At 46.7% G+C, this 72,089-nt stretch overlaps 1 protein-coding gene and 7 non-coding genes across 9 annotated transcripts; 7 read left to right on the plus strand and 1 right to left on the minus strand.

Moving 5' to 3' along the window:
- Nucleotides 1–9,144: 9,144 nt before the first annotated feature.
- On the plus strand, nucleotides 9,145–9,226 carry TRNAS-CGA. The gene has a single exon. It is a non-coding gene; the product is annotated as a tRNA-Ser (tRNA).
- A 6,504-nt stretch (nucleotides 9,227–15,730) lies between these two features.
- Nucleotides 15,731–15,815, minus strand: TRNAR-UCU. The gene is given in 2 exon segments: nucleotides 15,731–15,766; nucleotides 15,779–15,815. It is a non-coding gene; the product is annotated as a tRNA-Arg (tRNA).
- Nucleotides 15,816–28,368: 12,553 nt separating this feature from the next.
- Nucleotides 28,369–28,450, plus strand: TRNAL-UAG. The gene has a single exon. It is a non-coding gene; the product is annotated as a tRNA-Leu (tRNA).
- A 341-nt stretch (nucleotides 28,451–28,791) lies between these two features.
- Nucleotides 28,792–49,495, plus strand: TMEM107 (transmembrane protein 107). Of its 2 annotated transcripts, none has more exons than XM_040415189.1 (6): nucleotides 28,792–28,845; nucleotides 29,872–29,963; nucleotides 30,350–30,417; nucleotides 44,691–44,791; nucleotides 46,006–46,102; nucleotides 49,047–49,495. In XM_040415189.1, the coding sequence occupies exons 2-6, from the start codon at nucleotides 29,877–29,879 to the stop codon at nucleotides 49,114–49,116; spliced, it is 423 nt and encodes a 140-aa protein (XP_040271123.1). In that variant the 5' UTR covers nucleotides 28,792–28,845; nucleotides 29,872–29,876; the 3' UTR covers nucleotides 49,117–49,495. The 2 variants fall into 2 exon arrangements, with proteins under 2 accessions (XP_040271123.1, XP_040271124.1); XM_040415190.1 differs by lacking the exon at nucleotides 46,006–46,102 and adding an exon at nucleotides 46,150–46,246.
- A 3,641-nt stretch (nucleotides 49,496–53,136) lies between these two features.
- TRNAT-AGU lies at nucleotides 53,137–53,210 on the plus strand. Its single transcript has one exon. It is a non-coding gene; the product is annotated as a tRNA-Thr (tRNA).
- A 2,104-nt stretch (nucleotides 53,211–55,314) lies between these two features.
- Nucleotides 55,315–55,449, plus strand: LOC120987443. The gene has a single exon (XR_005776044.1). It is a non-coding gene; the product is annotated as a U8 small nucleolar RNA (small nucleolar RNA).
- A 396-nt stretch (nucleotides 55,450–55,845) lies between these two features.
- TRNAI-AAU lies at nucleotides 55,846–55,919 on the plus strand. Its single transcript has one exon. It is a non-coding gene; the product is annotated as a tRNA-Ile (tRNA).
- Nucleotides 55,920–68,073: 12,154 nt separating this feature from the next.
- On the plus strand, nucleotides 68,074–68,209 carry LOC120987446. The gene has a single exon (XR_005776047.1). It is a non-coding gene; the product is annotated as a U8 small nucleolar RNA (small nucleolar RNA).
- Nucleotides 68,210–72,089: the final 3,880 nt, after the last annotated feature.

Genomic DNA, 72,089 nt, shown 5'->3' on the forward strand with positions numbered 1-72,089 from the left:
TGAAGGGAAAGATTCCCGCATAGAACCCCCAGAATAGTGGAAAGGTTGTGTGGTACAATAAGCTGGCCGTACACATTGTACAGGTGGCAATGTACAATGCGTACGTGCTATTTAAATCTGCAGGCCACACAGGAACTTTCCTCCAGTTCCAAGAGGTGGTTATCAAGGCCCTAATTTTTCAAAGCCAGGCCAGGGAGGGTCCCAGTACTTCTGGAAGTCATGGTGCCCGTGTCCTACCAGGGCAACACTTTCCAGGTCGAGTCCCCCATACAGCAAGGAAGCGAAGGACCCAAAAAAGATGCATGGTGTGTTCCAAAAGGGGGATAAGGAAAGATAACATTTACCACTGCAAAACCTGCCCTGAAAAACCTGGCCTGTGCATGCAGGAGTGTTTCAGAATCTACCACACATCCATGGAGTATTAATTTCATCCATAATGAACCCTGTAATTTTACCACCTTATATCTCTGATTTAGTCCGCATAGCTTACATATCCACTTTTCACCAACCACTACATATTCATTTCTATGAAACACCTGTTAGGTCAAAAGTACCCTTTCCACCACTTAAAATGTTCGTACGGGGGTGCTCTTTCCGAAATGGGGTCACTTCTTGGGGTTTTTCATTTCTGTGGACCTCAGGAATTTATTTAATGCGACATGGCACCTAAAATCCATGTCTGCCAATTGAGATCAGCAAAATCCTTATTTAGCTGTTTGACTTTAGAGCCCTGCCATGCGCCCGTGCATCATTTTTGAAGCACATATGGTGTGTTGGCATATTCAGTGGGAAATGGGGAACAAAATGTGGGGTGCATTTTGTCCTGCTACCCCTTATGAAAGTGAAAAATGTGGGTGTAAAGCAACTTTTTCTGGAAAAAATTGTTCTTTTTTTATTTTCACAGCCAAGCGTTTCCTAATTCTGTGAAACGCCTGATGGGTCTAAGTGCTCACTACACACCTTGAAATATTCCTTGAGGGGTCACTTTTTGGGGGTTTTCACTCTAGGGCCACCTCAGGGTGTATTCATATACGACATAGCTCCTAATTACCATTCCAGCTAAATCCTCTTTCCTAACCGCCATATGGTGCTCCTTCCACTCTGAAGCCTGCCGTGTGCCCATACATCATTTTTTGAGCACATATTGGGTGTTGGCGTATTTGGGGGGAAATGGGGAACAATGTGGGGTGCATTTTGTCCTGTTACCCCTTTTGAAAGGGAAAAATGTGGGTGTAAAGCAACCTTTTATGGAAAAAAAATCCATTTTTTATTTTCACAGCCAAGTGTTTTCTAATTCTGTTAAACGCCCCATGGGTCTAAGTGCTCAATGCACACCTTAAAATATTCCTTGAGGGGTGTAGTTTCCGGAATGGGGTCACTTTTTGGGGGTTTCCACTCTAGGGCCACCTCAGGGTGTGTTCAATTGCAAGATCGCGCCTGTCAATTATTCCGGAGAAATCTGCCTTCCAGAAGCCATTTGGTGCTCCTTTCCTTCTGACCCCTGTGGTACGCCCATATAGCAGTATACAAGCACATATGGGGTATTGCTGTAATCAGGAGAAAATGGGCAATACATTAGGGGGTGCATTTTCTCCAGTTCCCATTTGTGAAAGGGAAAAATGTGGGCCTAAAGTAAATTTTTCTGGAAAAAATTTTAATTTTTCATTTTCACAGCCAATTCCATGAATCACCTTGGAGGACAAAGTTCTCACTACACATCTTGAAATGTTCCTTGAGGGGTGTAGTTTTCAGAATGAGGTCACTTTTGGGGCATTTCCACTCTAGGGGTACCTCAGGGTGTTTTCACATGCAACATAGCTCCCAAAAGCTTATCCTGCAAAATCTGTCCTCCAAAAGCCCTATTGCGCTACTTCCCTTTTGAACCCGGCCATGCGCCCATACATCATATTTTGAGCACATATGGGGTGTTGGTGTATTCAGGGGGGAAATGGGGAACAAAATGTGGGGTGTATTTTATGCTGTTTTCCCTTGTGAAAGTGTAAAATGTGGGTGTAAAGCAACTTTTTCTGCAAAAAAATTTAAATTTTTCATTTTCAAAGCCAAGCGTTTCCTAATTCTGTTAAAAACGCCTGATGGGTCAAAGTGCTCACTACACACCTTGAAATATTCCTTGAGGGGTGTAGTTTACAGAATGGGGTCGCTTTTTGGGGGTTTCCACTCTAGGGCCACCTCTGACCAGTGACATCACGACTAGTATCAACTGGCCTGGGCGGGGCTAAGCTCTGTTCACTTTAATGGAGCTTAGCCCCGCCCAGGCCAGTTGATACTAGTCGTGACGTCACTGGGCCAGCGGTAAACAATGAGAAGGCCGCGGCGCTGCTGAAGAGGCCGCTGCCTTCTCAAACAGCTGATCGGCGGGGGTCCCAGGTGTCGGACCCCCGCCGGTCAGATGCTAATGATCTATCCAGAGGATAGATCATCAGTTAAAACAAACTGTAGAACCCCTTTAAGGTGAAAAATGGCAGGGTCCTGAAGGGGTTAAAGGAAATCTGTCACCAGGATAATCGCTATTGCAGTAAAGCCATGGCCTAATAGCGCTTAGTACCTTATTTCAAGATGTGCCTTCGTTCCAGATGTTTTTATCCTCTTAACCACCTCAGCCCCCAGTGCTTAAACACCCTGAAAGACCAGGCCACTTTTTACACTTCTGCCCTACACTACTTTCACCGTTTATTGCTCGGTCATGCAACTTACCACCCAAATGAATTTTACCTCCTTTTCTTCTCACTAATAGAGCTTTCATTTGGTGGTATTTCATTGCTGCTGACATTTTTACTTTTTTTGTTATTAATCGAAATTTAACGATTTTTTTTGCAAAAAAATGACATTTTTCACTTTCAGTTGTAAAATTTTGCAAAAAAAAACTACATCCATATATAAATTTTGCTCTAAATTTATTGTTCTACATGTCTTTGATAAAAAAAAAAATGGTTTGGGTAAAAGTTATAGCGTTTACAAACTATGGTACAAAAATGTGAATTTCCGCTTTTTGAAGCAGCTCTGACTTTCTGAGCACCTGTCATGTTTCCTGAGGTTCTACAATGCCAGACAGTACAAACACCCCACAAATGACCCCATTTCGGAAAGTACACACCCTAAGGTATTCGCTGATGGGCATAGTGAGTTCATAGAACTTTTTATTTTTTGTCACAAGTTAGCGGGAAATGATGATTTTTTTTTTTTTTTTTTTCTTACAAAGTCTCATATTCCACTAACTTGTGACAAAAAATAAAAACTTCTATGAACTCACTATGCCCATCACGAAATACCTTGGGGTCTCTTCTTTCCAAAATGGGGACACTTGTGGGGTAGTTATACTGCCCTGGCATTCTAGGGGCCCAAATGTGTGGTAAGGAGTTTGAAATCAAATTCTGTAAAAAATGACCTGTGAAATCCTAAAGGTGCTCTTTGGAATATGGGCCCCTTTGCCCACCTAGGCTGCAAAAAAGTGTCACACATCTGGTATCTCTGTATTCAGGAGAAGTTGAGGAATGTGTTTTGGGGTGTCTTTTTACATATACCCATGCTGGGTGAGATAAATATCTTGGTCAAATGCCAACTTTGTATAAAAAAAATGGGAAAAGTTGTCTTTTGCCAAGATATTTCTCTCACCCAGCATGGGTATATGTAAAATGACACCCCAAAACACATTCCCCAACTTCTCCTGAGTACGGAGATACCAGATGTGTGACACTTTTTTGCAGCCTAGGTGGGCAAAGGGGCCCAAATTCCAAAGAGCACCTTTCGGATTTCACAGGTCATTTTTTACAGAATTTGATTTCAAACTCCTTACCACACATTTGGGCCCCTAGAATGCCAGGGCAGTATAACTACCCCACAAGTGACCCCATTTTGGAAAGAAGACACCCCAAGGTATTCCGTGAGGGGCATGGCAAGTTCCTAGAATTTTTTATTTTTTGTCACAAGTTAGTGGAAAATGATGATTTTTTTTTAATTTTTTTTTTCATACAAAGTCTCATATTCCACTAACTTGTGACAAAAAATAAAAACTTCCATGAACTCACTATGCCCATCAGCGAATACCTTGGGGTCTCTTCTTTCCAAAATGGGGTCACTTGTGGTATAGTTATACTGCCCTGGCATTCTAGGGGCCCAAATGTGTGGTAAGGAGTTTGAAATCAAATTCTGTAAAAAATGACCTGTGAAATCCGAAAGGTGCTCTTTGGAATATGGGCCCCTTTGCCCACCTAGGCTGCAAAAAAGTGTCACACATCTGGTATCTCTGTATTCAGGAGAAGTTGAGGAATGTGTTTTGGGGTGTCTTTTTACATATACCCATGCTGGGTGAGATAAATATCTTGGTCAAATGCCAACTTTGTATAAAAAAATGGGAAAAGTTGTCTTTTGCCAAGATATTTCTCTCACCCAGCATGGGTATATGTAAAATGACACCCTAAAACACATTCCCCAACTTCTCCTGAGTATGGAGATACCAGATGTGTGACACTTTTTTGCAGCCTAGGTGGGCAAAGGGGCCCATATTCCAAAGAGCACCTTTCGGATTTCACAGGTCATTTTTTACAGAATTTGATTTCAAACTCCTTACCACACATTTGGGCGCCTAGAATGCCAGGGCAGTATAACTACCCCACAAGTGACCCCATTTTGGAAAGAAGAGACCCCAAGGTATTCGCTGATGGGCATAGTAAGTTCATGGAAGTTTTTATTTTTTGTCACAAGTTAGTGGAATATGAGACTTTGTATGAAAAAAAAAAAAAAAAAAAAAAACAGCATTTTCCACTAACTTGTGACAAAAAATGAAAAATTCTAGGAACTCGCCATGCCCCTCACGGAATACCTTGGGGTGTCTTCTTTCCAAAATGGGGTCACTTGTGGGGTAGTTATACTGCCCTGGCATTTTCCAGGGGCCCTAATGTGTGGTAAGTAGGTAAATGACCTGTGAAATCCGAAAGGTGCTCTTTGGAATATGGGCCCCTTTGCCCACCTAGGCTGCAAAAAAGTGTCACACATGTGGTATCGCCGTATTCAGGAGAAGTTGGGGAATGTGTTTTGGGGTGTCATTTTACATATACCCTTGCTGGGTGAGAGAAATATCTTGACAAAAGACAACTTTTCCCATTTTTTTATACAAAGTTGGCATTTGACCTAGATATTTATCTCACCCAGCATGGGTATATGTAAAATGACACCCCAAAACACATTCCCCAACTTCTCCTGAGTACGGCGATACCAGATGTGTGACACTTTTTTGCAGCGTAGATGCGCAAAGGTGCCCAAATTCCTTTTAGGAGGGCATTTTTAGACATTTGGATACCAGACTTCTTCTCACGCTTTGGGGCCCCTAGAATGCCAGGGCAGTATAAATACCCCACATGTGACCCCATTTTGGAAAGAAGACACCCCAAGGTATTCAATGAGGGGCATGGCGAGTTCATCTAAATTTTTTTTTTTTGGCACAAGTTAGCGGAAATTGATATTTTTAATTTTTTTCTCACAAAGTCTCCCGTTCCGCTAACTTGGGACAAAAATTTCAATCTTTCATGGACTCAATATGCCCCTCACGGAATACCTGGGGGTGTCTTCTTTCCGAAATGGGGTCACATGTGGGGTATTTATACTGCCCTGGCATTCTAGGGGCCCTAAAGCGTGAGAAGAAGTCTGGAATATAAATGTCTAAAAAATTTTACGCATTTGGATTCCGTGAGGGGTATGGTGAGTTCATGTGAGATTTTATTTTTTGACACAAGTTAGTGGAATATGAGACTTTGTAAGAAAAAAAAAAAAAAATTCCGCTAACTTGGGCCAAAACAATGTCTGAATGGAGCCTTACAGGGGGGTGATCAATGACAGGGGGGGTGATCAATGACAGGGGGGTGATCAATGACAGGGGGGGTGATCAATGACAGGGGGGTGATCAGGGAGTCTATATGGGGTGATCACCACAGTCATTGATCATGCCCCTGTAAGGCTTCATTCAGACGTCCGGATGCGTTTTGCGGATCCGATCCATCTATCAGTGCATCCGTAAAAATCATGCGGACATCTGAATGGAGCTTTACAGGGGGGTGATCAGGGAGTCTATATGGGGTGATCACCACAGTCATTGATCACGCCCCTGTAAGGCTTCATTCAGACGTCCGGATGCGTTTTGCGGATCCGATCCATCTATCAGTGGATCCGTAAAAATCATGCGGACGTCTGAATGGAGCTTTACAGGGGGGTAATCAATGACAGGGGGGTGATCAGGGAGTCTATATGCGGTGATCACCACAGTCATTGATCACGCCCCTGTAAGGCTTCATTCAGACGTCCGGATGCGTTTTGCGGATCCGATCCATCTATCAGTGGATCCGTAAAAATCATGTGGACGTCTGAATGGAGCTTTACAGGGGGTTGATCAATGACAGGGGGGTGATCAATGACAGGGGGGTGATCAGGGAGTCTATATGGGGTGATCACCCCCCCTGGAAGGCTCCAGGGAGACGCCTGTATGCGTTTTGCGGATCCGATCCATCTATCAGTGGAGCCGTAAAAATCATGCGGACGTCTGAATGCAGCCTGACAGGGGGGGGTGATCAATGACAGGGGCGGTGATCAATGACAGGGGGTTGATCAGGGAGTCTATATGGGGTGATCACCCCCCCTGGAAGGCTCCAGGGAGACGCCTGTATGCGTTTTGCGGATCCGATCCATCTATCAGTGAATCCGTAAAAATCATGCGGACGTCTGAATGGAGCTTTACAGGGGGGTGATCAATGACAGGGGGGTAATCAATGACAGGGGGGTGATCAGGGAGTCTATATGGGGTGATCACCACAGTCATTGATCACGCCCCTGTAAGGCTCCATTCAGACGTCCGTGTGCGTTTTGCGGATCCGATCCATCTATCAGTGGATCCGTAAAAATCATGCGGACATCTGAATGGAGCTTTACAGGGGTGTGATCAATGACAGGGGGGTAATCAATGACAGGGGGGTGATCAGGGAGTCTATATGGGGTGATCAGGGAGTCTATATGGGGTGATCAGGGGCTAATAAGGGGTTAATAAGTGACGGGGGGGGGGGTGTAGTGTAGTGTAGTGGTGCTTGGTGCTACTTTACTGAGCTACCTGTGTCCTCTGGTGGTCGATCCAAACAAAGGGGACCACCAGAGGACCAGGTAGCAGGTATATTAGACGCTGTTATCAAAACAGCGTCTAATATACCTGTTAGGGGTTAAAAAAAACACATCTCCAGCCTGCCAGCGAACGATCGCCGCTGGCAGGCTGGAGATCCACTCTCTTACCTTCCGTTCCTGTGAGCGCGCGCGCCTGTGTGCGCGCGTTCACAGGAAATCTCGCGTCTCGCGAGAGGACGCGCCGGCGCGTCCAGGAGGAATGAATCAACCACCTCCAGGACGCGTCTGTGCGTACAGCGGTCCGGAGGTGGTTAAAATCCAGTTTATTTGGTATACAAATGAGCCAGTAAGGTGCCCAGAGGGGCGTCACTTTTGCAGGAAGGAGCCCAGACACGCCCCCTGCTACAATGTGTCCACCCTCAAAAGAATTAAAACCTCGCCCCCAGGTCCCGTTAAGCCATGCCCCTGAGCCGACATGGATTGAAAAAAATGAAGGTAAAAATCAACTTCTGTCAGCTGCAGGGGTGGGAGGGAGGGTGACTTTCTCCCTCCAGCTTACACTCAGACAGTACAGTGCTGCTGTCTTAGAGTGAGCTGTTCAAAAGGACACGCCCCCGATCCATTAAAGGCCACTGTTAAGGGGGCGGGCCCCTGTGGAGGTCACTGTCAAGGGGGTTGTATGCTGTGAAAGTCACTGTTTAAGGGGAAGACTGCTGTAAAGGTCAAAGTTAAGGGGGTGGGCTGCTGTAAAGGTCAAAGTTAAGGGGGTGGGCTGCTGTAAAGGTCAAAGTTAAGGGGGTGGGCTGCTGTAAAGTTCAAAGTTAAGGGGGTGGGCTGCTGTGGAGGTCCAATTTTAAGGAACGGGGCACTGTGGGGGGGGTCAGTGTTAAGGGGTGGGGGGCTGTGGAGGTCACTATTTTGGGGGTGGGGTGCTGTAGATGTCACTGTTATAGTGGATACTGTCGATATCTTTTACCGACACACACAAACATTAAATAAAATAGATTAAATATACCCGAGCGAAGCCGGCTCCTTCAGCTCGTCAGTCTATATTTGTAATTCTGCAGCAGGTACTTAGTTCTTAATTTTCCTTCACTTATCCTTTCAGTTCTTCTTTTTAAGATAACCCTTATATACGAGCTGTGTAACGAGCACCCCTGTGAGGAGGTAAGGATTCAAAGACAGAACTAGAGTGCAGATGCTGCATGTCCCAAATAAATACATTACAGACGGTGCCTTTCACTCATTTTCGTCTCATACAGAATGTGCCACAAAATGTAAATTAGTGCAGCTAATATTTATACCACTAGGTGGTGCAATAAGAGAATTTGTCTGTATAAAGGTGCTGTAGGATCTTGTTTACTCATAGACCCTCTTAATAGCACAGCATGTGGCCGAAAGTGGTATTGCAAGTAAAAAAATAAAATTATTTTTGGGCCGTCTGGGTATAATGGGGCAAAGTTCATATGTTGACGTAAATGATGGAAGTCTGAACGTATAGCATGCGACTCTCCTGACGCTCACGTACTATACGGATTTCCAGGTTAGTATATTTGACATTATCTTTTTTTTACGTAATTTTCTTTTTTCGCGGTAAAATTATTACTATTATAGACTCATTAAATTGCATCTCCTGTGAGGTATAGGAACTTAAAGGGGTTCTCCAGTAATAATGACAATGAAAATAAAATACTTTACTACTTTTAGATGGCATCCTTATTATTATTATTATTATTATTATGCACTTATTGGATTAAAATGTATTTTCTCAGTGAGATTTTAGTTCTGCCAGACATTTTGTGGCTGTATACCCAGCACTGGTGTTTGCTTTTGTTTCAATAAATTATTTGAAATGAGGAAATCACCTCACTTTCATGATATAAAAACATCACTGGAACGGGAACTTTTTACGTTTTCTATAATTTTCAACCCCAAATATCCCTAACTTTTCATGAGTGGTATCGGGTGATTTTCCACCTACCAAAAAGAATACAAAAAGCAGCCGTGAACCTGGCCTGGAGGTAAGCTGTGATGGCCGAGTGGTTAAGGCGTTGGACTCGAAATCCAATGGGATATTCCCGCACAGGTTCAAATCCTGTTCACAGCGATGTTTAGTTCTGGTTACCCTGTAAAGCGGTATTCCGGTTCTTATTTTTAAATATATTTTTTTTATATAATAGCAAATCACACAATTTTCTAATATACATGTATTTAGCCCTGAGGATTTTTTTTTTTTTCGTTTTTGCCTTTTTTTCATTTTTCTTCCTTATCTTCCTTGAGCCATAACTTTTTTTATTTTTCAATTCACATAGCCATATAAGGGTTTGTTTTTTGTAGGACAAGTTGTACTTTCTAATACCAGCATTTAACGTGGCATGCAATAAAGTGGAAAGCGAGAAAAAAAAATCTGAATGGGGTGGAATTGGAAAAAAAAAACGCAATTCCACTGTTTTACGCTTTTTTTTCTTGACCTGTACCCTTCATTCTCTGGGTTAGGCCTCATGCACACGACAGTTGTTTTTCTCGGCCTCCGTTCCGTTTTTTTTTGTGGATAGGATGGCGACCCATTCATTTCAATCGGCAAAAAAATGCTGTTTGTGTTCCGCGTCCGTTGTCTGTGTTTCCCTTCAGCAAAAGAAATAGTGCATGTCCTACTTTTCTTACAAGGGATCTGTGAAAAAAAACGGATCCTCCCAAAAAAACGGATGCCGCATCTGTTTTTTTTTTGCGGATGCACAGTTTGTGGACGCAAAAAACAACTGTCGTGTGCATGAGGCCTTAGTACGATTACAGTGACACCACATATGTGTAGGTTTTTTAATGTCTAAATAGTGTAAAAAAAAATAAAAAATTTGCAAAAAAATATTTCTTTTACATCACCATATTCTGACACCCATAACTTTCACAGTTATATCTACAGAGTTGTATGGGGGCTTATTTTTTGCGGGACAATCTGTAGTTTTCATTGATACCATTTGATACCATTTTAGACTGTGTGACTTTTTGATCACATTTTAGAACATTTTTTGGGGAAAGAGAAGCGATGAAAAAATGGCAAATCGGCCATTTTAACCCTTTTTCCGTTACGCCATTCGCCATATTGGAAAAATATTTTTAAATTTTAATAGTATGGGCGTTTTCAGACGCGGTGATGATCATGATGTTTATATTTTTTGTTATTTATGTATTTATTTTTTTATTCTCTGGAAAGGGGGGTGATTTAATTTTTTTTATTGTTATATATTTTTTAACATTTTTTTTTAAACTTTTTTTTATAGTTTTGTAGCTTGTGTTTGAGGCTAAAAAACTCAGTATTTTTTTTTTTTTATCTGTACTATTATGTTTATTATTATCCATATTGGTACAGAATTGCTCATTTCTTATGATGGCCTGCCACCTGCTGGCCAAAATAAGATTTGCAGCTTCAATACCCTGGGTCTCTTCAGAGAGACCCTACATATTGAAATCAATTACCGGAATCCTCATTGGCCGCAAAGGATGCCGGTAAGAAGTCCGGAAAGCGCAAGCTTCTGGGTTTTAAACCCTTAAGATGCCTTGTTCACACTTTATTACGGCATCTAAAGGCTTTAATGACCGCGATCGGCATTATTGCCAGTCGCGGTCATTAACTGCTGGTCTCTGCTGTTTGAAACAGCAGGAACCAGCCTGGCATTTTTGCCCATCACTCCAGTGCCGTACATGTACGATACTGAAAAATTGTCTATTTACTTTTTGCACATAGGCTAATGTACTAGAATACTGGAGCCATTAACTTTCCCATTGATACTTCATCAGGCCCAGACTGCCATGACAACTGCTCCTGACCGTGACAAATCTCTGTTGAGTTTGCTAAAAAGACATCTTTAGCACCTTGCTTTTCCAGCTCCTTCTCTTACTATTCTACACCCTCTATTCAAACCTCCCACCCTGCCACCCCTTTTATAAGTACTTCCTACTAATTTCTCTATCACTATACCTCTAACTGCCCCGGGGGCCAACAATACTATACCTGATGTGTTGTCAAGTATTACTCAAAAACTTTACTGAAGAAATAATGTTGTTTTAACTATAGATACCTTGAAAATAATAGTTTCAAACAGGTAATTCCCCCCTTTTTTATGTTCCATTTTGTGCCCTACAAAGTAATGTTGCCAACTTAGTGGCATGAGCACAGTAATAGTGTCCTCTTAATACCGCCACACATGGCATAAATGCTACAGAAAGTTGGCAGCAAAGTGGGTGAGGTTACACAAATCTCATCCACGCACTGCGTAGGAAATCAACAATGGAAATTGATCTACACAGAAGATTTTAAATCCACAACATGTTGATTTTTATTGCGGGTTTTCACTGCGAATTCCACCCCTTTACCATACATAGGGTGAAATACATGGAAAACCCAGTGGGTGTTGGGCACTTATCTGAGTGGAGTCGGGGTCTCGGTAAGGTTATATTTACAAGCCATAGCAACACCTCTCAGATATCCCTCCTAGGGTATGTACAGTGTGTAGTATATCACTGTCTATAATAATACCTCTCAGATATCCCTCCTAGGTCATGTACTATGTGTAGTATATCACTGTCTATAATAATACCTCTCATATCCTCCTCCTAGGTCATGTACTATGTGTAGTATATCACTGTCTATAATAATACCTCTCATATCCTCCTCCTAGGTTATGTACTATGTGTAGTATATCACTGTCTATAATAATACCTCTCAGATATCCCTCCTAGGGTATGTACAGTGTGTAGTATATCACTGTCTATAATAATACCTCTCATATCCTCCTCCTAGGGTATGTACAGTGTGTAGTATATCACTGTCTATAATAATACCTCTCATATCCTCCTAGGGTATGTACAGTGTGTAGTATATCACTGTCTATAATAATACCTCTCATATACTCCTCCTAGGTCATGTACTATGTGTAGTATATCACTGTCTATAATAATACCTCTCATATCCTCCTCCTAGGTCATGTACTATGTGTAGTATATAACTGTCTATAATAATACCTCTCATATCCTCCTCCTAGGTTATGTACTATGTGTAGTATATCACTGTCTATAATAATATCTCTCATATCCTCCTCCTAGGATATGTACTATGTGTAGTATATCACTGTCTATAATAATACCTCTCATATACTCCTCCTAGGTTATGTACTATGTGTAGTATATCACTGTCTATAATAATACCTCTCATATCCTCCTCCTAGGTTATGTACTATGCTTAGTATATCACTGTCTATAATAATACCTCTCATATCCTCCTCCTAGGTTATGTACTATGTGTAGTATATCACTGTCTATAATAATACCTCTCATATCCTCCTCCTAGGTTATGTACTATGTGTAGTATATCACTGTCTATAATAATACCTCTCATATCCTCCTCCTAGGTTATGTACTATGCTTAGTATATCACTGTCTATAATAATACCTCTCATATCCTCCTCCTAGGTTATGTACTATGTGTAGTATATCACTGTCTATAATAATACCTCTCATATTCTCCTCCTAGGTTATGTACTATGTGTAGTATATAACTGTATATAATAATACTTCTCATATCCTCCTCCTAGGATATGTACTATGTGTAGTATATCACTGTCTATAATAATACCTCTCATATCCTCCTAGGGTATGTACAGTGTGTAGTATATCACTGTCTATAATAATACCTCTCATATACTCCTCCTAGGTCATGTACTATGTGTAGTATATCACTGTCTATAATAATACCTCTCATATCCTCCTCCTAGGTCATGTACTATGTGTAGTATATAACTGTCTATAATAATACCTCTCATATCCTCCTCCTAGGTTATGTACTATGTGTAGTATATAACTGTATATAATAATACCTCTCATATCCTCCTCCTAGGTTATGTACTATGTGTAGTATATCACTGTCTATAATAATATCTCTCATATCCTCCTCCTAGGATATGTACTATGCTTAGTATATCACTGTCTATAATAATACCTCTCATATCCTCCTCCTAGGTTATGTACTATGCTTAGTATATCACTGTCTATAATAATACCTCTCATATCCTCCTCCTAGGTTATGTACTATGTGTAGTATATAACTGTATATAATAATACTTCTCATATCCTCCTCCTAGGATATGTACTATGTGTAGTATATCACTGTCTATAATAATATCTCTCATATCCTCCTCCTAGGTTATGTACTATGTGTAGTATATCACTGTCTATAATAATACCTCTCATATCCTCCTCCTAGGTTATGTACTATGCTTAGTATATCACTGTCTATAATAATACCTCTCATATCCTCCTCCTAGGTTATGTACTATGTGTAGTATATAACTGTATATAATAATACTTCTCATATCCTCCTCCTAGGATATGTACTATGTGTAGTATATCACTGTCTATAATAATACCTCTCATATCCTCCTCCTAGGTCATGTACTATGTGTAGTATATCACTGTCTATAATAATACCTCTCATATCCTCCTCCTAGGGTATGTACAGTGTGTAGTATATCACTGTCTATAATAATACCTCTCATATCCTCCTCCTAGGTTATGTACTATGTGTAGTATATCACTGTCTATAATAATACCTCTCATATCCTCCTCCTAGGTCATGTACTATGTGTAGTATATCACTGTCTATAATAATACCTCTCAGATATCCCTCCTAGGGTATGTACAGTGTGTAGTATATCACTGTCTATAATAATACCTCTCATATCCTCCTCCTAGGGTATGTACAGTGTGTAGTATATCACTGTCTATAATAATACCTCTCATATCCTCCTAGGGTATGTACAGTGTGTAGTATATCACTGTCTATAATAATACCTCTCATATCCTCCTCCTAGGTTATGTACTATGTGTAGTATATCACTGTCTATAATAATATCTCTCATATCCTCCTCCTAGGATATGTACTATGTGTAGTATATCACTGTCTATAATAATACCTCTCATATACTCCTCCTAGGTTATGTACTATGTGTAGTATATCACTGTCTATAATAATACCTCTCATATCCTCCTCCTAGGTCATGTACTATGTGTAGTATATCACTGTCTATAATAATACCTCTCATATCCTCCTAGGGTATGTACAGTGTGTAGTATATCACTGTCTATAATAATACCTCTCATATACTCCTCCTAGGTCATGTACTATGTGTAGTATATCACTGTCTATAATAATACCTCTCATATCCTCCTCCTAGGTCATGTACTATGTGTAGTATATAACTGTCTATAATAATACCTCTCATATCCTCCTCCTAGGTTATGTACTATGTGTAGTATATAACTGTATATAATAATACCTCTCATATCCTCCTCCTAGGTTATGTACTATGTGTAGTATATCACTGTCTATAATAATATCTCTCATATCCTCCTCCTAGGATATGTACTATGTGTAGTATATCACTGTCTATAATAATACCTCTCATATCCTCCTCCTAGGTTATGTACTATGCTTAGTATATCACTGTCTATAATAATACCTCTCATATCCTCCTCCTAGGTTATGTACTATGTGTAGTATATCACTGTCTATAATAATACCTCTCATATCCTCCTCCTAGGTTATGTACTATGCTTAGTATATCACTGTCTATAATAATACCTCTCATATCCTCCTCCTAGGTTATGTACTATGTGTAGTATATAACTGTATATAATAATACTTCTCATATCCTCCTCCTAGGATATGTACTATGTGTAGTATATCACTGTCTATAATAATATCTCTCATATCCTCCTCCTAGGATATGTACTATGTGTAGTATATCACTGTCTATAATAATACCTCTCATATCCTCCTCCTAGGTTATGTACTATGCTTAGTATATCACTGTCTATAATAATACCTCTCATATCCTCCTCCTAGGTTATGTACTATGTGTAGTATATAACTGTATATAATAATACTTCTCATATCCTCCTCCTAGGATATGTACTATGTGTAGTATATCACTGTCTATAATAATACCTCTCATATCCTCCTCCTAGGTCATGTACTATGTGTAGTATATCACTGTCTATAATAATACCTCTCATATACTCCTCCTAGGTTATGTACTATGTGTAGTATATCACTGTCTATAATAATACCTCTCATATCCTCCTAGGTTATGTACTATGTGTAGTATATCACTGTCTATAATAATATCTCTCATATCCTCCTCCTAGGTTATGTACTATGTGTAGTATATCACTGTCTATAATAATACCTCTCATATACTCCTCCTAGGTTATGTACTATGTGTAGTATATAACTGTATATAATAATACTTCTCATATCCTCCTCCTAGGATATGTACTATGTGTAGTATATCACTGTCTATAATAATACCTCTCATATACTCCTCCTAGGTTATGTACTATGTGTAGTATATCACTGTCTATAATAATACCTCTCATATCCTCCTCCTAGGATATGTACTATGTGTAGTAAATAACTGTCTATAATAATACCTCTCATATCCTCCTCCTAGGTTATGTACTATGTGTAGTATATCACTGTCTATAATAACACCTCTCATATCCTCCTCCTAGTGTGTAGTGTATGGCTAGATCTAGATAGTAACTGTTTACAAAAAAGCGACTCTGGTGGGACTCGAACCCACAACCTTTGAATGACTACACCAGCTAGAAGTCCAATGCGCTATCCATTGCGCCACAGAGCCTGATGGTTGAGTCTTCCATTTACCTAGTTCTACAACACAGGAGGATGTCCTGAGGGTGGGGTCAGGGTGGAGGAGTTTCTTTTTCTGCTCCCCCTTCTCTTCCCCCTCCTCTCTGAGTTATCAACAAGTTATGTTTAGTTCCCTTGTGTCTAACCAGAGCCCTGAACTCTCCTTCCAGAGTCCTCCTCATGTGCTCTACAAAAAGTGCGGGGTGTGCACAGGGAGGGGACTTGGGTGGAGTATGGGATGGAGAATATAGACTTGTCCCTGTCGGGAGTCCTATAGAGAGTGCAGGGTGTATACAGGGAGGAACATGGGTGGAGTATGGGATACAGAATATAGACTTGTCCCTGTGGTGAGTCCTATAGAGAGTGCAGGGTGTATACAGGGAGGAACATGGGTGGAGTATGGGATACAGAATATAGACTTGTCCCTGCCGTAAATACTATAGAGAGTGCAGGGTGTATACAGGGAGGAACATGGGTGGAGTATGGGATGGAGAATATAGACTTGTCCCTGCCGTGAGTCCTATAGAGAGTGCAGGGTGTATACAGGGAGGAACATGGGTGGAGTATGGAATACAGAATATAGACTTGTCCCTGTGGTGAGTCCTATAGAGAGTGCAGGGTGTATACAGGGAGGAACATGGGTGGAGTATGGGATACAGAATATAGACTTGTCCCTGTGGTGAGTCCTATAAAGAGTGCAGGGTGTATACATGGAGGAACATGGGTGGAGTATGGGATGGAGAATATAGACTTGTCCCTGCCGTGAGTCCTATAGAGAGTGCAGGGTGTATACAGGGAGGGGACTTGGGTGGAGTATGGGATGGAGAATATAGACTTGTCCCTGTGGTGTGTCCTATAGAGAGTGCAGGGTGTATACAGGGAGGAACATGGGTGGAGTATGGGATACAGAATATAGACTTGTCCCTGCCGGGAGTCCTATAGAGAGTGCAGGGTGTATACATGGAGGAACATGGGTGGAGTATGGAATACAGAATATAGACTTGTCCCTGCCGGGAGTCCTATAGAGAGTGCAGGGTGTATATTATGGGGGTGGTCATTATGGGGGTGGTTATTATGGGGGTGGTCATTATGGGGGTGGTCATTATGGGGGTGGTCATTATGGGGGTGGTCATTATGGGGGGTGGTTATTATGGGGGTGGTTATTATGGGGGTGGTCATTATGGGGGTGGTTATTATGGGGGTGGTCATTATGGGGGTGGTTATTATGGGGGTGGTTATTATGGGGGTGGTCATTATGGGGGTGGTTATTATGGGGGTGGTCATTATGGGGGTGGTTATTATGGGGGTGGTCATTATGGGGGTGGTTATTATGGGGGTGGTTATTATGGGGGTGGTTATTAGTAGTGTGATTCAACTGCAATATTGATGGTTTGATGTGCGATCACCTACACACCTCCACTACTCTCTTAGTATAACCGTAGTCCGTCCAGTGCTGTATTTTACGGTACGTTGTTAATAGACACTGTTTCCGAGGGACGGACAGCGTGTTATTATTATGTGACATCACCGCCCCCACATGTAGCCTTTTAATGTATTGACATTTGCAGCCTGTTTAGACTTGCAATGCATGACACGTGGTGCTCTGGGGGGTGAGAGACTCACAGTATAAGGCTACATGCACACGACTGTATGTGTTTTGCGGTCCTCAAATTGCGGATCCACAAAAACAAAAAAAAAACGGATAACGTTCCGTATGGCATTCCTTTTTTTTGCAGATCCATTGCAATAATGCCTATCTTTGTCCGCAAAGTAGAAAAAAATAGGACATGCACTATTTTTTTTTTAAGGGGCAACGGAACGGACATACTGATGCGGACCGCACACGGTGAAATGAATGGGTCCGCATCCTATCCGCAAAAAAAAAAAACAACGTTTATGTTCATGTAGCCTAAAGCTAGTGCGGTGAATGTGTAAGTGTGCTATTACATGCGCACTGATTGTGCACTCTGCTCGTTCACATGTGCTGTGTAGATTGTGATTTCAAGCACTGAGCGGATTGATCACACAAACAGTTCAGTGCACATAAACTAACACTCTATCCATCTAAATTTGTTCTATCATTTCAATTGGTGCCCTCTGCTATTCCCTGTCTAAAACACTACCCCTCCCGACATGTTTCACCGCTGTTTGCGGCTTTGTCAGGGGAGTGGGGTCATTTGGCTCAGTTTCGTCAGACGGACACCAAAGCGGAATGGAGACGGAACGGAGGCAAACTGATGCCTTCTGAGCGGATCCTTTTCCATTCAGAATGCATTAGGGCAAAAACGGATCCGTTTTGGACCGCTTGTGAGAGCCCTGGACGGATCTCACAAACGGAAAGCCAAAACGCCAGTGTAGACTTAATTGGTTCTAGGACGACCATTTTATGTTGAAACCGTTGTAAGTTGAGTAATTGGTTCCAAAGCCCCAAAATGTCATCCAAGATAAGAGAAAATGAAGATTTAAGAATAATAAGCAGATAACTCAGACTGATAAAACAAGTCCTTACATATAACAGTCAGGAATAGCTGCTATACAGCTATTTTACCAGAGAAGTGACCTCGATTGGTTGGATCTGAGGCATTGTATGTTCAGTCTAGTTTCAACATATGATGGGTCAGAAAAGACCATTGTATGTTGAAAATATTGTACCCCGAGGCCGTTGGATCTTGAGGGATCACTGTATTGACTTTTGCTTTTGTGCCCATAAAGTACAGGGGAGTATACAAAGGGATTGGAACATATCCTCCTCTCCCCAGAAGCAGGCGCAAAGAAGTGATGTCATTGTACCTTTAGCACTGACCACAAGAGCGCACAGGCCAGGAGATGATCGTCATTCCCTGGCCCATGCACTCTGTTATTCAGTCCTGTAGGCGCGATGAGGTCACCACATCGCGCCTGGTGGGAAGAGGACCAACCGTGTGAATGGTGAAGAGGGGAGCTGACGGCTTCCTGCTTCACCATTGCACTCAACTTCAACTGTCTATGCATCCTTAGGACTCAGAGACAGTCAAAAGTGGGACATGAGGCAGCTGTCTTGGGACTGCGGGACAGCCGCCAAAATCTGGGGCAGTTGGGAGGAGGTATATGTGACCTGTCCCACAAATACACATCCACTGCCAAACAACTGGTGAACGCCATTCAACACTCAATTTAGAAAACATGAATGCCTAGGGTCAGTTGGACAGATGACCCTAGGTGAAGATACACTCTCTCAGAAACTAACTATTCCTGTGGTCCTGAGCTGCGGTAACATCTGGTTCACTGAGCATACCTTCCTGGACTCTGGCAACTTCTTGCAGGCCTTAGTAATCTGGTACCGCATGCCTACAACATGTCTGGAGTGACATCTGGTTGCAGGGTCTGTCAACAGTGCACCTCTTCCTAAACCCATCCTATATGCTACGGTGCACATGACTTTCCAAGTGGGAGTTCTACTTTCAGAGAAGATCTCTTTCTATGTTCTCTCACAGTCTGTGTTGTGCCCTGGAGCAAGGGTACTTTAGAGTCTGGGTGTTTATGGACATTTGCTGCTATGCAAAAGCCATTAAAGGGGCTTGACTCCTTCCACTTGAAAATTCTAGATAAGTTAGAAGCTGTATAAAAGTAGATCAGTCAGAGCCCCTAGTTGTCTGCAGACAGAAACCAGTGTTTAGTAGAAGACACTCTGGTACGAGTGACCAAAAGAAGATGCTGAGATAGGGATACTCTGCCACACACGTTGCATAACCAGCCTTTTGAGCAAGGAGCCAGCAGGATGACTAAGACACAGACCCTGGGCCAGGGTACCAGCCTTCTAAGAATAAGAGGGACAGCTTGCTTAAGCCTTTCCTCAGCATGAAACCTCTCCTGGCCGAGAAGAGACTGGAGAAGCCAGCTCAGTGCACCACCTGTATAGATTTGCACTTGAGTACCTCCAGTAAAGAAGCACACTTGTTTACTGCCAACCCTGTCTCTCTGGACTTATTTCTCATTGGGGTGCACTACGCCATACGATCCCCTCCGAAGAGCAGCAGCAAGTGGTGACACCTTGACGGTGTCCAGGAGACCCAGCATAGTGTTGAGGGCCACCTCAAACCTGGCCACTGCATCTGCTGCTGGGGTTACTGTGGCTTTGCCTCCATTCCCTGGTTTCGTGGTGGGGTCATTCTTGTCACTCTGTCTGGCTACAGTACATCCGTTCCTGAGGCCTCAAGTGCCACAAAGCAGACATGGGCTGGCTCCAGCTTTTGCCAGATACTCTGATGTGTTTGGTAAGGAGGGCCTGCCTTTACATCAACCCTACGACTGTCCTGTTGATTTGTTGCCTGGCACCACTCCTCCAGATGGTCATGTTTATCCACTGTCATTACTGGAGATACAAGCCATATCAGACTACATTAAGGAGAACCTTGAGAGAGGATTCATCTACAAGTCCTTCTCTCTGGTAGGTGCCAGATTCTTTTCTGTCAAAAAGATGGATGGAACTCCTTAGCCCCGTATAAATTTCCATGGGCTGAAAAACATCACAGTGAGAATTAAGTATCCCCTGCCACTGATTGCCGAACTCTTTGACAGGCTTCATCGGATGAGAGTCTTAACTAAACCGGTCCTCCAAGCAGTTTATAATTTGATCCATATTTGAGAGGATGACAAGATGTCACTATTAGTACCCCATTATGCCCTTTGGTCTCTGCAATGCCCAGACCGTGTTTCAGGAGTTTTTCCAAGAAGATCTGCGTAGTGGTTTACTTTGATGACATCTTGGTTTATTTGCCTGACCTGACATCACACTAGAAGCATGTTTGTGCTGTCCTCCAACATCTTTGGGAGAACAGACTCTATGCAAAATTTGAGTGCCTTTTTGAGAGAACATCTCTTTCCTTCCTGGGCTATGTAATTTCTGATTAGGGTGTGTTGATGGACCCAGAGAAGGTGTCTGCAGTCCTGTACTAGCCCTGCCCTATGGGACTGAGAGCCATACAACTGTTACTCAGCAATTTATTCCTCACTTCTGCATGTTCACTGCTCCTATTTCAACTCTCACCTGAAAGGGGGATGAGTGCCAAGAAATGGACACCTAAGGCAGAATAAGCATTCCTGTTCCTCAAGCACCACCTGCATCACCCTGACGTCTCCAGGCAGTTCTTCTTGGAGGTGGATGTGTTCTCCATGGTTGACAGAGCTTTTCTTAACCAAAAAAGGTGTTCCAGTAAGATAGTCACCTGTGGCTTTTTCTCTTAGTGTTTTTTCCCAGCAGAATGCAATTGTTTCATCGGGGACAAGGAACTTTTCAGCATCAAGCTGGTTCTGGAACTATGGAAACATCTCCAGTTTTCATTTATACCAACTATAAAAATATGACTTACCTTCAATCTGCTCAATGTCTCATGCCCAGTGTTTTCTTTTCTTCGCTCGTTTTAATTTTGTCTTGCACTTCTGACTAGCTGAGAGTGCCATAGCGGATGCCCTCTCCTACTTTGACCCTGCGAATCAAGTGATGGAGCCCCAACACATTATCAACCCAGCCCAGATCACCTTGGTGGCTCTGGTCTTGGTTATGGATGTTCGTCTGGGTAAGACGTGTGCCAATAGCCAAGTGGAGGCGGATCCCTGCCTGGGGACATAAATCAAATATGGCAGGACACACCAGTTTCTGAAAGACACTAATTTGGTCTAATATATTATTGGTGGCCCGAGACTATGTTATCTTCTGTGCCACATGTGGCAGAACAAATTCCCTAGGCATAAGCCTGTGGGTCTGCTTCTCCCCTTGCCAGAAGCTGATGACCCATGGTGACATATTGAGATGGACTTTATTACAGGCCTGCCACCATCTGCTGGATGTATAGTAATCTGGGAGGTCGTGGACTGTTTTTCCAAGATGGTTCATTTTGTCCCCCTGTCCAGCCTACCTTATGCAGCTCAGCAGGCCAACCTATTCATTAAACACCTCTTCCGCTTCCATGGTCTGCCTCAACACATTGTATCTAACAGAGGAGTGCAATTCATGTTGTGATTCTGGAGGTCTCTATGTAGGTTTCTAGACATGAAAGTGGACTTTTCCTCTGCCTATCATCCCCAGTCCAATGAATAGCTTCAGCCAGTGGCGACTCTAGGAACAATATATATGGGGGGCACATATGATATCACAGTCAAAAATGGGGGGGGGGGGGGGGGGGGGCACTAATAATTTTCACCACTTAATCATACTACTGAAAAAAACTAAAGCAGTTTCAGCAAACCCCAGGGCTGTGTAAATAATCCCATGTGTTAAACATGTCACTGAAGAAGACCAACGAACCGACGCTCACAGGATTATCCACAGAAGGTGAAGAGTGAGGAGAAGGGAACAATCTAGGACAACAGAACTGAATAGGAGAGTGAGCTGGATTGGAGAATTTTTTTTCAAATCAGCCATGTTGTCCTATATAGTTCACTTCTCCAAACTCTTCACCCTTTTGTGAAGTAACCCTGTGGGTGTTGTTGGTGTGTGCAACTAATACTACTTACCATGTAGCAATTTTACACAGCCGGCCACTTCCTAACTACTTAAAAGTTAAAATTAGACATTAAAATAAACTACATTTATAATAAAACAATTTACTTACCAAAGAAGCTCATCTGTGGATGACACATTGTTATGGGGGATCTGTGGATGACACATTGTTATGGGGGATCTGTGGATGACACATTGTTATGGGGGATCTGTGGAGGACACACTGTTATGGGGGATCTGTGGATGACACATTGTTATGGGGGATCTGTGGAGGACACACTGTTATGGGGGATCTGTGGATGACACACTGTTATGGGGGATCTGTGGAGGACACACTGTTATGGGGGATCTGTGGATGACACATTGTTATGGGGGATCTGTGGAGGACACACTGTTATGGGGGATCTGTGGATGACACATTGTTATGGGGGATCTGTGGAGGACACACTGTTATGGGGGATCTGTGGAGGACACACTGTTATTGGGGATCTGTGGAGGACACACTGTTATGGGGTATCTGTGGATGACACATTGTTATGGGGGATCTGTGGAGGACACACTGTTATGGGGGATCTGTGGAGGACACACTGTTATGGGGGATCTGTGGATGACACACTGTTATGGGGGATCTGTGGATGACATTGTTATGGGGGATCTGTGAAGGACACACTGTTATGGGGGATCTGTGGATGACACATTGTTATGGGGGATCTGTGGTTGACGCATTGTTATGGGGGATCTGTGGAGGACACACTGTTATGGGGATCTGTGGAGGACACACTGTTATGGGGGATCTGTGTATGACACACTGTTATGGGGGATCTGTGGAGGACACACTGTTATGGGGGAATCTGTGGAGGACACACTGTTATGGGGGATCTGTGGAGGACACACTGTTATGGGGGATCTGTGGATGACACATTGTTATGGGGGATCTGTGGAGGACACACTGTTATGGGGGATCTGTGGATGACATTGTTATGGGGGATCTGTGGAGGACACACTGTTATGGGGGATCTGTGGATGACACATTGTTATGGGGGATCTGTGGAGGACACACTGTTATGGGGGATCTGTGGATGACATTGTTATGGGGGATCTGTGGAGGACACACTGTTATGGGGGATCTGTGGATGACACACTGTTATGGGGGATCTGTGGATGACACTGTTATGGGGGATCTGTGGATGACACTGTAGCAATTGTCCCCCACACTATCCCCACAGTAGTAATTGTCCCTGACGCTGCCCCTACAGTAGTAATTTTCCCCCACACTGCCCCCAACAGTAGTAATTGTCCCCCACACTGCCCCCACAGTAGTAATTTTCCCCCACACTGCCCCCAACAGTAGTAATTGTCCCTCACACTGCCCCTACAGTAGTAATTGTCCCCCACACTGCCCCAAACAGTAGTAATTGTCCCCCACACTGCCCCCACAGTAGTAATTGTCCCCCCACTGCCCCCAGTAGTAATTTCCCCCCACACTGCCCCCACAGTAGTAATTGTCCTCCACACTGCCCCCACAGTAGTAATTGTCCCTCACACTGCCCCTACAGTAGTAATTGTCCCCCACACTGCCCCCATGACTAGTTTGCTCCCCATGTAGAAATTCCCCCCCACACTGTCCCTTCAGTATATGATCCTCCTGTGTCCCCCCAGTAATGTCCCCCAATTTAAGTTGGCACTTGGCAGTGGCACGCAAAAAAAATAAAGCTAATACTTGGCCCACAGTATTAATTGTCCCCCGGCCACACTGCCCCCATTTGCTCCCCATGTAGTAATTTGCCCCCCACTGTCCCTTCAGTAATATTATCCCAGACATCCCAACCTGCAAAAACTCATTTCAGGGAGGTTTTCTTTTTTTTTTTTCTTCCACAAACTTTTTATTACATTTTCCAGACATATGCAGTATCTGCACACTTTGCTCTATGGTGTGGAGGACGGGGCTCATTACCCTGCCCCAAATTATCCTATTTATGTATATGATTAAAGGAGTTCTGTCACCCCCTATAAGCCCTGTGAGCTAAACATCTGCTCATGTCCAGGTAGCATTCTGATTTCTAAGGTGGTCTTATAAAAGCTATTTGTGGCTTTATTGTGCGGAAAAACAGGTTTTACTAACCTGTCAATCATTGAATTAAGGTGCCCAAGCAGGGGAGGTCTGTGGATGCATGGTGCCCGCCCACACGCATCGCCGCCTTCTACTCCTCAGTGCCGCCTCTCCCTCCCTCCCCCTCCTCCCGCTTTGAGATCCCGCGCGTGCGCACAGGCTCAGCCTGATGCGCCGTTGCGGACTGCTGGCATCGGCTTCTTCTCGCACTGTGTGCACGCGCCGAGAAGGGGACACTGCTACAGGTTGCCGGAAAGGTTTACTGCGAGTAAACTAGAGATGGGAAGTTCGGATCTTTCACATGAATCGGTTCATTCGCTGAGCTGACAAGAAGCAAGTGAACCGAAGCTTAGGTTGCGCAATGCGCATGCGCGGATGCTTCCATTCACTTGCTGACTCGCTGACTCGGCTCTTGGTCTGAGTCAGGAAGTTTATTCTTTGAAACCCTGTGTGTAATTATCTACCCCACTGTAGGAAAAAAACAAGCATCCAGGGGGGGTGAATTTAACACTGGGGTAAATAATATAATTAAAATGTAGGGTTAAATGTGTAAATGTATTTTAAAAAAATACATCTCTCTCAATAGTTCTATAGCTACTGAATGAGACGAAGGATGCCTTTAACATCTCCTTGAGAAGCCAATTTGACCCTAAAGGGTTAATTCAACCTGTAATCTAAACTCTGTGTCATCTGTCACTTCTCTTGTGCTCATCACTGTGTAGACCCCACGAGTTACCACAGTAATCATCAGACAAAAAAAAGTTCATCTAATGACCCACAGGTGCCGTCTTCTCTGGTCTTCTCAATCCAATCCATGCCGCCAAGATGACTTCTCCCGTCCTGTGATGACTCCTCTCTCCAGAGTTTGCCACCCAAGATTTCTTTGGCTCCAGCAAGTGTGCTGGTGCCTACACCGCCTATGTTAAAGCCCTGCCCCTAATACTGAAGCCCTGCCCCTAATACTGAAGCCCTGCCCTCTTATTGAAGCCCTGCCCCTAATACTGAAGCCCTGCCCTCTTACTGAAGACATGCCCCTCTTACTAAAGGCCTGTCCCTCTTACTGAAGCCCTGCCCTCTTACTGAAGCCCTGCCCTCTTACTAAAGGCATGCCCCTCTTACTGAAGCCCTGCCCTCTTACTAGAGCCCTGCCTCTCTTTCTGAACTCCCTCCCCTCTTACTGAAGCCCTGCCCCTCTTACTAAAGGCCTGTCCCTCTTACTGAAGCCCAGTCCCTCTTACTAAAGGCCTGTCCCTCTTACTGAAGCCCTGCCCCTCTTACTAAAGGCCTGCCCCTCTTACTGAAGCCCTGCCCCTCTTACTGAAGCCCTGCCCCTCTTACTAAAGGCCTGCCCCTCTTACTGAAGCCCTGCCCCTCTTTCTGAACTCCCTCCCCTCTTACTGAAGCCCTGCCCCTCTTACTGAAGCCCTGCCCTCTTACTGAAGCCCTGCCCCTGTTACTGAAGCACTGCCCTCTTACTAAAGGCCTGTCCCTCTTACTGAAGCACTGCCCCTCTTACTGAAGCCCTGCCCCTCTTACTGAAGCCCTGCCCCTCTTACTGAAGCCCTGCCCCTCTTACTGAAGCCTGTCCCTCTTACTGAAGACCTGCCCCTCTTACTGAAGCCCTGCCCCTCTTACTGAAGCCCTGCCCTCTTACTGAAGGCCTGCCCTCTTACTGAAGCCCTCCCCTCTTACTGAAGCCCTGCCCCTCTTACTGAAGCCCTGCCCCTCTTACTGAAGCCTGTCCCTCTTACTGAAGCCCTGCCACTCTTACTGAAGCCTGCCCCTCTTACTGAAGCCCTGTCCCTCTTACTGAAGCCCTCCCCTCTTACTGAAGCCCTGCCCCTCTTTCTGAAGCCCTGCCCCTCTTTCTGAACTCCCTCCCCTCTTACTGAAGCCCTGCCCCTCTTTCTGAACTCCCTCCCCTCTTACTGAAGCCCTGCCCTCTTACTGAAGCCCTGCCCCTCTTTCTGAACTCCCTCCCCTCTTACTGAAGCCCTGCCCCTCTTACTGAAGCCCTGCCCCTCTTACTAAAGGCCTGCCCCTCTTACTGAAGCCCTGCCCCTCTTTCTGAACTCCCTCCCCTCTTACTGAAGCCCTGCCCCTCTTACTGAAGCCCTGCCCTCTTACTGAAGCCCTGCCCCTGTTACTGAAGCACTGCCCTCTTACTAAAGGCCTGTCCCTCTTACTGAAGCACTGCCCCTCTTACTGAAGCCCTGCCCCTCTTACTGAAGCCCTGCCCCTCTTACTGAAGCCCTGCCCCTCTTACTGAAGCCTGTCCCTCTTACTGAAGACCTGCCCCTCTTACTGAAGCCCTGCCCCTCTTACTGAAGCCCTGCCCTCTTACTGAAGGCCTGCCCTCTTACTGAAGCCCTCCCCTCTTACTGAAGCCCTGCCCCTCTTACTGAAGCCCTGCCCCTCTTACTGAAGCCTGTCCCTCTTACTGAAGCCCTGCCACTCTTACTGAAGCCTGCCCCTCTTACTGAAGCCCTGTCCCTCTTACTGAAGCCCTCCCCTCTTACTGAAGCCCTGTCCCTCTTACTGAATTCCCTCCCCTCTTACTGAAGCCCTGCCCCTCTTACTAAAGGCCTGCCCCTCTTTCTGAAGCCCTGCCCCTCTTTCTGAACTCCCTCCCCTCTTACTGAAGCCCTGCCCCTCTTTCTGAACTCCCTCCCCTCTTACTGAAGCCCTGCCCTCTTACTGAAGCCCTGCCCCTCTTTCTGAACTCCCTCCCCTCTTACTGAAGCCCTGCCCCTCTTACTAAAGGCCTGTCCATCTTACTGAAGCCCTGCCCCTCTTACTGAAGCCCTGCCCTCTTACTAAAGGCCTGTCCATCTTACTGAAGCCCTGCCCTCTTACTGAAGCCCTGCCCTCTTACTGAAGCCCTGCCCCTCTTTCTGAACTCCCTCCCCTCTTACTGAAGCCCTGCCCCTCTTACTGAAGCCCTGCCCTCTTACTAAAGGCCTGTCCATCTTACTGAAGCCCTGCCCTCTTACTGAAGCCCTGCCCTCTTACTGAAGCCCTGCCCCTCTTTCTGAACTCCCTCCCCTCTTACTGAAGCCCTGCCCCTCTTACTAAAGGCCTGTCCATCTTTCTGAACTCCCTCCCCTCTTACTGAAGCCCTCCCCTCTTACTGAAGCCCTGCCCTCTTACTGAAGCCCTGCCCTCTTACTGAAGCCCTGCCCCTCTTACTGATTAAACTGGTTAAAGTCGCTCCTCTTCCTTTACTTCTCAATCTGATCCATGCCGCCATGATGACTTCTCCCGTCCTGTGATGACTCCTCTCTCCAGAGTTTGCCACCCAAGATGTCTTTGGCGCCAGCAAGTGTGCTGGTGCCTACACCGCCTATGTTAAAGTGGCTTACACTGTGCCCTTCTATTAAAAATAGCCACACCCGGTGTTGAAGAATGGCCACCCTGTGCCCGTTTCAGGAGAGACTGGATCCACAGGACATCTGCGGGGGGTCCAGATCAGTCGGTCCACTTCTCTGTGTGTCCTATGTAGGTTGGATGGAGAGGACATGAAGGGAGTTTACAGCCTCGTCCGTATGTAGTCATTTTGTTCATCAATTAAATAATGGGGGCAAGAGTGTGAAAGTCATAAATGCGAGTAGCGCCCTTTACGGGTGGGGTAGACCTGCTTCAATATTGATGTGTACAAAGCGCCCCCCGCAGTCAGGAAGTTGCTATGGCAATCATACAGGCCTATGGTAGAACCTGAATCACAGCTCCTATAAAAACCTAGCAGGTTCCTAACAACATGGCGCTATGGAAACTGCATCAGTGCTGGAAGTCCTGGATTTGTCCCTGTATGAATGTGACAACACTAGTTTTTTTTTAATAATAGTGGACACCCCCTTTAAGAGCCCCTCATCTCGCCGCCTGTCTGTTCTCCTGACCATGAGTGACGTCACGGAGAGCCGCTACTGATCCCACAGAGTCCTAGCACACAGCCAGGACGGTAGCGTGGCCGAGCGGTCTAAGGCGCTGGATTTAGGCTCCAGTCTCTCTGGAGGCGTGGGTTCGAATCCCACCGCTGCCAACTGCAATTTTTCAATTTTTTTTTTAAATTAAATTCTTTCTCCTCAGCGAACATGAATATTTCTCATCACAACTAATTCTATACATCGTTATAGGTGACATTATTGATGAATCTACAGCACATGCTGGAACATGTAGTCCCCCCACCCCGTGAACTGCTCCACAGACAACCCGCACTCTCATACAGATATGTATGACCCGCACTATCCGCCCCCCTCCCGCAGACATTTTGTCTTAGTCCAACCGCTAGCAACATGTCTCCGCCCTCGTGGTGACGTGTGTGGAGTTTCCTGCAATCCTATTGGCCGTGACGCGACTCCGCCTATCGCGCGACTTCAGACCACAGCAACGGCGGCTGGTCGCTTAGCAACGCCGAAGAAGCCGTCCTAGGAGCAGGTAATGGCGGGGGCCGGGGGTTGTGAGGGAGGCTCTGGGAGACCGCGCTGTGGCTGGTTCTACAGCCAGAGGACCGGTGTGGTGTCCTCAGCATTGCCTGTCTACAATGTGTACATCCTGGCTTCCTTACACTGTGTCCAGAGCTCCCATGTTTCCCCCTAATGCCCGCCCTCTTACCGAAGCCCTGCCCCTCTAACGGAAGCCCTGCGCCTTTACCGAAGCCTAAGCCCCTCCCCTCTTACCGAAGCCCTGCCCCTCTTACTGAAGCCCTGCCCCTCTTACTGAAGCCCTGCCCTCTTACTGAAGCCCTGCCCTCTTACTGAAGCCCTGCCCCTCTTACTGAAGCCCTGCCCCTCTTACTGAAGCCCTGCCCATTTTACTGAAGCCCTGCCCCTCTTACTGAAGCCCTGCCCCTCTTACTGAAGCCCTGCCCCTCTTACAGAAGCCCTGCCCCTCTTACAGAAGCCCTGCCCCTCTTACAGAAGCCCTGCCCCTCTTACTGAAGCCCTGCCCATTTTACTGAAGCCCTGCCCCTCTTACTGAAGCCCTGCCCCTCTTACAGAAGCCCTGCCCCTCTTACTGAAGCCCCACCCCCTTACTGAAGCCCTGCCCATTTTACTGAAGACCTGCCCCTCTTACTGAAACCTGCCCCTCTTACTGAAGCTCCTCCCCTTTAGTGAAGCCCTGCCCCTCTTACTGAAGCCCTGCCCATTTTACTGAAGACCTGCCCCTCTTACTGAAACCTGCCCCTCTTACTGAAGCTCCTCCCCTTTAGTGAAGCCCTGCCCCTCTTACTGAAGCCCTGCCCATTTTACTGAAGCCCTGCCCCTCTTACTGAAGCCCTGCCCCTCTTACTGAAGCTCCTCCCCTTTAGTGAAGGCCTGCCCCTTTATTGAAGCTCCACTGGTAAAGTCTTCCACTCTTACTGAAGCCCCACCCCCTTTGTGAAGCCCCACCCCTTCAGCCATCTGTCACGCTCCATTGGACGGCCTGTGCGGAGAAGTGACGGGGCTCTTTGTGCTGCAGGTGTGATGGCGGTGCCCAGCGGTCTGGTGCCCTCCCGCTTCCTGACGCTGACAGCCCACCTCGTCATCGTCATCACCATCTTCTGGTCACGGGTAAGGAACTCAATTCCATGACTGAAGCGTCCGCTATATAGATATATATTACATTCTGCAAGGTCTGGCATCATAGGCCATGGTGACGTTCTTCACAAGACCTCTGCTTGCTGTCAGTGAATGGTTCCTAGCAGTCATTGTTACATATCCTGGTCTTGCCCTGTGTGCAGGTTCAAAGCTCAGTACAATGTGTCTCAGCTCTCTGGTAACAAGGCAGCCACCCTGGTTTCCATTCACTGACAAGAAGTAGAGAACTTGAAAATAATCAGGATCTGGTAAAAAAAAAAAGTGAACTTTTCATTATAACCCATCTCCATAGAATATTGTTGTCACTATCTGAGGAGGGGGCGGCCGTGTACTTCACCTGACAATGTCTGCTCTCCTAGGAGAATAACGTCCTGGCCTGTCTGCCGCTGGATTACACACAGGAGCAGTTCAAGGCCGCGGATACAGAGTGAGTACCAAACTGTACAGGGCGATACTGTCTGCCCCTCCCCCTGCAGGGTGATACATATAGAAGGAGCTATGAGTCTGCCCCTCCTCCTGCAGGGTGATACATATAGAAGGAGCTATGAGTCTGCCCCTCCTCCTGCAGGGTGATACATATAGAAGGAGCTATGAGTCTGCCCCTCCTCCTGCAGGGTGATACATATAGAAGGAGCTATGAGTCTGCTCCTCCTCCTGCAGGGTGATACATATAGAAGGAGCTATGAGTCTGCTCCTCCTCCTGCAGGGTGATACATATAGAAGGAGCTATGAGTCTGCTCCTCCTCCTGCAGGGTGATACATATAGAAGGAGCTATGAGTCTGCTCCTCCTCCTGCAGGGTGATACATATAGAAGGAGCTATGAGTCTGCCCCTCCTCCTGCAGGGTGATACATATAGAAGGAGCTATGAGTCTGCCCCTCCTCCTGCAGGGTGATACATATAGAAGGAGCTATGAGTCTGCTCCTCCTCCTGCAGGGTGATACATATAGAAGGAGCTATGAGTCTGCCCCTCCTCCTGCAGGGTGATACATATAGAAGGAGCTATGAGTCTGCCCCTCCTCCTGCAGGGTGATACATATAGAAGGAGCTATGAGTCTGCCCTTCCTCCTGCAGGGTGATACATATAGAAGGAGCTATGAGTCTGCTCCTCCTCCTGCAGGGTGATACATATAGAAGGAGCTATGAGTCTGCTCCTCCTCCTGCAGGGTGATACATATAGAAGGAGCTATGAGTCTGCCCCTCCTCCTGCAGGGTGATACATATAGAAGGAGCTATGAGTCTGCCCCTCCTCCTGCAGGGTGATACATATAGAAGGAGCTATGAGTCTGCCCCTCCTCCTGCAGGGTGATACATATAGAAGGAGCTATGAGTCTGCTCCTCCTCCTGCAGGGTGATACATATAGAAGGAGCTATGAGTCTGCTCCTCCTCCTGCAGGGTGATACATATAGAAGGAGCTATGAGTCTGCCCCTCCTCCTGCAGGGTGATACATATAGAAGGAGCTATGAGTCTGCTCCTCCTCCTGCAGGGTGATACATATAGAAGGAGCTATGAGTCTGCCCCTCCCCCTGCAGGGTGATACATATAGAAGGAGCTATGAGTCTGCCCCTCCTCCTGCAGGGTGATACATATAGAAGGAGCTATGAGTCTGCCCCTCCTCCTGCAGGGTGATACATATAGAAGGAGCTATGAGTCTGCTCCTCCTCCTGCAGGGTGATACATATAGAAGGAGCTATGAGTCTGCCCCTCCTCCTGCAGGGTGATACATATAGAAGGAGCTATGAGTCTGCTCCTCCTCCTGCAGGGTGATACATATAGAAGGAGCTATGAGTCTGCCCCTCCTCCTGCAGGGTGATACATATAGAAGGAGCTATGAGTCTGCTCCTCCTCCTGCAGGGTGATACATATAGAAGGAGCTATGAGTCTGCTCCTCCTCCTGCAGGGTGATACATATAGAAGGAGCTATGAGTCTGCTCCTCCTCCTGCAGGGTGATACATATAGAAGGAGCTATGAGTCTGCTCCTCCTCCTGCAGGGTGATACATATAGAAGGAGCTATGAGTCTGCTCCTCCTCCTGCAGGGTGATACATATAGAAGGAGCTATGAGTCTGCCCCTCCTCCTGCAGGGTGATACATATAGAAGGAGCTATGAGTCTGCTCCTCCTCCTGCAGGGTGATACATATAGAAGGAGCTATGAGTCTGCCCCTCCTCCTGCAGGGTGATACATATAGAAGGAGCTATGAGTCTGCTCCTCCTCCTGCAGGGTGATACATATAGAAGGAGCTATGAGTCTGCTCCTCCTCCTGCAGGGTGATACATATAGAAGGAGCTATGAGTCTGCTCCTCCTCCTGCAGGGTGATACATATAGAAGGAGCTATGAGTCTGCTCCTCCTCCTGCAGGGTGATACATATAGAAGGAGCTATGAGTCTGCTCCTCCTCCTGCAGGGTGATACATATAGAAGGAGCTATGAGTCTGCTCCTCCTCCTGCAGGGTGATACATATAGAAGGAGCTATGAGTCTGCTCCTCCTCCTGCAGGGTGATACATATAGAAGGAGCTATGAGTCTGCCCCTCCTCCTGCAGGGTGATACATATAGAAGGAGCTATGAGTCTGCCCTCCTCCTGCAGGGTGATACATATAGAAGGAGCTATGAGTCTGCTCCTCCTCCTGCAGGGTGATACATATAGAAGGAGCTATGAGTCTGCTCCTCCTCCTGCAGGGTGATACATATAGAAGGAGCTATGAGTCTGCTCCTCCTCCTGCAGGGTGATACATATAGAAGGAGCTATGAGTCTGCCCCTCCTCCTGCAGGGTGATACATATAGAAGGAGCTATGAGTCTGCTCCTCCTCCTGCAGGGTGATACATATAAAGGAGCTATGAGTCTGCCCCTCCTCCTGCAGGGTGATACATATAGAAGGAGCTATGAGTCTGCTCCTCCTCCTGCAGGGTGATACATATAGAAGGAGCTATGAAGGAGCTATGAGTCTGCTCCTCCTCCTGCAGGGTGATACATATAGAAGGAGCTATGAGTCTGCTCCTCCTCCTGCAGGGTGATACATATAGAAGGAGCTATGAGTCTGCCCCTCCTCCTGCAGGGTGATACATATAGAAGGAGCTATGAGTCTGCCCCTCCTCCTGCAGGGTGATACATATAGAAGGAGCTATGAGTCTGCTCCTCCTCCTGCAGGGTGATACATATAGAAGGAGCTATGAGTCTGCTCCTCCTCCTGCAGGGTGATACATATAGAAGGAGCTATGAGTCTGCCCCTCCTCCTGCAGGGTGATACATATAGAAGGAGCTATGAGTCTGCTCCTCCTCCTGCAGGGTGATACATATAGAAGGAGCTATGAGTCTGCTCCTCCTCCTGCAGGGTGATACATATAGAAGGAGCTATGAGTCTGCCCCTCCTCCTGCAGGGTGATACATATAGAAGGAGCTATGAGTCTGCTCCTCCTCCTGCAGGGTGATACATATAGAAGGAGCTATGAGTCTGCTCCTCCTCCTGCAGGGTGATACATATAGAAGGAGCTATGAGTCTGCTCCTCCTCCTGCAGGGTGATACATATAGAAGGAGCTATGAGTCTGCCCCTCCTCCTGCAGGGTGATACATATAGAAGGAGCTATGAGTCTGCTCCTCCTCCTGCAGGGTGATACATATAGAAAGAGCTATGAGTCTGCCCCTCCTCCTGCAGGGTGATACATATAGAAGGAGCTATGAGTCTGCCCCTCCTCCTGCAGGGTGATACATATAGAAGGAGCTATGAGTCTGCCCCTCCTCCTGCAGGGTGATACATATAGAAGGAGCTATGAGTCTGCTCCTCCTCCTGCAGGGTGATACATATAGAAGGAGCTATGAGTCTGCTCCTCCTCCTGCAGGGTGATACATATAGAAGGAGCTATGAGTCTGCCCCTCCTCCTGCAGGGTGATACATATAGAAGGAGCTATGAGTCTGCTCCCTCCTCCTGCAGGGTGATACATATAGAAGGAGCTATGAGTCTGCTCCTCCTCCTGCAGGGTGATACATATAGAAGGAGCTATGAGTCTGCTCCTCCTCCTGCAGGGTGATACATATAGAAGGAGCTATGAGTCTGCTCCTCCTCCTGCAGGGTGATACATATAGAAGGAGCTATGAGTCTGCCCCTCCTCCTGCAGGGTGATACATATAGAAGGAGCTATGAGTCTGCTCCTCCTCCTGCAGGGTGATACATATAGAAGGAGCTATGAGTCTGCTCCTCCTCCTGCAGGGTGATACATATAGAAGGAGCTATGAGTCTGCCCCTCCTCCTGCAGGGTGATACATATAGAAGGAGCTATGAGTCTGCCCCTCCTCCTGCAGGGTGATACATATAGAAGGAGCTATGAGTCTGCCCTCCTCCTGCAGGGTGATACATATAGAAGGAGCTATGAGTCTGCTCCTCCTCCTGCAGGGTGATACATATAGAAGGAGCTATGAGTCTGCCCCTCCTCCTGCAGGGTGATACATATAGAAGGAGCTATGAGTCTGCCCTCCTCCTGCAGGGTGATACATATAGAAGGAGCTATGAGTCTGCTCCTCCTCCTGCAGGGTGATACATATAGAAGGAGCTATGAGTCTGCTCCTCCTCCTGCAGGGTGATACATATAGAAGGAGCTATGAGTCTGCCCCTCCTCCTGCAGGGTGATACATATAGAAGGAGCTATGAGTCTGCTCCTCCTCCTGCAGGGTGATACATATAGAAGGAGCTATGAGTCTGCCCCTCCTCCTGCAGGGTGATACATATAGAAGGAGCTATGAGTCTGCCCCTCCTCCTGCAGGGTGATACATATAGAAGGAGCTATGAGTCTGCTCCTCCCCCTGCAGGGTGATACATATAGAAGGAGCTATGAGTCTGCTCCTCCTCCTGCAGGGTGATACATATAGAAGGAGCTATGAGTCTGCTCCTCCTCCTGCAGGGTGATACATATAGAAGGAGCTATGAGTCTGCTCCTCCTCCTGCAGGGTGATACATATAGAAGGAGCTATGAGTCTGCTCCTCCTCCTGCAGGGTGATACATATAGAAGGAGCTATGAGTCTGCTCCTCCTCCTGCAGGGTGATACATATAGAAGGAGCTATGAGTCTGCCCCTCCTCCTGCAGGGTGATACATATAGAAGGAGCTATGAGTCTGCTCCTCCTCCTGCAGGGTGATACATATAGAAGGAGCTATGAGTCTGCTCCTCCTCCTGCAGGGTGATACATATAGAAGGAGCTATGAGTCTGCCCCTCCTCCTGCAGGGTGATACATATAGAAGGAGCTATGAGTCTGCCCCTCCTCCTGCAGGGTGATACATATAGAAGGAGCTATGAGTCTGCTCCTCCTCCTGCAGGGTGATACATATAGAAGGAGCTATGAGTCTGCTCCTCCTCCTGCAGGGTGATACATATAGAAGGAGCTATGAGTCTGCCCCTCCTCCTGCAGGGTGATACATATAGAAGGAGCTATGAGTCTGCCCCTCCTCCTGCAGGGTGATACATATAGAAGGAGCTATGAGTCTGCCCCTCCTCCTGCAGGGTGATACATATAGAAGGAGCTATGAGTCTGCTCCTCCTCCTGCAGGGTGATACATATAGAAGGAGCTATGAGTCTGCCCCTCCTCCTGCAGGGTGATACATATAGAAGGAGCTATGAGTCTGCCCCTCCTCCTGCAGGGTGATACATATAGAAGGAGCTATGAGTCTGCTCCTCCTCCTGCAGGGTGATACATATAGAAGGAGCTATGAGTCTGCCCCTCCTCCTGCAGGGTGATACATATAGAAGGAGCTATGAGTCTGCCCCTCCTCCTGCAGGGTGATACATATAGAAGGAGCTATGAGTCTGCCCTCCTCCTGCAGGGTGATACATATAGAAGGAGCTATGAGTCTGCCCCTCCTCCTGCAGGGTGATACATATAGAAGGAGCTATGAGTCTGCTCCTCCTCCTGCAGGGTGATACATATAGAAGGAGCTATGAGTCTGCCCCTCCTCCTGCAGGGTGATACATATAGAAGGAGCTATGAGTCTGCTCCTCCTCCTGCAGGGTGATACATATAGAAGGAGCTATGAGTCTGCTCCTCCTCCTGCAGGGTGATACATATAGAAGGAGCTATGAGTCTGCCCTCCTCCTGCAGGGTGATACATATAGAAGGAGCTATGAGTCTGCTCCTCCTCCTGCAGGGTGATACATATAGAAGGAGCTATGAGTCTGCTCCTCCTCCTGCAGGGTGATACATATAGAAGGAGCTATGAGTCTGCCCCTCCTCCTGCAGGGTGATACATATAGAAGGAGCTATGAGTCTGCTCCTCCTCCTGCAGGGTGATACATATAGAAGGAGCTATGAGTCTGCCCCTCCTCCTGCAGGGTGATACATATAGAAGGAGCTATGAGTCTGCTCCTCCTCCTGCAGGGTGATACATATAGAAGGAGCTATGAGTCTGCCCCTCCTCCTGCAGGGTGATACATATAGAAGGAGCTATGAGTCTGCCCCTCCTCCTGCAGGGTGATACATATAGAAGGAGCTATGAGTCTGCTCCTCCTCCTGCAGGGTGATACATATAGAAGGAGCTATGAGTCTGCTCCTCCTCCTGCAGGGTGATACATATAGAAGGAGCTATGAGTCTGCTCCTCCTCCTGCAGGGTGATACATATAGAAGGAGCTATGAGTCTGCTCCTCCTCCTGCAGGGTGATACATATAGAAGGAGCTATGAGTCTGCCCCTCCTCCTGCAGGGTGATACATATAGAAGGAGCTATGAGTCTGCCCCTCCTCCTGCAGGGTGATACATATAGAAGGAGCTATGAGTCTGCTCCTCCTCCTGCAGGGTGATACATATAGAAGGAGCTATGAGTCTGCCCTCCTCCTGCAGGGTGATACATATAGAAGGAGCTATGAGTCTGCTCCTCCTCCTGCAGGGTGATACATATAGAAGGAGCTATGAGTCTGCTCCTCCTCCTGCAGGGTGATACATATAGAAGGAGCTATGAGTCTGCCCCTCCTCCTGCAGGGTGATACATATAGAAGGAGCTATGAGTCTGCTCCTCCTCCTGCAGGGTGATACATATAGAAGGAGCTATGAGTCTGCTCCTCCTCCTGCAGGGTGATACATATAGAAGGAGCTATGAGTCTGCCCCTCCTCCTGCAGGGTGATACATATAGAAGGGGCTATGAGTCTGCTCCTCCTCCTGCAGGGTGATACATATAGAAGGAGCTATGAGTCTGCTCCTCCTCCTGCAGGGTGATACATATAGAAGGAGCTATGAGTCTGCCCCTCCTCCTGCAGGGTGATACATATAGAAGGAGCTATGAGTCTGCCCCTCCTCCTGCAGGGTGATACATATAGAAGGAGCTATGAGTCTGCTCCTCCTCCTGCAGGGTGATACATATAGAAGGAGCTATGAGTCTGCCCCTCCTCTTGCAGGGTGATACATATAGAAGGAGCTATGAGTCTGCTCCTCCTCCTGCAGGGTGATACATATAGAAGGAGCTATGAGTCTGCTCCTCCTCCTGCAGGGTGATACATATAGAAGGAGCTATGAGTCTGCCCCTCCTCCTGCAGGGTGATACATATAGAAGGAGCTATGAGTCTGCTCCTCCTCCTGCAGGGTGATACATATAGAAGGAGCTATGAGTCTGCCCCTCCTCCTGCAGGGTGATACATATAGAAGGAGCTATGAGTCTGCCCCTCCTCCTGCAGGGTGATACATATAGAAGGAGCTATGAGTCTGCTCCTCCTCCTGCAGGGTGATACATATAGAAGGAGCTATGAGTCTGCTCCTCCTCCTGCAGGGTGATACATATAGAAGGAGCTATGAGTCTGCTCCTCCTCCTGCAGGGTGATACATATAGAAGGAGCTATGAGTCTGCTCCTCCTCCTGCAGGGTGATACATATAGAAGGAGCTATGAGTCTGCCCCTCCTCCTGCAGGGTGATACATATAGAAGGAGCTATGAGTCTGCTCCTCCTCCTGCAGGGTGATACATATAGAAGGAGCTATGAGTCTGCTCCTCCTCCTGCAGGGTGATACATATAGAAGGAGCTATGAGTCTGCTCCTCCTCCTGCAGGGTGATACATATAGAAGGAGCTATGAGTCTGCTCCTCCTCCTGCAGGGTGATACATATAGAAGGAGCTATGAGTCTGCTCCTCCTCCTGCAGGGTGATACATATAGAAGGAGCTATGAGTCTGCTCCTCCTCCTGCAGGGTGATACATATAGAAGGAGCTATGAGTCTGCCCCCCCTCCTGCAGGGTGATACATATAGAAGGAGCTATGAGTCTGCCCCTCCTCCTGCAGGGTGATACATATAGAAGGAGCTATGAGTCTGCTCCTCCTCCTGCAGGGTGATACATATAGAAGGAGCTATGAGTCTGCTCCTCCTCCTGCAGGGTGATACATATAGAAGGAGCTATGAGTCTGCTCCTCCTCCTGCAGGGTGATACATATAGAAGGAGCTATGAGTCTGCTCCTCCTCCTGCAGGGTGATACATATAGAAGGAGCTATGAGTCTGCCCCTCCTCCTGCAGGGTGATACATATAGAAGGAGCTATGAGTCTGCTCCTCCTCCTGCAGGGTGATACATATAGAAGGAGCTATGAGTCTGCTCCTCCTCCTGCAGGGTGATACATATAGAAGGAGCTATGAGTCTGCCCCTCCTCCTGCAGGGTGATACATATAGAAGGAGCTATGAGTCTGCCCCTCCTCCTGCAGGGTGATACATATAGAAGGAGCTATGAGTCTGCTCCTCCTCCTGCAGGGTGATACATATAGAAGGAGCTATGAGTCTGCTCCTCCTCCTGCAGGGTGATACATATAGAAGGAGCTATGAGTCTGCTCCTCCTCCTGCAGGGTGATACATATAGAAGGAGCTATGAGTCTGCTCCTCCTCCTGCAGGGTGATACATATAGAAGGAGCTATGAGTCTGCTCCTCCTCCTGCAGGGTGATACATATAGAAGGAGCTATGAGTCTGCCCCTCCTCCTGCAGGGTGATACATATAGAAGGAGCTATGAGTCTGCTCCTCCTCCTGCAGGGTGATACATATAGAAGGAGCTATGAGTCTGCTCCTCCTCCTGCAGGGTGATACATATAGAAGGAGCTATGAGTCTGCCCCTCCTCCTGCAGGGTGATACATATAGAAGGAGCTATGAGTCTGCTCCTCCTCCTGCAGGGTGATACATATAGAAGGAGCTATGAGTCTGCTCCTCCTCCTGCAGGGTGATACATATAGAAGGAGCTATGAGTCTGCTCCTCCTCCTGCAGGGTGATACATATAGAAGGAGCTATGAGTCTGCTCCTCCTCCTGCAGGGTGATACATATAGAAGGAGCTATGAGTCTGCCCTCCTCCTGCAGGGTGATACATATAGAAGGAGCTATGAGTCTGCCCCTCCTCCTGCAGGGTGATACATATAGAAGGAGCTATGAGTCTGCCCCTCCTCCTGCAGGGTGATACATATAGAAGGAGCTATGAGTCTGCTCCTCCTCCTGCAGGGTGATACATATAGAAGGAGCTATGAGTCTGCTCCTCCTCCTGCAGGGTGATACATATAGAAGGAGCTATGAGTCTGCCCCTCCTCCTGCAGGGTGATACATATAGAAGGAGCTATGAGTCTGCTCCTCCTCCTGCAGGGTGATACATATAGAAGGAGCTATGAGTCTGCCCCTCCTCCTGCAGGGTGATACATATAGAAGGAGCCATGAGTCTGCCCCTCCTCCTGCAGGGTGACACATATAGAAGGAGCTATGAGTCTGCCCCTCCTCCTGCAGGGTGATACATATAGAAGGAGCTATGAGTCTGCCCCTCCTCCTGCAGGGTGATACATATAGAAGGAGCTATGAGTCTGCCCCTCCTCCTGCAGGGTGATACATATAGAAGGAGCTATGAGTCTGCCCCTCCTCCTGCAGGGTGATACATATAGAAGGAGCTATGAGTCTGCTCCTCCTCCTGCAGGGTGATACATATAGAAGGAGCTATGAGTCTGCCCCTCCTCCTGCAGGGTGATACATATAGAAGGAGCTATGAGTCTGCTCCTCCTCCTGCAGGGTGATACATATAGAAGGAGCTATGAGTCTGCTCCTCCTCCTGCAGGGTGATACATATAGAAGGAGCTATGAGTCTGCTCCTCCTCCTGCAGGGTTATACATATAGAAGGAGCTATGAGTCTGCCCCTCCTCCTGCAGGGTGATACATATAGAAGGAGCTATGAGTCTGCTCCTCCTCCTGCAGGGTGATACATATAGAAGGAGCTATGAGTCTGCTCCTCCTCCTGCAGGGTGATACATATAGAAGGAGCTATGAGTCTGCTCCTCCTCCTGCAGGGTGATACATATAGAAGGAGCTATGAGTCTGCTCCTCCTCCTGCAGGGTGATACATATAGAAGGAGCTATGAGTCTGCTCCTCCTCCTGCAGGGTGATACATATAGAAGGAGCTATGAGTCTGCTCCTCCTCCTGCAGGGTGATACATATAGAAGGAGCTATGAGTCTGCCCCTCCTCCTGCAGGGTGATACATATAGAAGGAGCTATGAGTCTGCCCCTCCTCCTGCAGGGTGATACATATAGAAGGAGCTATGAGTCTGCTCCTCCTCCTGCAGGGTGATACATATAGAAGGAGCTATGAGTCTGCTCCTCCTCCTGCAGGGTGATACATATAGAAGGAGCTATGAGTCTGCTCCTCCTCCTGCAGGGTGATACATATAGAAGGAGCTATGAGTCTGCCCCTCCTCCTGCAGGGTGATACATATAGAAGGAGCTATGAGTCTGCTCCTCCTCCTGCAGGGTGATACATATAGAAGGAGCTATGAGTCTGCTCCTCCTCCTGCAGGGTGATACATATAGAAGGAGCTATGAGTCTGCCCCTCCTCCTGCAGGGTGATACATATAGAAGGAGCTATGAGTCTGCTCCTCCTCCTGCAGGGTGATACATATAGAAGGAGCTATGAGTCTGCTCCTCCTCCTGCAGGGTGATACATATAGAAGGAGCTATGAGTCTGCCCCTCCTCCTGCAGGGTGATACATATAGAAGGAGCTATGAGTCTGCTCCTCCTCCTGCAGGGTGATACATATAGAAGGAGCTATGAGTCTGCTCCTCCTCCTGCAGGGTGATACATATAGAAGGAGCTATGAGTCTGCTCCTCCTCCTGCAGGGTGATACATATAGAAGGAGCTATGAGTCTGCCCCTCCTCCTGCAGGGTGATACATATAGAAGGAGCTATGAGTCTGCTCCTCCTCCTGCAGGGTGATACATATAGAAGGAGCTATGAGTCTGCTCCTCCTCCTGCAGGGTGATACATATAGAAGGAGCTATGAGTCTGCTCCTCCTCCTGCAGGGTGATACATATAGAAGGAGCTATGAGTCTGCCCCTCCTCCTGCAGGGTGATACATATAGAAGGAGCTATGAGTCTGCTCCTCCTCCTGCAGGGTGATACATATAGAAGGAGCTATGAGTCTGCTCCTCCTCCTGCAGGGTGATACATATAGAAGGAGCTATGAGTCTGCTCCTCCTCCTGCAGGGTGATACATATAGAAGGAGCTATGAGTCTGCTCCTCCTCCTGCAGGGTGATACATATAGAAGGAGCTATGAGTCTGCCCCTCCTCCTGCAGGGTGATACATATAGAAGGAGCTATGAGTCTGCTCCTCCTCCTGCAGGGTGATACATATAGAAGGAGCTATGAGTCTGCCCCTCCTCCTGCAGGGTGATACATATAGAAGGAGCTATGAGTCTGCTCCTCCTCCTGCAGGGTGATACATATAGAAGGAGCTATGAGTCTGCCCCTCCTCCTGCAGGGTGATACATATAGAAGGAGCTATGAGTCTGCTCCTCCTCCTGCAGGGTGATACATATAGAAGGAGCTATGAGTCTGCTCCTCCTCCTGCAGGGTGATACATATAGAAGGAGCTATGAGTCTGCTCCTCCTCCTGCAGGGTGATACATATAGAAGGAGCTATGAGTCTGCCCTCCTCCTGCAGGGTGATACATATAGAAGGAGCTATGAGTCTGCTCCTCCTCCTGCAGGGTGATACATATAGAAGGAGCTATGAGTCTGCTCCTCCTCCTGCAGGGTGATACATATAGAAGGAGCTATGAGTCTGCCCCTCCTCCTGCAGGGTGATACATATAGAAGGAGCTATGAGTCTGCTCCTCCTCCTGCAGGGTGATACATATAGAAGGAGCTATGAGTCTGCCCTCCTCCTGCAGGGTGATACATATAGAAGGAGCTATGAGTCTGCTCCTCCTCCTGCAGGGTGATACATATAGAAGGAGCTATGAGTCTGCCCCTCCTCCTGCAGGGTGATACATATAGAAGGAGCTATGAGTCTGCTCCTCCTCCTGCAGGGTGATACATATAGAAGGAGCTATGAGTCTGCTCCTCCTCCTGCAGGGTGATACATATAGAAGGAGCTATGAGTCTGCTCCTCCTCCTGCAGGGTGATACATATAGAAGGAGCTATGAGTCTGCTCCTCCTCCTGCAGGGTGATACATATAGAAGGAGCTATGAGTCTGCCCCTCCTCCTGCAGGGTGATACATATAGAAGGAGCTATGAGTCTGCTCCTCCTCCTGCAGGGTGATACATATAGAAGGAGCTATGAGTCTGCTCCTCCTCCTGCAGGGTGATACATATAGAAGGAGCTATGAGTCTGCTCCTCCTCCTGCAGGGTGATACATATAGAAGGAGCTATGAGTCTGCCCCTCCTCCTGCAGGGTGATACATATAGAAGGAGCTATGAGTCTGCTCCTCCTCCTGCAGGGTGATACATATAGAAGGAGCTATGAGTCTGCCCCTCCTCCTGCAGGGTGATACATATAGAAGGAGCTATGAGTCTGCTCCTCCTCCTGCAGGGTGATACATATAGAAGGAGCTATGAGTCTGCTCCTCCTCCTGCAGGGTGATACATATAGAAGGAGCTATGAGTCTGCCCCTCCTCCTGCAGGGTGATACATATAGAAGGAGCTATGAGTCTGCTCCTCCTCCTGCAGGGTGATACATATAGAAGGAGCTATGAGTCTGCCCCTCCTCCTGCAGGGTGATACATATAGAAGGAGCTATGAGTCTGCCCCTCCTCCTGCAGGGTGATACATATAGAAGGAGCTATGAGTCTGCTCCTCCTCCTGCAGGGTGATACATATAGAAGGAGCTATGAGTCTGCTCCTCCTCCTGCAGGGTGATACATATAGAAGGAGCTATGAGTCTGCCCCTCCTCCTGCAGGGTGATACATATAGAAGGAGCTATGAGTCTGCTCCTCCTCCTGCAGGGTGATACATATAGAAGGAGCTATGAGTCTGCCCCTCCTCCTGCAGGGTGATACATATAGAAGGAGCTATGAGTCTGCTCCTCCTCCTGCAGGGTGATACATATAGAAGGAGCTATGAGTCTGCTCCTCCTCCTGCAGGGTGATACATATAGAAGGAGCTATGAGTCTGCTCCTCCTCCTGCAGGGTGATACATATAGAAGGAGCTATGAGTCTGCTCCTCCTCCTGCAGGGTGATACATATAGAAGGAGCTATGAGTCTGCTCCTCCTCCTGCAGGGTGATACATATAGAAGGAGCTATGAGTCTGCCCCTCCTCCTGCAGGGTGATACATATAGAAGGAGCTATGAGTCTGCTCCTCCTCCTGCAGGGTGATACATATAGAAGGAGCTATGAGTCTGCTCCTCCTCCTGCAGGGTGATACATATAGAAGGAGCTATGAGTCTGCTCCTCCTCCTGCAGGGTGATACATATAGAAGGAGCTATGAGTCTGCTCCTCCTCCTGCAGGGTGATACATATAGAAGGAGCTATGAGTCTGCTCCTCCTCCTGCAGGGTGATACATATAGAAGGAGCTATGAGTCTGCTCCTCCTCCTGCAGGGTGATACATATAGAAGGAGCTATGAGTCTGCCCCTCCTCCTGCAGGGTGATACATATAGAAGGAGCTATGAGTCTGCTCCTCCTCCTGCAGGGTGATACATATAGAAGGAGCTATGAGTCTGCTCCTCCTCCTGCAGGGTGATACATATAGAAGGAGCTATGAGTCTGCTCCTCCTCCTGCAGGGTGATACATATAGAAGGAGCTATGAGTCTGCCCCTCCTCCTGCAGGGTGATACATATAGAAGGAGCTATGAGTCTGCTCCTCCTCCTGCAGGGTGATACATATAGAAGGAGCTATGAGTCTGCTCCTCCTCCTGCAGGGTGATACATATAGAAGGGGCTATGAGTCTGCCCCTCCTCCTGCAGGGTGATACATATAGAAGGAGCTATGAGTCTGCTCCTCCTCCTGCAGGGTGATACATATAGAAGGAGCTATGAGTCTGCCCCTCCTCCTGCAGGGTGATACATATAGAAGGAGCTATGAGTCTGCTCCTCCTCCTGCAGGGTGATACATATAGAAGGAGCTATGAGTCTGCCCCTCCTCCTGCAGGGTGATACATATAGAAGGAGCTATGAGTCTGCCCCTCCTCCTGCAGGGTGATACATATAGAAGGAGCTATGAGTCTGCTCCTCCTCCTGCAGGGTGATACATATAGAAGGAGCTATGAGTCTGCTCCTCCTCCTGCAGGGTGATACATATAGAAGGAGCTATGAGTCTGCTCCTCCTCCTGCAGGGTGATACATATAGAAGGAGCTATGAGTCTGCTCCTCCTCCTGCAGGGTGATACATATAGAAGGGAGCTATGGTTGCCCCTCCCCCTGCAGGGTGACACAGTTATGGTCCGCCTCCTCCTGTATAACCGCCATCTCTCTCCTGCAGGTTGATCGTGGCGCTGTCGGTGACATTGGGGATGTTCGTCATTGAGTTTGCCGGATTCTTCTCCGGGGTTTCCATGTTCAGTAACTCGCAGAGCCTCCTGTGTATCCTTCCTGCACCGCTGCCCGTAGCTCCATCTGGAGTCTCCACGGGAAATTTAAAGGGGAATTCCACCTTATAGTGATGTTCTGATATTTGAAGGGGAAATGTCAACGGATGACACAATTGAGAGCCTAGGACCTTTGGCCTCCACCACCTCACCCCAGCCATGATCTGTGGCCCCCACCACCTCACCCCAGCCATGATCCGTGGCCCCCACCACCTCACCCCAGCCATGATCCGTGGCCCCCACCACCTCACCCCAGCCATGATCTGTGGCCCCTACCACCTCACCCCAGCCATGATCTGTGGCCCCCACCACCTCACCCCAGCCATGATCTGTGGCCCCCACCACCTCACCCCAGCCATGATCTGTGGCCCCCACCACCTCACCCCAGCCATGATCTGACCCCATGACACAGCACCTGGGATGTCCGGGGTCCCGTCACATGAAGCCCATCATAAGCCTCTCCTCTCTGTGACTACTGAAGGCGGAGCTCCCAGTCTGCCCACTACTGTGCTGGGTGCAGTGACATCACTGAGCCGTTCTGTGACATCATGTCACTGGGAGAAGCTGCGTTCCATTGCCACAGTACAGCAGGCTGATTTATGGCGCCATCTGCAGGTGGTCAGTGTAACAGAGCTAGGCAGAGGAGCTCACACTCTTGGAGCGGAGGGCACAGCAGTTCACTCGCTGAGACTTCGTGACAATGTACCATGCAGCGTCCTGACTAACCGCGTAAATGTGAAAGTATTCCTTGTCCTGTAGGTGGCGCCTCTCTCCACGGCTTGTATGCAGGTCACATTTTATGGTCACACAGCGCCACCTACAGTCGTATAGTCGCTAGTCATTAGACTGAACGGAAGAATGGCGTCCGCCACCTTACCGTTATCCATGACCCCAGCCGCCAGAAGAATACAACGACACCATGAAGGTGACTGTGACGCGCCATCGACCCGATGCGCTTTGCAGTCTCAATGGAGTCAATGGAACACGGACGCCTTCCGTATTTTGCCTATCCTTGTTTTTGCGTTTGTGTGAGCGTCCCCTTACTGTATGCAGGCGGCAGCACAGTGCCACCTGCTGGCCGATGGTGTAACCTCCTCCTGTCACCAGGACATTTCCTGGGCTCTCAGGGCGCGCTGCAGCGATACGGTGGGGGGCGGTCACGGGCAGGAGTCTCATTGTTTGTCCATAACCCCTTCCTGCGCGCGGCAGCCATCGGAGCCCACGCCAGCGCCAGCGTTGCTCTCCTCTTCTACCTCTTCGAGGGCTGGACGTGCGCGGTGTACTGGTGGATATTCGCTCTGTGCAGGTAAGTGGTCTCCTCCCTGCTGCTTCCTTCCTTGACTCCGCCCTCAGCCCTGGCCGCGCACTGCTCCGCATCGGTCAGCCTGGCCCTGTTTGTCACCCAGAAGTGGGAGTGCACCTCCTATTGGTATATCTTTGGTTTCTGCAGGTGTGTAGGGGGTAGGGAGTGGAAAATATGGCCGACTCGGACCCCCCCTCCCCCTCCTAGAGTTGTCCTCAGTAACGAAGGGGGTTACAGTGGACTGTGTCGCCCCCTACTGTTACTGAGAGGCAGCTGTGCATACACATAGACTCCTGCTTGTTCAGCTGACTCCCCTATACACACGCAGGCCAGGCATCTAAGAGGTTAAAGAGAGGGAAGGGCTCAGATTGGGAGTGTTCATGGCTGACTGCTGCATGAAAGCTTAAAGGGGTTGTTCACCCCCGAGGACCTTTTCTTCAGATACCCCCCCCCCCCCAGCAAGGCCGGATCATCGGTGGGAATCATAGTGACCTTGTCCCTACCACCGGGTTCTGGCTTCTTCGCTCCCTCGATATCCGGTTTGACGCTGGTGACGTGGCCACTGCAGCCAATGAATGGCCGCATCTATGATGTATCACCCATCAGTCATGTGACTCGTCACCACTGCAGCCAGGTCACCGGCGTCAAATCAGATATTGATGCAGGGAGACGGAACGATGGAGCCGGAACCCAGCGAAAGGGACCCAACGGTCAATGTGATTTCCACTGAGGGTACGGCCTCTCTGGGGGGCAGGGACCAGGTCAGTGTGATTCCCACCGAGGGTACGGCCTCTCTGCGGGGCATGGACCAAGTCAGTGTGATTCCCACTGAGGGTACGGCCTCTCTGGGGGGCAGGGACTAGGTCAGTGTGATTCCCACTGAGGGTACGGCCTCTCTGGGGGGCAGGGACCCGGTCAGTGTGATTCCCACTAAGGGTATGGCCACTCTGTGGGGCAGAGACCTGGTCAATGTGATTCCCACCGAGGGTACGGCCTCTCTGGGGGGCAGGGACCAGGTCAGTGTGATTCCCACCGAGGGTACGGCCTCTCTGCGGGGCATGGACCAGGTCAGTGTGATTCCCACTGAGGGTACGGCCTCTCTGGGGGGCAGGGACTAGGTCAGTGTGATTCCCACTGAGGGTACGGCCTCTCTGGGGGGCAGGGACCCGGTCAGTGTGATTCCCACTGAGGGTACGGCCACTCTGTGGGGCAGAGACCTGGTCAATGTGATTCCCACCGAGGGTACGGCCTCTCTGGGGGGCAGGGACCAGGTCAGTGTGATTCCCACCGAGGGTACGGCCTCTCTGCGGGGCATGGACCAGGTCAGTGAGATTCCCACTGAGGGTACGGCCTCTCTGGGGGGCAGGGACTAGGTCAGTGTGATTCCCACTGAAGGTACGGCCTCTCTGGGGGGCAGGGACCCGGTCAGTGTGATTCCCACTGAGGGTACGGCCACTCTGTGGGGCAGAGACCTGGTCAATGTAATTCCCACCGAGGGTACGGCCTCTCTGGGGGGCAGGGACCAGGTCAGTGTGATTCCCACCGAGGGTACGGCCTCTCTGCGGGGCATGGACCAGGTCAGTGTGATTCCCACTGAGGGTACGGCCTCTCTGGGGGGCAGGGACTAGGTCAGTGTGATTCCCACTGAGGGTACGGCCTCTCTGGGGGGCAGGGACCCGGTCAGTGTGATTCCCACTGAGGGTACGGCCACTCTGTGGGGCAGAGACCCGATCAATGTGATTCCCACTGAGGGTACGGCCACTCTGGGGGGGCATGGACCTGGTCAGTGTGATTCCCACTGAGGGTACGGCCACTCTGGGGGGCAGGGATCTGGTCAATGTGATTCCCACTGAGGGTACGGCCACTCTGGGGGGCAGGGACCCGGTCAGTGTGATTCCCACTAAGGGTAGGGCCACTCTGGGGGGCAGAGACCCGGTCAGTGTGATTCCCACTGAGGGTACGGCCACTCTGTGGGGCAGAGACCCGGTCAATGTGATTCCCACTGAGGGTACGGCCACTGTGGGGGGCAGAGACCCGGTCAATGTGATTCCCACTGAGGGTGCGGCCACTCTGGGGGGCAGAGACCCGGTCAATGTGATTCCCACTGAGGGTACGGCCATTCTGGGGGGCAGGGGTCCGGTCAATGTGATTCCCACTGAGGGTACGGCCACTCTGGGGGGCAGGGACCCAGTAAATGTGATTCACACTGAGGGTACGGCCACTCTGGGGGGCAGGGACCCGGTCAGTGTGATTCCCACTAAGGGTAGGGCCACTCTGGGGGGCAGAGACCCGGTCAGTGTGATTCCCACTGAGGGTACGGCCACTGTGTGGGGCAGAGACCCGGTCAATGTGATTCCCACTGAGGGTACGGCCACTCTGGGGGGCAGGGACCCGGTCAGTGTGATTCCCACTAAGGGTAGGGCCACTCTGGGGGGCAGAGACCCGGTCAGTGTGATTCCCACTGAGGGTACGGCCACTCTGTGGGGCAGAGACCCGGTCAATATGATTCCCACTGAGGGTACGGCCACTGTGGGGGGCAGAGACCCGGTCAATGTGATTCCCACTGAGGGTGCGGCCACTCTGGGGGGCAGAGACCCGGTCAATGTGATTCCCACTGAGGGTACGGCCATTCTGGGGGGCAGGGGTCCGGTCAATGTGATTCCCACTGAGGGTACGGCCACTCTGGGGGGCAGGGACCCAGTAAATGTGATTCACACTGAGGGTACGGCCACTCTGGGGGGCAGGGACCCGGTCAGTGTGATTCCCACTGAGGGTACGGCCACTCTGGGGGGCAGGGATCCGGTCAATGTGATTTCCCACTGAGGGTGCGGCCACTCTGGGGGCAGGGACCCGGTCAATGTGATTCCCACTGAGGGTGCGGCTACTCTGGGGGGGTTTCCCAGGAGTGAACAATCCCATTAAGCCCTGACGTGTTCTCTTTCCGCAGTGCGCTCCCGGCCTTCACAGAGATCATCATCTTCATCGCTGTGTTCGGACTGAAGCAGAAGCCCCTGTGATGTCAGCCCCGTACATGCGTAAAGACGGACAATCACCTGTGGCGCCATTTATAGACACGACCGTCTCCTCCGGCTGCTGAAAATGATCTAAAGCCAGCGGTGACACCTAGTGGAGTGTGAGGGAACTTCACCCTGCGCCCTCCCTGTTAGATAAGGTCCATTTATGGAGGAACATTTCACTTAAAGGGGTATTCTGGTTTTGTAACGTTATTCCCTTATCCACAGGGTAGGGGATAACTATCAGATAAAGAGATTGGGGGCCCCGTACCCCGTGGAGCCCCTGAAACAGCCGCTCCATTCATCTCTAAGGCAGTTGTAGAGCTTGGCTAGTGCTGTACTCCCATAGAAATGATTGGAATGCGCATGCTCGACCGGGGGGGCTCAGCGGGGTACGGGGTCCCACCGATCTCATAGCTATAACTTTACATAACTCAGGTGTAGATCAGAGATCCTGACCTCACCTGTAATAGAAGCAAATGACATCGTTATATGGAGGACCCCAGACCTAGCTGGTCACGGGACCCTCCACAATCACCTGCGGATACACACCACCCATCGACATACAATGCAGACTGCTGCTAGGTCTTCCTGGTTGCTGTTTATGGCGGTCCACCATCTTGACACACACCTAAAAGGGCGTAACCAGACTTCCCCTTTAAGTGAGGTGTTCCTTCATGAGTAGTCCCTGGACATTTACCATTAGAGACTGCGTAGGCGTCTGACCCCGCCGAGGTATGAGGCACCAAGCAGGCGCCCCTGTAATAATACACTACCCGAAGGCTGGGTCTGATGTGTCGGGGGAAATCCGGACTTTGCGAGGGTGGAGTGCTGCTGTGGGTCAACCACAACCTCCAGCACGTCCTGACTGCCGCATGCTGGGAGTTGCAGTCTCACAGTTGGAGGTGGCTGCTGTTGGTTGAAGCTCGGCCTCTACTGTGCAGATGTCTCCAGCGCGGACATGGCGCTCACAGGGCGAAGATTTACACCGTTTTCTACTTTTTCTATGCAACATGTTGCTTGTACTTTTTTTTTTTTTGTATAGTTTTTCTACCGATGACATTAATCACTGGGGTTTTACTATATTTTCTTACATAATAATAATAATAAAAAAATTATAAATATATTTATTATAAAATGTTATGATGTGTGTATGTATGATATGTATTATATCTATCTATCTATATCATACATTACATTGCTGATCCTGAGTCACATCCTGTATTAAACCCCAGAGCTGCACTCACTATGCTGCTGGTGCAGTCACTGTGTACATACATTACATTACTTATCCTGTACTGATCCTGAGTTACATCCTGTATTATACTCCAGAGCTGCACTCACTATTCTGCTGGTGCAGTCACTGTGTACATACATTACTTATCCTGTACTGATCCTGAGTTACATCCTGTATTATACTCCAGAGCTGCACTCACTATTCTGCTGGTGCAGTCACTGTGTACATACATTACATTACTTATCCTGTACTGATCCTGAGTCACATCCTGTATTATACTCCAGAGCTGCACTCACTATTCTGCTGGTGGAGTCACTGTGTACATACATTACTTATCCTGTACTGATCCTGAGTTACATCTTGTATTATACTCCAGAGCTGTACTCACTATTCTGCTGGTGGAGTCACTGTGTACATACATTACTTATCCTGTACTGATCCTGAGTTACATCCTGTATTATACTCCAGAGCTGCACTCACTATGCTGCTGGTGCAGTCACTGTGTACATACATTACATTTCTTATCCTGTACTGATCCTGAGTTACATCCTGTATTATACTCTAGAGCTGCACTCACTATTCTGCTGGTGGAGTCACTGTGTACATACATTACATTACTTATCCTGTACTGATCCTGAGTTACATCCTGTATTATTCTCCAGAGCTGCACTCACTATTCTGCTGGTGGAGTCACTGTGTACATACATTACTTATCCTGTACTGATCCTGAGTTACATCTTGTATTATACTCCAGAGCTGTACTCACTATTCTGCTGGTGCAGTCACTGTGTACATACATTACTTATCCTGTACTGATCCTGAGTTACATCCTGTATTATACTCCAGAGCTGCACTCACTATTCTGCTGGTGCAGTCACTGTGTACATACATTACATTACTTATCCTGTACTGATCCTGAGTCACATCCTGTATTATACTCCAGAGCTGCACTCACTATTCTGCTGGTGGAGTCACTGTGTACATACATTACTTATCCTGTACTGATCCTGAGTTACATCTTGTATTATACTCCAGAGCTGTACTCACTATTCTGCTGGTGGAGTCACTGTGTACATACATTACTTATCCTGTACTGATCCTGAGTTACATCCTGTATTATACTCCAGAGCTGCACTCACTATGCTGCTGGTGCAGTCACTGTGTACATACATTACATTTCTTATCCTGTACTGATCCTGAGTTACATCCTGTATTATACTCTAGAGCTGCACTCACTATTCTGCTGGTGGAGTCACTGTGTACATACATTACTTATCCTGTACTGATCCTGAGTTACATCCTGTATTATTCTCCAGAGCTGCACTCATTATTCTGCTGGTGCAGTCACTGTGTACATACATTACATTCCTTATCCTGTACTCATCCTGAGTTACATCCTGTATTATACTCCAGAGCTGCACTCACTGTTCTGCTGGTGCAGTCACTGTGTACATACATTACATTACTTATCCTGTACTGATCCTGAGTTACATCCTGTATTATACTCCAGAGCTGCACTCACTATTCTGCTGGTGCAGTCACTGTGTACATACATTACTTATCCTGCACTGATCCTGAGTCACATCCTGTATTATACCCCAGAGCTGCACTCACTATTCTGCTGGTGCAGTCACTGTGTACATACATTACTTATCCTGTACTGATCCTGAGTAAAATCCTGTATTATACTCCAGAGCTGCACTCACTATTCTACTGGTGCAGTCACTGTGTACATACATTACATTTCTTATCCTGTACTGATCCTGAGTTACATCCTGTATTATACTCTAGAGCTGCACTCATTATTCTGCTCGTGCAGTCACTGTGTACATACATTACTTATCCTGTACTGATCCTGAGTAAAATCCTGTATTATACTCCAGAGCTGCACTCACTATTCTACTGGTGCAGTCACTGTGTACATACATTACATTCCTTATCCTGTACTCATCCTGAGTTACATCCTGTATTATACTCCAGAGCTGCACTCACTGTTCTGCTGGTGCAGTCACTGTGTACATACATTACATTACTTATCCTGTACTCATCCTGAGTTACATCCTGTATTATACTCCAGAGCTGCACTCACTGTTCTGCTGGTGCAGTCACTGTGTACATACATTCCTTATCCTGTACTCATCCTGGGTTACATCCTGTATTATACCCCAGAGCTGCACTCACTATTCTGCTGGTGCAGTCACTGTGTACATACATTCCTTATCCTGTACTGATCCTGAGTTACATCCTGTATTATACTCCAGAGCTGCACTCACTATTCTGCTAGTGCAGTCACTGTGTACATACATTCCTTATCCTGTACTGATCCTGAGTTACATCCTGTATTATACTCCAGAGCTGCACTCACTATTCTGCTGGTGGAGTCACTGTGTACATACATTACTCATCCTGTACTGATCCTGAGTTACATCCTGTATTATACCCCAGAGCTGCACTCACTATTCTGCTGGTGCAGTCACTATGTACATACATTACTTATCATATACTGATCCTGAGTTACATCCTGTATTATACTCCAGAGCTGCACTCACTATTCTGCAGCTGGATGGAGGAATTGAGGCTCTGTAAAGGGTAGATGAGAGGCAGCGAGTACTTGTAGTTCTCAGGAATTGTGAATTATCTTGCTCGTGTCCGCGCTGCGTTGGCAGGATTGTCCCAGGTGTACATTTAGAAATGCCACAAGGATAATACAAATAAGTGAATGCTGGGAGTAGTAGTCAATCATTGTTAATGAGGAATCTGAAACTGCTTTGTGCTGGTCAGTACCTGGCGCTGTGGCTTAGTTGGTTAAAGCGCCTGTCTAGTAAACAGGAGATCCTGAGTTCGAATCTCAGCAGTGCCTTGTATTTGTTACTTTATACGGTTTTATTAGAATTTGATTTATTACATTTATTGTCCAGAAATCCCAGATCATTTATAGCAGAACACTGATCTCTGCTGGGGAGAGGCGGAAGTGCAGCCGGGGATTTGCTTCTCATCTGTTTTCTACATCATTATAGTGGGCGCCACGTAATACCGCATCTCACCTGCAGTAGTCTCACAGCAATAACAGCTCGTCACCGCGGCTTTTTCCGAACATTTTTTTTTACATCACCGTGTAGCCCCTGCCTCAAAGAAGGATTGGACAAACCCTTTAAGGGAATGTGTCGGCAGCATTGTTTAAATCACGTTTTTATAATAATCATCTTTCTTTTTTTTTTTTTCTTTTTTTTATTTCCGTCACGTTATTAAAATATGAATAATATCCTGCAGTCTTCACACTGGTCACTCGGTCTTTTGTGAGCCACCAAATGGTCCATAGACACAGCGGTATGGAGGGGACCTCATTGTCTTCTATGGGAAAGTCTTCTAGGCATGTGACCTGTGCTGAGGTCAGAAGGAAGCAGATAAGCTCTGACAATTGCCGATTGTGAATGGTGGATCCTGTCTTATCTATACACAGGGGTGTTACTTGTCATTGTAATCCTGCCTGTGGTGATAACAATGTTAGCTGCTGAGAAGTTACCTGTACAGAACAGGAAATCATGACCAATTATTAGCCCTAGTGGCCAGTGTGAACATTGCAGGGTTATGTAAAATAGAAAAAATGGAAAAAGTCACCAAAAATTCTTAAAATGATGTTTAATATAAAAACATAATTTAAACAATAGCTAATTTTCTGATGACACATTCCCTTTAAAGAGGTATTCCCTTTTGGACATTTATATGTACAAGAGGTGCTGTTCTCACGTCTGGAGAATGAGACCCTGTCTCCATCCGCCTAGATTCCACAGATGTCCTATAGGTGCGGGTGCCGCCTCTCGAGAATGATGATACCACACTGGTAATCTCTAGTATTGAGCTCGAATAACAAATTTTAATCGTGAATATCGGCACTTCGAGAATTTGCAAATAATATAGCGCTATATATTCGTTTTGTAGAATATTCGGCATTTTTTTTCCATCTGAAATCATGACTCCTCCCCTGCTTAAGTTGCTCGTGGGCCAATGACTCATTGGGCCACAAGCAAGAAGCAGGGAGGAATCGTGCTCAGATGGAAAAAATGACGAATATTCGAAAAACGAATATATAGCGCTATATTCCATAGTGCTATATATTCGTTTTTTGACCCACGCCTGTATTGAGCGCGCAATATTCGCATATTATGCGATCATTACCTTGCCGGTTTTCGCGTAAAAAAAAAAAAAAAAAAGAATATAACGAATATTCGAATTTGCGAATAAAAGACGAATATTCTACAAAATATTCGCGAAATATCACGAATTCGAATATGCGACCACCAAATGTGGCATGACTTCACAGCGAGCGCTAAGGGCCATTGAAATTGTCTGAAAAAATTGCAGAACTTTTGTGATAATCACTAGAGGGCGCCATGACATTTTGCACTAAGGGGCTCATATGGCCGCACCTGGCGTCAGCAATAAAACTAATGGCGGATTTAAGCTACTGCCCTTCTGTGCTGCAGAGACAGAAGTGTCCTAAAGAAGCCGCTCTGCTGCAAGTCCCTATAGAAACGAATGCCCTTTTATAAGATGGCCGAATATACTTCACAGTCACATAACAGGAATCATGCCCTTCTCTAATATGGCGGAAGGACGCTGTGACCTAGGGACGCCCTCTTGTAATATGGCCGAACGGTCGGTGCAGCGACGTAATGCCCTTTACTGACGTCAACGCGTAAAGACTATATGCAAATCACAAGTCGCAGTGCATTATGGGCGAAGCGATTGCTGAGCAAAATGAAACGTTTTCAATAGGTCTTTATTAGCCGAGTGAGGAGACAGAGAGTGACGGTTTGTAACCTTGGTAACCGAGGCGTCACGTGACCGCAGCCCGCGCTCATTGTGATGCTATCGTACAGTGGTGAGAGCGAAGCGGCGTCCTCGCCCTGAGGTCGGTGAAGAGCACGGGACGGGCGGCGGCTGCTGGGAGCGGTGTGGGGGTATTGTCAGTGAGGTCAATCCTTACCTGTTCCTCCTCCGGGAGAAACAGACATGATGAATGGAGGAGGCTGAGTGTGTGATTACACCGAACTCCGACACCGCCCTGACTGACAACTCGGGGCGTGTGACATTCTGAGCCCGTGACATTCTGAGCCCAAGCCTGCTGGCGATCATATCAGTGTGTAAAAGAGCAGAGGAAGGGGGTGTTGTCATGGTTACTGTCTCACAGACTGTGGGGTTAGTGTAATAGAAATGTCTCCTATGAATGGACATTATAGGGACTGTGCCTCAGACCTGCTGTGTGGGGTCTGTGCTTTCCTCCTGGATCATGTGACCAGATAATGGGGATTGTGCTTTCCTCCTGGATCATGTGATCAGATAATGGGGATTGTGCTTTCCTCCTGGATCATGTGACCAGATAATGGGGATTGTGCTTTCCTACTGGATCATGTGACCAGATAATGGGGATTGTGCTTTCCTCCTGGATCATGTGACCAAATAATAAAGAGGGGGATCCCATTAGGCAGACAGCTGGCCGGTTAGCTCAGTTGGTTAGAGCGTGGTGCTAATAACGCCAAGGTCGCGGGTTCGATCCCCGTACGGGCCATTGGTTTTCATATTTTTTTTATTTTAAAGGGGTTGTCCGGGTTCAGAGCTGAACCCGGACAAGCCCCCATTTTCAGCCCCTCCCCAGGTATGAGCATTGGAGCATTTTATACTCCGGTGCTCTCACTTGCCTTGTGCTGTATCAGGCAGGGCAAGGGATTTTTTTGCTTATATATTTTTTTACACTGCTAGGCAGAGGCTTCCGCCTAGCAATGTTTTCAGCGACGTCATGGCTCTAATGGCCGGGCTTTAGCGCTGCCCTAGCCGTTTTACAAGCTGGCCCATTAGTGCTGGTGACGTCACCGGGCTCACTGCTGGGTGGAAGCCTCCGCCTCACTTTACCTAGGGAGGGCCCGGTACTTTACCTATCACATATTTCAGGTTAAGCGCTGCTATGCCGTGTTGGACTTGATCTGCCTTGGCAAAAGCAGCCACACAGGCGAGTGCTTGCTGAAGCACCTCACACCCTGCCTGTCTCCCCACCAGCTCCAAGTTGGCAAGGTTGTGAGCACTGGCGGATCCGGGGAAGGGGGGGTCAATTTAAACCCCCCTCCGCCCCCCGAGAATATAGTGAGAGAAAGGGCTTTAAGTTCCGATCGCCAATATACTCACATGATCCGATCATCCGAATCAAGTCACTACGCATAGCGCACTAACGTCATACGCTGCCTACAGATTCGGGCCAGTCAATTCTGGTTTGCATGTGCGCGGCCTGGCGGGAAGTGGAAGGAAGGAGCAGCTCTGAGCAGGAGGAACAGACTTAGTCTCAGATCTCTGCGCTGAGGTAGTGTCACTGTCAACTTGGTCTGAGACTGAGACTGAAGACTTTTTCTGTGGCCGGGGAATGGGGATTGCTGAAACTGAAAGGGCTGGGGGGAAGTTTGTTCATGGGGGGAGTAGTGGGGGACTGACTGTAAGAACTAGGGTAGGGGGGAACTTAGGTACTACTAACTGGTCTGTGCTGCCGGGGATTGCTGAAAGGGGTTAATAACTACTGTGAATGGGGGACTGCTGAGAGGGGTTAATAACTATTGTGAAAGGCCCTTCACAGTAGTTATTAACCCCTTTCAGCAGTTTCCCATTCACAGTATTTATTAACCTCTCGGGGGACTGCTATCACGCTGTGGGTGTTCTGAGGATATCTGTCAGAGTTGCTGCACGTGACTCGATCTGACATTTTGTTTTGTTGTGGGTTTGAGCAGAATCCCACCTCCTCCCAGGTGTTGCTCTTTAGGTAATTGGTGAGGCTATTTATTCCGCCCTCTCCCTATAGCCTTTTCGGGTTATAGTTCTGCCTTATGTGAGCTCTGGAAGTTTGGTGGATCGTCTGCTCCAACACATCTCTAGATAAGTCTTTTTCCCTTGTTCCTTCTGTGTCTGTTTTGACTAGGCCTCTAGGGTGACACTAGCTCCTTTGGTTGTTGAAGGAGCTGGGTTCCTCTTTCACTCTTCCCTACAGCTGAGGGTTGGGTTCAGTGTGTTATAGTCTTAGGTACGTGGGCATGTGCATATCTACCATTGAGATATGTACATGGGCATAGCAGCTTAGGGAAAGTGTTTTAGAGGTGACCCTTTGTTCCCTAGCATTTGGGGCCTAGTCAGTTGTTTTGTTTGCTTTGCTGTGTTCTGTTTCCTTCTCTTATACCGTGACAACTGCTGAAAGGGGTTAATAAATACTGTGTGAAGGGGGGACTGGCTGGCTCCAGTGGACCCCCTGGCCCCTCTAGGACACCCCTGGCCTCTCCACAAGTTCTTCTCTTTCCTCCCCCCCGTTCCCCCCCCCCATAACAGAGTCATCCACTGATGCTTATAACAGTGTCATCCCCACAGATGCCCCAAATGTCTCCAAAACTGTTAAATAATAGTTATATGTGGTAAATGTCACCTATTTGTTTGTAATTTTAAAAATCCGTAATTTGGAAAGACAAATTTGACAAATTTTCACCCCTTCCCGACACATGACGTGCTACTGCGTTCCTGCAATTTGACATAATAGTACGTCATGGTGATCAAGGAGACACCGGAGCGGTGCACGATCGATTACTGCAGGTGCCCGGCAGTCCCTGGTAGCCGGGCCCCTGCTGTATCTTCCGGCATCGCTTCTATGCCGCGGTCCGCGCTGACTGCGACATAGAAGGGGTTTGTGTCAGGTGAGGGAGCGCATCGAGTGCCCGCGCTGCCGTGGCAGGGACTCGATGTTTCAGAAGGCAGCCCGATGCCGTGCAGAGGCTGCCCAATGCCTTGCACGGCATCGGGACCTGCCTTCTATGGGTGACCAGGAGATCCAGCCTCAGGCCCGGTCTCCTAGGCAACCTGTTCATGTACTACTCAGTGTAGTACGCGAACAGGCAATGCATTACAATACAGATGTATTGTAATGCATTGCAGAGGGGATCAGACCCCCAAAAGTGAACATCAGAAATAAAGTGAAGAAAAAAAAGTGTTTTTAATAAAATGAAAGTATTAAAATAATAAAGTAAAAAAAAGAAAAAAAATGCCTCTTTCCCCTTATTTTATAATAAAAAACGAAAAAAAAAAACACACATATTAGGTATCGCCGCGTCCGTAATGACCGACTCTATAAATATATCACATGATCCACCCTGTCCGATAAACACCATAAAAATAAATAAAACAAAAAGGTGTAAAAAAAACCCATTTTTGTCAAAAAGTGCATCACAAAAAGTGCAACACCAAACGATCAAAAAGGCGTATGTCCCACAAAATTGTATCAATAAAACCGTCACCTCATCCTTCAAAAAATGAGACCCTACCTAAAACAATCGGCCAAAAAAAAACCTATAGCTCTCAGAACATGGAGACACTAAAACATCATTTTCATGTTTCAAAACTGCTATTATTGTGCTAAAGTGAAATACGTAAAAAATAAAATACATATTAGGTATCACTACGTCCGTAACAACCAGCTCTATAAAAATATCACATGACCTAACCCCTCAGGTGAACACCGTAGAAAAAAAGAAAAAAGATGTAAAAAAAAAAAGCAATTTTTGTCACCTTACATCACAAAAATTGCAACAGCAAGTAATCAAAAAGGCGTATGCCCCCCAAAATAGTACCAATCAAACAGTCACCTCATCCCGCAAGAAATTAGACCCTACCTAAGACAATTGGTCAAAAAATAAAAAAGCTATCACTCTCAGACAATGGAGACACTAAAATATGATTATTTTTTGCTTCAAAACTGCTATTATTGTGCTAAAGTGAAAAAAAAAAAAGTATACATATTAGGTATCGCCACAGCCGTAACAACCAGCTCTATAAAAATAACACATGACCTAACCCCTCACATAAACACCTTAAAAAAATATATATATAAAAACTGTAAAAAAAAAAGCAATTTTTGTCACCTTACATCACAAAAATTGCAACACCAAGCGATCATAAAGGTATATACCCCCCAAAATAGTACCAATCAAACCGTCACCTCATCCCGAAAATAATGAGTGCTTACCTAAGACAATTAGTCAAAAAGTTAAAAAGCTATGGCTCTCAGACTATGGATACACTAAAATATCATTATTTTGTTTTAAAAAATGCTTGTGTAAAACTTAAATAAATAAGAAACAGTAGACATATTAGATATTGCTACGTCCATAACGATCTACTCTATAAAAAAGTCACATGACCTAATCTCTCAGGTAAACGCTGTAAAAATAAATAAATAAAAACTACGCCAAAACAACCAATTTTTTGGTCACCTTTCCCCTTAAAGTGTAATAATGAATGATCAAAAAATCATACGTACCCAAAAATGGTACCAATAAAAACGTCAACTCTTCCTGCAAAAATCGAGCCCCTTCACAAGACGATCGGCATAAAAATAAAAAAAAATAAGGCGTTCAGAAAATGGAGACACAAAAACCAATTTTTTTTTTTCAAAAATGCTTTATTATGTAAAACTGAAACAACCATCATAGAAAGTAGACATATTTGATATCATTGCGTCCGTAACAACCTGCTCTATAAAAATAGCGCATGATCTAACCTGTCAGATGAATATTGTTAAAATTAAAAACGTTGCCAAAACATAAATTTTTTGTTTACGTTGCCTCACAAAAAACATAATATAGAGCAAATAAAAATCATATGTACCCCAAAATAGTACCAATAATACTGGCACCTTATCCCGTAGTTTTCAAAATGTGGTCACTTTTTTTAAATTCTACCTTAGGGGTGCATCAGGGGGGCTTCAAATGGGACATGGCATCTAAAAACCAGTTCAGCTAAATCTGCCTTCTAAAAACCATATGGCGTTCCTTTCCTACTGCGCCTTGCCGTGTGCCTATACAGCAGTTTACTACCACATGTGGGGTGTTTCTGTAAACTGCAGAATCAGGGTAATAAATATCGAGTTTAAAAAGTGGGTTTAAAAAGATTTTCTTCCAAACTTCTAAGCCTTGTAACGTCCCCAAAAAATAAAATGTCATTTTCAAAATGATCCAAACATAAAGTAGACATATGGAAAATGTAAAGTAATAACTATTATATGAGGTATCACTATCTATTATAAAAGTAGAGAAATAGAAATTTGAAAATTTGGGAATTTTTCCAAATTTTTGGTAAATTTGGGATTTTTTCACAAATAAAGGTGAAATATATTGAATCGAATTTATGACCGTCATAAAGTACAATGTGTCACGAGAAAACAATCTCAGAATGGCTTGGATAAGTAAAAGTGTTCTAAAGCTATTACCACATAAAGTGGCACATGTCAGATTCGCAAGAAATGGCCTGGACAGAAGAGCGAAAACTGGCCTAGGGTAGAAGGGGTTAAATCAGGTCAGAGCTGTACGATAGGTTAAATAAAATAGTCTGTTCTATAAGCACCACATTATTTTCTGTCTGCCGCCAGAAGTGCCCCACCCGAGACTAGGCTCTGGATCCGCCACTGGTCGTGAGCGACAATGCTACCAACATAGTGGCCGCGTTGAACCTGGGCCAAATCACACATGACACACGTAATTAACCCCTTCCATCCCGGGTCAGTTTTCATCCTCCAGCCCAGGCTATTTTTTTGCAAATCTGACCTGTGTTATTTTATGTGGTAATAACTTTGGAACACTTTTACTTATCCAAGCAATTCTGAGATTGTTTTCTAGTGACACATTGTACTTCATGACAGTCATAAAGCTGAGTCAAGTTATTTTACCTTTATTTATGAAAAAATTCCCAAATTTACCAAAAACTTTAAAAAGTTCACAATTTCTAAATTTTTATTTCTCTGCTTTTAAAACAGAAATTGATACTTCATAAAATATTTATTACTTAACTTTCCCCATATCTTATGTCTTCTTTATGTTGGCATCATTTTGTAGATGTAATATATATATTTTTTATGACGTTAGAAGGCTTAGAATTTTAGAAGCAATTCTTAAAATGTTTAAGAAAATTTACAAAACCCACTTTTAAGGACCAGTTCAGGTCTGAAGTCACTTTGTGCGGCTTACGTAGTAGAAACCACCCATAAATGACCTTATTTTATAAACTACACCCCTCAAGTTATTCAAAACTGATTTTACAAATTTTGTTAACACTGTAGGTGTTCCACAAGAATTAAAAAAATGTTAAAATTTCACTTTTTTGGCAAATTTTCCATTTTAATCCATTTTTTTCTGTAACACATCGAGGGTTAACAGCCAAACAAAACTCAATATTGATTACCCTGATTCTGCGGTTTATAGAAACACCCCACATGTGGTCGTAAACTGATGTAAGGGCACACGGCAGGGCGCAGAAGAAAAGGAGCGCTGCCCGGATTTTGGAAGGCAGATTTTGCTGGACTGATTTTTAAACACCATGTCCCATTTGAAGCCCCTCAGAAGCCCCTCAGAACAGTAGAAACTCCCAAAAAGTAACCCCATTTTGGAAACTACGGGATAAAGTGACAGTTTTGATGGTAATATTTTGGGGTACGTATAATTTTTAATCGCTCTATATTAAGTTTTTTTTTAGGCAAGGTAACAAAAAAATGACTGTTTTGGCGCCGTTTTTATTTTTTGTTCATCATGTGCTATTTTTATAGAGCAGTTTGTTTGTTTTAGTTTTACATAATGAAGCATTTTTGAAAAAAAAAATTATGTTTTTGTGTCTCCATTTGTTGAACGCCATATACTTTTAAATTTTTCTGCCGATCGGTTTGTGCAGGGGCTCGTTTTATTGTAAGAAGAGTTGACGTTTTTATTGGTACCATTTTTGGCTCAGTTTTTATTTATTTATTTTTACAGCGTTCACCTGAGAGGTTAGGTCTGTGATATTTTTATAGAACAGGTCATTACGGATGTGGCGCTTCTTAATATGTATACTTTTTCTTATTTATTTACCGTATTTTTCGCCCTTTAAGACGCACCGGCCCATAAGACGCACCTAGGTCTTGTCGCTTGTTGTTGCACTTTTTGTGATGTAAGGTGACAAAAATTGCTTTTTTTGACAGTTTTTATTTTTATTTTTTACGGTGTTTATCGGACGGGCTGGATCATGTGATATATTTATAGAGCAAGGTCATTACGGAGGCAGTGATGCCTAATATGTCAGTTTTTTCTATTTTTTATTATAAAATCAGTGGAAAGGGACGTTTTTTTTCTTTTTTTTCTTGAATCTTTATTTTTTATTATTAAAAACACTTTTATGACTTTTTTAACTATACTCCTGTCACACTCTGGGATTTGATTTTTTTGGGAGGTCTGATCCCCTCTGCTATGCATTACAATACATCTGTATTGTAATGCATTGCCTGTTAGTGGATTACACAGAGTAATACACGAACAGGTTGACCAGGAGACGGGCCTGGGGCTGGATCTCCTCGGCTTCCATAGAAGTCAGGTCCTTATGCCTTAGCAAGGCATCGGGCTGCCTTCTCAACCATCTCTGCGTTGACGGGGACCCGATGGGCTCCTTCACTGACCGCAAACCCCTTATATCCGCGGTCAGCGCTGACCGTGGCATAGAAGGGGTTAATCCGGTGGCATCGGCTTTTATAGCAATGCTGGCGCATACAGCAGGGGCCCAGATATCAGTAAATGCCGGTCCTCTGCAGTTGATGGGCGGGCACCGCTCTGGTCACCATTACATAATAGTACGTCAAACTGCGGCAAGTCACTTGCCGCCATGACGTACTATTACGTTATGGGTCAGAAAGGGGTTAATCTTGTGGTCCAACTTTTCTTGAAAAGGTTTACTGTCCCTCTCACAGTTCTGGTAAAGTCAAGAAAGCTGAGCAATCATTTCAGCCATTCCTACGTGGCACGAAATTCTCTCCTGGACTTTCAGCGTCACAGCGGTCTGCCGTTACACCACATGATCGGTGACGTGCCAACCCGCTGGACACTGCACATACTAGAAAGGTGGACCAAGTTGTCCCGTGCCAGTGTCCAAAACATCACCTTTGTTAAAATGACCATCTTGCCACTTTTACTGTCTGCCTGCCTGCCATGTTTTGCCTGTCGACCATCATGTTCCTTACGATGACTGCACCTGCTGCTGCTGTCATCATGCCACGACCACCATCATGGAACCTCTGCCATCTGCCTGCCAACATGTATCATATAGCATCTGCTGCTGTTTTTTGCCACCCACCACCACTGCAGCAACCACTCCGTGGTGATGGTCCCCTACTGCCACCACTATTAACACTTTGCATCTGTCTCTACTACTGCTACTATCACCCATAAAAAGCTGATCTACTGCCATGCCAGGTTGCTACCGCTGCTACTCATGTTGTAGCCACATACCGCTAATACCTTACCTAGCCTTAATCCACTCAAATGATGCTGCTTATTATACTCCAGAGCTGCACTCACTATTCTGCTGGTGCAGTAACTGTGTACATACATTACATTACTTATCCTGTACTGATTCTGAGGTACATCCTGTATTATATTCCAGAGCTGCACTCACTATTCTGCTGGTGCAGTCACTGTGTACATACATTACTTATCCTGTACTGATCCTGAGGTACATCCTGTATTATACTCCAGAGCTGCACTCACTATTCTGCTGGTGCAGTCACTGTGTACATACATTACATTACTTATCCTGTACTGATTCTGAGTTACATCCTGTATTATACCCCAGAGCTGCACTCACTATTCTGCTGGTGCAGTCACTGTGTACATACATTACTTATCCTGTACTGATCCTGAGTTATATACTGTATTATACTCCAGAGCTGCACTCACTATTCTGCTGGTGCAGTCACTGTGTACATACATTATATTACTTATCCTGTACTGATCCTGAGTTACATCCTGTATTATACTCCAGAGCTGCACTCACTATTCTGCTGGTGCAGTCACTTTAGAGAAAGCTCATCCATTGCTTTATTATAACTGCACATGTGCTGCTTTTCCTAATTAGAGCCGCGCATGCCCAGTCTGCCCCTGCCACGCTCCCCGCTCCGACTTATTCCTGTCAGAGTTCAGAGCGGGAAGAAAAGTAAGAGCGTGTGTCGGGGATCAGGCCTAGCAGCTAGTGATGAGCAAGCAACAAAGTATTCAGGTGTTCAGCCCCAGAAAATTGCTATATTCATGTGCTCGGCCAAGCATCTAAATATAATAGACATCAACCAGGAACCTCTTGCTAAGAAGAGAAAAGAGTGACCGGTTCATAATAAAAGGTTAGAAACTGATGGACAACTCATCAATATAGTTTGGAAACAGTACTACAAAGATAGCTGGAAGCATCTCTGACTCCTAATATGTCTGTCTGTCTGTCTGTCACTCACTCACTCACTCACTCACTCACTCACTCACTCACTCACTCACTCACTCACTCACTCACTCACTCACTCACTCACTCACTCACACTGAGAACCAGTAATCCCTAAAGTTGTTTTATACTTTTTGAATGGCTTGGGTGGACCTGCACACCTAGATCAATATCATTAGGGCGACAAAAAGTTTTCCGATTGTCCTAACATAATATTCAATAACCTTTCTATACAGTTTTGTCATGTAAAAACTCATTCGCATAAACATGGGCATATGGGAAAGACATGCAAATGAGCAGAATCTGCCTTGTTTTTCAGCTGTCATAAGACTATGAAAACCAATAGATGGCGCTATGGAGTTATGAACAGCGCCCTCTATTGGTTTCATAGTCTTCTGACAAAAATATTAGACTGATTCTTATGACAAGCTTATAAGTGTAGCCTTTTGCATGGAAAATTTGCGATTAGAATATTCGCGATCTACACTAGGATGATATCTGACACTGGGAAATCAGGGGAATAACTTGCGATCTACACTGAGTTATTACCCAGCTTTCCCAGTGTCAGATATCATCCTAGTGTAGATCGCGAATATTCTAATCGCGAATTTTCCATGCAAAAGGCTACACTAATAATCTTGTCATAAGAATGAGCTGTGAACAGCGCCCTTTATTTTTTTCATAGTCTTCTGACAAGAATATTAGACTTGTCATAAGACTGTAAAACCAATAGAGGGCGCTGTTCATAACTCCATAGCACCATTTATTGGTTTTCAAAGTCTTTCAAAGCTGAAAAACAAGGCAGATTCTGCTCATTTGCATGTCTTTCCCATGAGCCCATGTTTATGCAAATGAGTTTTTACATGACAAAACTGTATAGAAAGGTTATTGAATATTATGTTAGGACAATTGGAAAACTTTTTGTGACCCTAATGATAAAGATCTAGGTGTGCAGGTCTACCCAAGCCATTTTTTTTTTTAATAGATGCAAAATAACTTAGTGGCTGGTGTATCTCATAGTGCAAAAGTCAGTACTTGTATAGTATGTTGGCTGTTATCTATCTCATGGATAGATTGGTAGCTTGAACGTACCTGGCTTTTGGCATGTATCCTTTGTTTGATTGTATGTTGTACATAATATAAGTCTATGACACATCCAGCTATCCTTGTAATACTGTTCTAAACTGTTTTTAAGGGGTTTCCAACAATTTCTAACCTTCTTTTATTAACCAGACACCCTCTTTTCTTCTGAGCAGGGGGTGACTGATTGACTTCCATGGTATTAAATTGTGTTCAAGCACCTGAATTATTCGAGCATGCTCGTTCATTGCTGCTAGTGGCCAGTGTGAACATTGCAGGGTTGTGTATATTGTTTTTTAAATACAGAAAGTAACATGGAAAAAACAAAAGAAAAATTCTTAAAATGATGTTTAATATTAAAACACAATTTAAACAATAGCTAATTTTCTGATGACACATTCCCTTTAAAGAGGTATTCCCATTTAGACATTTATATGCACAAGAGGTGCTGTTCTCACGTCTGGAGAATGAGACCCTGTCTCCATCCGCCTAGATTCCATAGATGTCTGACAGCTGCAGGTACCACCTCTCGAGAATTATGCCCTGTCTCCTGGTGATTTGCTATAGATGTCCTATAGGGGTGAGTCCCACCTCTTGAGAATGAGGCCCTGTCTCTATCTGCCGATATACCACAGATGTCATACAGCTGTGGATACCACTTCTGAAGAATGAGGACCTGTCTCCTTACGCCAATTTGACAGTAATGTCCTATAGGTGTGGGTGCCAACTCTTGAGAATGACGCCCTGTCTCCTGGTGATTTGCTATAGATGTCCTATAGGTGTGAGTCTCACCTCTCGAGAATGAGGCCCTGTCTCCATCTGCTGATATACCACATATGTCATACAGGTTTGGGTGCCACATCTTAAGACTAAGGTCCTGTTTTCTTATGCCGATTTGCCATAGATGTCATATAGGTGTGGGTCCCACCTCTCGAGAATGATGATACCACACTGGTAATCTCCAACCTGCGGCTCTCCCACTGTTGCAAACTCCCATCATGATCTGATAGCTTTATGATGGGAGTAGAAGTTATGCAATAGCTGGAGAACCTCAACCTCGGGAGCATTAGATGCCTCTGGCAGACCTCTAGGCCATCACAGAAATTGATCTGCACCGGAATTTGGGTTCCAATGGGCTGACAGAGGGTGCCTTCTTCTCTTAGACTCCTAAGCTCACTATTAAACATGGATCGGGGAAGCCACCCCATACCGACAGTGAGAAATGATCAGGGTGATCGAGAAGGTTACCGCTGCCTCTTAAAGATTTATTGAAAGATCCATGCCTTATTGGAAATGTATTAGGATGTGAAATTGCATCGCTAAGCAGGGAAGCGGTTAAATATCAATCCCCCAATGTAATTTCATTATGTATGATTCGCCAGCAGAATACAGACTGCCATAAAACAGCCTCACACTCTGCATGTGAATACCTGCGTACCGGTTGTGTAGCGTCAGCCGGCCCCCCCATGGGCTGCTACTAAAGGGCCCTTTGGTGGAGAGTTATCAAAATTGGCCAAAGGGATAATCAGAGGAGCCCCCCCCCCCCCGAGCCAATCAGGACGTTGCTTTCATTTCTTTACGGGCCAATGAGACATGAAAGCCGGAACCTTAATGGTTGCTATGGAGAAATCCAGCGCTCATGCCTTGCCCCTTACAACCATCACTCCGTGACACAGCGACCACCAAATGTGGCATGACTTCACAGCGAGCGCTAAGGGCAACGCTGCCCATTGAAATTGTCTGAAATAATTGCAGAACTTTTGTGGTAATCACTAGAGGGCGCCATGACATTTTGCACTAAGGGGCTCATATGGCCGCACCTGGCGTCAGCAATAAAACTAATGCCGGATTTAAGCTACTGCCCTTCTGTGCTGCAGAGACAGAAGTGTCCTAAAGAAGCCGCTCTGCTGCAAGTCCCTATAGAAACGAATGCCCTTTTATAAGATGGCCGAATATACTTCACAGTCACATAACAGGAATCATGCCCTTCTCTAATATGGCGGAAGGACGCGGTGACCTAGGGACGCCCTCTTGTAATATGGCCGAATGGTCAGTGCAGCGACGTAATGCCCTTTACTGACGTCCACGCGTAAAGACTATATGCAAATCACAAGTCACAGTGCGAAGCGATTGCTGAGCAAAATGAAACGTTTTCAATAGGTCTTTATTAGCCGAGTGAGGAGACAGAGAGTGACGGTTTGTAACCTTGGTGACCGAGGCGTCACGTGACCGCAGCCCGCGCTCATTGTGATGCTATCGTACAGCGGTGAGAGCGAAGCGGCGTCCTCGCCCTGAGGTCGATGAAGAGTGCGGGACGGGCGGTGGCTGCCGGGAGCGGTGTGGGGGTATTGTCAGTGAGGTCAATCCTTACCTGTTCCTCCTCTGGGAGAAACAGACATGATGAATGGAGGAGGCTGAGTGTGTGATTACACCGAACTCCGACACCGCCCTGAACAGACAACTCGGGGCGTGTGACATTCTGAGCCCAAGCCTGCTGGCGATCATATCAGTGTGTAAAAGAGCAGAGGAAGGGGGTGTTGTCATGGTTACTGTCTCACAGACTGTGGGGTTAGTGTAATAGAAATGTCTCCTATGAATGGACATTATAGGGACTGTGCCTCAGACCTGCTGTGGGGTCTGTGCTTTCCTCCTGGATCATGTGACCAGATGATGGGGATTGTGCTTTCCTCCTGGATCATGTGACCAGATAATGGGGATTGTGCTTTCCTCCTGGATCATGTGACCAGATAATAAAGAGGGAGATCCCACTAGGCAGACAGCTGGCCGGTTAGCTCAGTTAATTAGAGCGTGGTGCTAATAACACCAAGGTCGCGGGTTCGATCCCCGTACGGGCCATTGGTTTTCTGTTTTCTTTTAAAGGCGTCGTCCGCAGTGGTGTGCCCAGGGGGTTGGTGTGCCCCGGGTATCGGCTCTGATGGGGGTGTCAGGCACAGAAGCAATGAGCGCTTCCATCAATACAGATGGAAGCGCTTATTGCTGAAGCGCTGACACCCGTGACCCAGTCCCACATACTGCGGCGGGGCAGGGAACGGAGCGCATAGTTCCCTGCCCCGCCGCAGTTCACCGCCATAAGCTTCAGGCCTAGTAGGCCTGAAACCTATGCGGTAGTGAAATCCCGGCGCAGGCGCGCGTGATTAAGTCATCGCGCGCGCGGCTGTGCCGGGACTCAGCAGCACAGTGCTGGGACTCTGCAAGCAAGAGCAGGTAAGTATTTAGCTTTTATTATTATTTTTTTTTTATGTGCCAACTTTGGGGGACATGAGGAGGCCGGGGTGCACACAGGACAGAGGACGTGTGGGGGCAAACTTTTATTTTATTTTATAATGTGGCTGTGCCAACTTTGGGGGACATGAGGAGGCCGGGGTGCACACAGGACAGAGGACGTGTGGGGGCAAACTTTTATTTTATTTTATAATGTGGCTGTGCCAACTTTGGGGGACATGAGGGGGGTGCACACAGGAGGACATGGGGGAATATGGTGGGATACTGTGTGGCACAGTAGGGGGCAATTTTTTATGGGAGGAATGCAAATGGGGGACACTACTGTGTGGGTGGCAGCGTGGGGGACACTACTGTGTGGGGGGCAGCGTGGGGGTCTACTGTGTGGGGGACACTACTGTGTGGGGGGCAGCGTGGGGGACACTACTGTGTGGGGGGACACTACTGTGTGGGGGGAAGCGTGGGGGACACTACTGTGTGGGGGACACTACTGTATGGGGGCAGTGTGGGTGACACTACTGTATGGGGGCAGTGTGGGGGACACTACTGTATGGGGGCAGTGTGGGGGACACTACTGTGTGGGGGGAAGTGTGAGGGACACTACTGTGTGTGGGGGCAGTGTGGGGACACTACTGTGTGGGGGCAGTGTGGGGGACACTACTGTGTGGGGGACACTACTGTATGGGGGCAGTGTGGGGGACACTACTGTGTGGGGGGAAGTGTGAGGGACACTACTGTGTGTGGGGGCAGTGTGGGGACACTACTGTGTGGGGGCAGTGTGGGGGACACTACAGTGTGGGGGGCAGTGTGGGGGAAATTACTGTGTGGGGGGCAGCATGGGGGCCTTTCTATTGGGGAGGCACTGTAGGGGCCAGTCTATTATTTCTGGGGACACTATACAGGGATTATTACCTGGAGCACAATATAGGGTATTATTACTGGGGGTCTCTAGGGGACATTATAGCTGCTATGGACACTATAGAAACATTTAGGGTCATTTATTAAACTGGTGTAAAGTAGAACTGGCTTAGTTGCCCATAGCAGCCAATCAGATTCCACCTTTCATATTTGACAGCTCTTTTGGAAATCCAGTTCTACGTTACACCAGTTTGATAAAGGACTCCAATTATGTCTATAAGGGTCACAATTTTTTCAGCAGTATAGTACCTGGGACATTGGGGGGCACAACGGGCACAGGTATTGGGGGTAGCAGCAGGATGACACTGTGTGGACACCAGGATGGAGAGGTTGATGGAAAAACTGAGAAATCTAACGTGTCTGTGTTACAAACTCTGTAGAGACGAGATGCGGCTGAAAGAATTTCTCATGGCGTTCTAACGTAGGAGAAGAGGAAAGAGAAGGTCTACATGACAGGAGATGTCCCTGGATGTAAGAGGTATGCGGTCAAGTAATGGGGGGGAGGGGAGCCAGAGAAATGATCCGCCCCGGGTGCCAAACACCCTGGACACGCCACTGGTCGTCCGGGTTCAGAGCTTAAACCAGAAATGCCCCTATTTTCAGGCCCCCCTGATATGAGCATTGGAGCATTTTATACTCCGATGCTCTCGCTTGCCCTGCGCTGTATATTTTCTTACACTGCTAGGCAGAGGCTTCTGCCTTGCAATCTTTCCGGCAACGTCACGGCTCTAATGGGCGGGCTTTAGCGCTGCCCTAGCCGTTTTACAAGCTGGCCCATTAGTGGTACTATTATGTCATGGGTCAAGAAGGGGTTAATCTTGTGGTCCAACATTTCTTGAAAAAGTTTACTGTCCCTCTCACAGTTCTGGCAAAGTCAAGAAAGCTGAGCAACCATTTCAGCCATTCCTACGTGGCACGAAATTCTCTCCTGGACTTTCAGCGTCACAGCGGTCTGCCGTTACACCACATGATCGGTGACGTGCCAACCCGCTGGACACTGCACATACTAGAAAGGCGGACCAAGTTGTCCCGTGCCAGTCCGTGGTGATGGTCCCCTACTGCCACCACTAATAACACTTTGCAGCTGTCTCTACTACTGCTTCCATCACCCATAAAAAGCTGATCTACTGCCATGCCAGGTTGCTACTCATGTTGCAGCCACATACCGCTAATACCTTACCTAGCCTTAATCCACTCTAATTATGCTGCTTATTATACCCCAGTGCTGCACTCACTATTCTGCTGGTGGAGTCACTGTGTACATACATTACTTATCCTGTACTGATCCTGAGTTACATCCTGTAATATACTCTAGAGCTGCACTCACTATTCTGCTTGTGAAGTCACTGTGTACATACATTACTTATCCTGTACTGATCCTGAGCTACATCCTATATTATACTCCAGAGCTGCACTCACTATTCTGCTGGTGCAGTCACTGTGTACATACATTACATTACTTATCCTGTACTGATCCTGAGTTACATCCTGTATTATACTCCAGAGCTGAACTCACTATTCTGCTGGTGGAGTCACAGTGTACATACATTACTTATCCTGTACTGATCCTGAGCAACATCCTGTATTATACTCCAGAGCTGCACTCACTATTCTGCTGGTGCTGTCACTTTAGAAAAAGCTCATCCATGGCTTTATTATAACTGCACATGTGCTGCTTTTCCTAATTAGAACCGCGTATGCCCAGTCTGACCCTGTCATAGTTCAGAGCAGAAAAAAACATAAAAACAAATGTCAGGGATCCGGCCTAGCAGCTAATGATGTGCAAACACTAAAGTATTCAGCCTAAACAGAGAATAGTTGGATGTGTCTTAGACTCATATTATGTACAACATATAATAGACAACTACACAAATGCTGTGTATCACAAACCAGGTATGAGCAAGTCATCAACCTATGCATTATGAAACATCCACAACCAACTCTAATCTGGTTAACAACCAGCAACCCTCAAAGTTATTTTATACCTACTGGATGGCTTGAGTGGACCTGCACACCTAGATCAATATCATTAGGGCGACAAAAAGTTTTCCGATTGTCCTAACATAATATTCAATTACCTTTCTAAACAGTTTTGTCATGTAAAAACTAATTTGCAGAAACATGGGCTTATGGGAAAGACATGCAAATTAGCAAAATCTGCCTCGTTTTTCAGCTGTCATAAGACTATGAAAACCAATAGATGGCG

The sequence above is a fragment of the Bufo bufo genome, chromosome 1 (assembly GCF_905171765.1).
Source record: "Bufo bufo chromosome 1, aBufBuf1.1, whole genome shotgun sequence".
Lineage (NCBI taxonomy): Eukaryota > Metazoa > Chordata > Amphibia > Anura > Bufonidae > Bufo > Bufo bufo.

Coding starts and splice junctions, on each gene's coding strand:
- TMEM107 (XM_040415189.1), top strand. CDS start 29,877: ATGGCGGTGCCCAGCGGTCTGGTGCCCTCCCGCTTCCTGACGCTGACA. Junction 29,964..30,349: donor TCACCATCTTCTGGTCACGG/GTAAGGAACTCA, acceptor CTGCTCTCCTAG/GAGAATAACGTCCTGGCCTG. Junction 30,418..44,690: donor TTCAAGGCCGCGGATACAGA/GTGAGTACCAAA, acceptor TCTCTCCTGCAG/GTTGATCGTGGCGCTGTCGG.